Genomic DNA, 69781 nt, shown 5'->3' on the forward strand with positions numbered 1-69781 from the left:
ATTTAATTTGTTGGTTCTCGGATTCGCCTCTTCATTTTTTTCTGATTTGCAAAAAAAAAAAAAAAAATTACTGGTTCTGAATCATCTAAAAAATGCTCATATTTTGCTCCCAACAGTTGAGGAAAGTCCTTTTCTTCCTAGTTGTTACAGTTTTTCAATCGTTTAATGCAGTGGTTTGGTTAAAAGTTCAAAATTCATTGTTTAAATTTTATCCCAGCCTTTTGTGTTGACTTCATGGCTCCAATCAAAGCATTTGGGGCCATAATAGGATGCCTAGGCCTGTTTTTATTTTTATTTTTTCGCCCTGTCGCTTCATATTTTTTCTGAAAAAATCCGAGAACCAACAAATTAAATTGGTGTGGCCTTAAGTGTGGTAAAAATATGGTGTTATACAAGGTGACAAGTGCAGATTGTGTGACAAAAGGTTGGACCTGACGCATTATTCCAAGCGCGCGTTTTAGTTTAGACAGAACATGAATAACATGAAAACATGTTTGTAGGGGTAGGATAGTTTGTAGGGGTGGAAGGCAGTTCAGTACTAGTGTGGGGAGGGTACAGGCTAGTTGGTAGGGGTGGAGGGCTGTTATTGATGCTTACACATGCAGATTGTAGCAAATATGTGTTTCCACCTAAATATTGTACACAAAATGGTGAAATATCAGCCTTAACTATTGGGATAGAATTGCTTTCTTTGTGTAATACTTACTATAGTCTTATTTGACTAGTACATATTTTATCAAACTAATTCAAAGCACAATATAGGCCCATACAGGTTGACTATTAATTTGATTTGGTGTATTGAAATTGTAACACTACAATATTAATAATACACATGGGACAAAGGCAGCTATTGCTGGTGTTGTGTCCCACACATAGAAACAAATACAGGACAGACAATACTATTTTTCCCTTGAGTTAAGTGGCATAAAGGGCACAAGATCGGTGGCATATCAGGACTCAAACCCGGGACCTCTTGGTTCCGAGTCGAGCACCCTGCTGTTACACCATACGACCCCACTATTAAGTAGAATGTTATAAAAAGTTGCAATACCTGTTGCCACGGTCAGGTTTACCTCCGGTCCTTCGACGTACATGTTGATAGTTGCTGCTGATATTGTGTACTCTGTGGCTGGTATGAGGTTTTCAAAGGTCACCTCATTCTGGCTTAACTGGGGAATGTAGATGTGAATTATATCAGCAGACCCCGACTGCCTTATCCACACTTTGTACCCAGTAGCGATGGAACTAGTGCTGGGGACCCATGACACTTTGGCAGAGGTACCAGTGATGCTTGTCACTGCAAAATCCTCCGGAGCTGGTGTCACTGTTCAAACATAAAAGAAAAAGGTGTCATTGAAGATGAAAAGATGTTGGCTGGTAGGCAGACAACAGTGCTAAAAGCAAGAAAGCACTACAGAGTACTACAAAGTACTACAGAGCGGAAGGCTATTCAGTGCCAAGATTGGGAGGGTACAATTATAGTACATAGGGGTGAAAGGCTGTTCAGTACCAATATGGGGAGGGTACAGTATGTGACATATGGGTGGAAGGCACTTCAGTACCAAGGTGGGGAGGGTACAGTATACTACATAGGGGTGGATGCACTTCAGTACCAATGTGGGGAGGGTACAGTATAGTACATAGGGGTGGAGGGCTGTTCAGTACCAATGTGGGGATGGTACAGTATAGTACATAGGGGTGGAGGGCTGTTCAGTACCAATGTGGGGATGGTACAGTATACTACATAGGGGTGGAAGGCACTTCAGTACCAAGGTGGGGAGGGTACAGTATACTGCATAGGGGTGGAAGGCACTTCAGTACCAATATGGGGAGGGTACAGGATAGTACATAGGGGTGGAGGGCTGTTCAGTACCAATGTGGGGATGGTACAGTATACTACATAAGGGTGGAAGACTGTTCAGTACCAATGTGGAGAGGGTACAGTATACTACATAGGGGTGGAAGGCACTTCAGTACCAATGTGGGGAGGGTACAGTATACTACATAGGGGTGGAAGGCTGTTCACTACCAATATGGGGAGGGTACAGTATGTAGGGGTGGAAGGCTTTTCAGTATCAATGTGTGGATGGTACAGTATAGGACATAGGGTGTAAGGAAGGCTGTTCAGTACCAAGGTGGGGAGGGTACAGTATACTACATAGGGGTGGAAGGCTGTTCACTACCAATATGGGGAGGGTACAGTATGTAGGGGTGGAAGGCTTTTCAGTATCAATGTGTGGATGGTACAGTATAGGACATAGGGTGTAAGGAAGGCTGTTCAGTACCAAGGTGGGGAGGGTACAGTATACTACATAGGGGTGGAAGGCTGTTCAGTACCAATGTGGTAAGGGTTCAGGATAGTACATAGAGGTGGAAGGCTGTTCTGGGCTAGAATATTCTGTACAGGGTGTTCTGCAATGTAAATATTCCAGGAGCAGAACCATCTTGTAAAACAGTATTTATTGTTCAAAATGCAGCTTCTGTGTAACTCACTTGTTGCACAGGTGATGTCAACTGGCAAGCTATCCTTGTACAACCCAACTGCCACCAGCGTGGCACGATACTCCCGGTCAGTCAGGGCACCTTGGTGTACATGGGACTGGTTTCCAGATCCTAACTCTGTGGTGATCGTTGTAGGGTTATCCTGGTCAATGAGGGTGTAGGTTGCTCTGTATCCGACAAGTAGCGCTTGTGGGCTGATCCAGCTGATTTCAACTGAAGACAAAGTTGCATCCGCACAAGCCAGAAACACAGGAACGTCTGTCTCTGGAATATGAGACATGAGAATCAGTGGGTTTGTGAAGACTAGTCATCCAGGGATATATAAAAAAAGTTGTGATTCAAACTTTACAACTGGTTAAAATTGAGACAATTTATTGATAGTATAATATGATATATATTGATAAATTGTTTCAATTTTATTAAGTGGAAAAGTTTGAATCACAACTTTATAATGAGTGTCTGTGGTTACTTGTAATGCATGTCAACCTATGTCAACATGTCAACATATCCTTTGCTAAGAAATCTATTGTTTGTAAACATTCATGATCTGTGCAAAAACACAAGAAAAAGCAGTTTGGTTGAAAAGGAAGCATCAAGAAAAGAAAGTTGACAAGAAAACATAGAAGTGAGATCTCATACCAGTTATACACTGCACCATGACATCAAGACTCTGAGTTGTTCCCACCAGTGCACGAATTGAGACGCTGTACATAGAGCCGCTCTTTAAACCGGAAATGACGACGCTTGTAGCTTCTGGAGGTGGATTTGTCACCTCGGTCGGCTCTCTATATATGTCGTCTAGCACGTGTCGATACCAAACACGATATCCCGATAGTGGGGTGTAAGGATACAGCTCTGTGTACAGCCAATCCACTTCAATGGAGTTCGTAGTTGTTGAACTGCAAGTCAGGTTTTCTGGTGGGTTTACTGAAAGGAAAATAGTGAATGATGAAATGTTATGTCTAGCCACTTTACCAGTTTTGAAGGGTACATGTGCACTCTGTAGCAGTATCTGCTGTTTCTGTATAGCCAGTATAACCTTCCCTCCACGTAACACACCGACTTGTTGCACCTAACCTTTGAACATCTAACTCAGTCTATAAACATTGTTTAAAGCTACGTAGTGAGAAAACCCCTACTGTACTTGATGGAAGTGAGCTCCACTCTATCACAGTTTTAGGAAAAATGAGTTTTTGAACACCTCTATCCTTGATAAGTCTGCTACTTGAATGCATGTACATTTATTGCTCTTTATTAGGTACTTAGTACATAATACGTCAGTACATAATACATTAGTACATACACCAATTTATTAGTCACGATTAATGCTGACTGACGATTCAAGAACTAACCTCGCTCGCAGAAGAACTCATGGGTACGCGAACATTCAACATCTTCCCAAAGATCTCGCCGTGATTGAGTCCTCCATGAATAGTACAGAACGCAGTTTTCGTAGCTTTCGTCAGGAGCGGACGGAGTCCATCCCCTGAAGTCCTGCTGACTGAGAGGCGTCCCGTCTGCCCACGTCCACTCTGCCAGAGGATCGTCTGAAACAAATATTTTTTTTTTTTAAATTGAAACATACAGTGACAAGACGTGGTGGCGACACACTCAAGTTACACTAGTCTTGTATTCATGTCGCCACGAGACAATACGTAATACAAACAAGCAAAGCACGAAGTTTCTCATACAGAAGTTGAATACAACAATCAATCAATGAGCAAGTGAAACAAATACATAAACACCAACAGGATCGATCAAAACACTACAAAAAACGATTTGATTCCAACAAAAAAGTCTGCACATGCAGCAGTATTTGAGTATTGTACATTGTTGACAGAAGACGAGAAGAACCTCTTAAAAGTAGATGTAACAGAATATCATCTGAAAGATCATCCACGTCAGTAATCACCATACCTAAAACGATCGCTTGACCTTCGGGTGGAGGTAACAATGCCATATCAAACAGCAAATACCAACCTGGAACTGAAAAGACTTGGACCTCGCACAGTTGCAGGGTTCGGGAGGAGCCGGGAAGGCGAACGCCCACGTACCGTCCCCACATCCCCTGGCACGGGACGGAAATGGACGGCTGGTTCACGGCCATTTGATGATCACCGCCACACTTGAGGTTCGCGGCAACCTGGTCAGAATCCCCGATGTGGATGTTAAAGGGGTTGATTCTCTCCGAGCAACAGTCCAGACGGTTGAAGATGACTACTCTGTAGAGCAAAAAAACAACAAAACAAACAACAGCAATCATGATTTAGCCCTATACAATGTATATTAACTGTGCAAATCAAGTTCAGCTATCACATACACAAACATTTACTAAGCCAAAAGGCTTCTCTACAGAGTAACCAAGAGATAGTAATTTACCTGTCAATCCTGTACCATTGACCAAGATCCACCCACCAGCTAGGGTTGGAAATGTCCGGCAAGGAGTGGAAACACGGGGTAGAACCATGATGGTTTCCATCGGTGTTTCCGTCTACTGCATTGCCGGGACTCCTATGGGCCGAATCGGTGCTGGTTGCAGTCTTCTGCAGAGCGAGATTGAAACCTGCACAACAAGGCAGACCAGTGTCATCGGTTTGTGTGCTGATTCTCTACAGAAATATTTATTCTCAATTCAGCTAGTTTACCTGGTTTTAGTACAGCCCCAAAAAAGCCTCTCATTACACTTTCGTACACTTTATATGATGAATCTTTATTGCATGTTTTTGCCCAGATGGGCTAAATGCACAAGAGGATGTCCAGTATGTAAAACATGAGTATTTCATACTGGTACGTTATATTCTAATGCAAAAGTGCTAGGTATCTATACATTACAATAATACTATAAACCACCAATCATCTACTGTTAGTTGCCCTTTCTTCTCTCTTTTTGAAACATTTGGAAACATATAATACTTCTGCTACTTCAGTCCGTCAAATGGAATTGCGTTTTTGAGACGACATCAAACACTAAAAAAACTTATCATAAAAGTTCATCTGTGTTGGTAGTAATCATAGTAAAATGTTGAACTTTATTCCAACACACAACTATACAGTGATCGCTGAAAAGTCTGTATAGTTGTGTGTTGGAATAAAGTTCAACGTTTTACTATTAAAAAAAACTTCTTAACACGATTGATGAAACAAGTAATATACATGTTCTATTCAAGTTTGTATGTTTTATACAGGAATGTGTCACTCTTTACTGTGTAAGTTTTGAGAGGCTATATGATAATAGCGTTAATGGCCCGCCCTTGGTGAATAAGGTGGCTTTATTCGGTGCACGTGGTTATAGTAACTGACAAGGCTTTATCACACCATAGTCACCTCGGGATGAGTCATTAACCCCGTAAATAATTTCATCATGTTGGTAAACGAATGAATAGCAAAGTTCTTTGGTCACAACCATTTATTTTTCACGAGCCGACGTTTCGATGACCGTCTGTCATCTTCATCAGGGCAATTCTGACTGGTTTACTGTACACTGACCCTAGATATTACTTGGTGCATAGCGCACTAAAGGTGTTACATAGCTTAAGTGCATTGTGAACTATGTAACACCTTTAGTGTGCTATGCACCAAGTAATATCTAGGGTCAGTGCACAGTAAACCAGTCAGAACTGCCCAGATGAAGATGACAGATAATCATCGAAACGTCGGCTCGTGAAAAATAAATGGTTGTGACCAAAGAACTTTGCTATTCGTGGGTCATTAACCCTTAATTATAGATGAAAGGACTTAAAGAGCTACTCACAGCTAAGGCAGTCGTGTAGACCGATCCAGACGTGGATCTCTCGGTCTTCTATGCTCTTCAGCGCAACAAGAAACTTGTGTGTGTCTTCGTTCTTGACGCTGGCTAGCCGGCCTCCTTCTTGCCTGCACCTGGCATCAGCGGTCTCCCAAGTGACTGTCTCATGGAAAAGTCTGTAACAGACATATCCGGCCGGATGCCAACCATACGGGCACGTTCCTAGGAACAAATAAGACAATATATATTATTATTAATGTTATTATACCATTATCGTTATAGGTATCATCATTGTGTTGATATCGTTATTTTCGTTCTCCTTAGCAACCCTACCACATTCTTGAAAGTTTATCATTGTCAGTATTATCACCAGATTTCTGTAAGAATTATGACGACCAACTTCAACAATAACAAAACGATTATACAATGTCAAAATACGGAGTTGCACAAGTGTGTTGATCGTAAAATATTAATGCGTTTTGTCTAAATATCATTGGTCATCTTGGGTTGATCTCTATCAAACGTTAGCCACAAATCAGTAGGACGTACAAGTTTGCTGACTATTTCACCTTCACATTTCCTCCTTGCTACAGCAATTTCGTTTTCATCCAAGACGTAGTCGTAAAGCTGCAGGCAAGACATCCGTCCGGAGTAGCAACCATAGGTAGTCCACATCCGGGATCCCACCCTGATCTCGCGCTGGGTTAATAACTCTATAGAGCCGGCATTGACGCTTCCAACTTCGGCGCCGTCATGCCAAACTGCTGCCTTTCCTGTAACGTGGTCGTAAGTTGCACCGACGTAGTTCCAGCTATTCTTTGTGAGGACGGCCGCTACAGCGGTGGGACATTGCCAGCAAGCATTCCTGTTCGTAGGCCTGAAATAGAGACAATGCCGAAAATAGCTACATCAGGGTGGTGGCTCATAGGAATATAGGTTCCTTTATCACCACATAGAAAACAGTAAGCTGGCTGACGTTTCGGTAAGTCCAAAATCTACCATTTTTCGGGCCTGTTTTTTTCCAAACTTTAAAAAAAAATCCGCACGCTCGCATCAGTTGTTGGGTTCCCAGAAGACGTCATCCATATAATCAAATCAGCATTGCCTTACTAACCGATTTAATAGCTTCGGTGGCGCGTATGCTTGTTGCCAGAACATAACATCCCAGTGGGTTCGACCGTAATGAAACAGCGGTCCCCCGTCCCCTGTAGGATAGATGTGAGCCAGTATGGTGTAGGAATAACGGACGTGCAGAACGCCGTTGTTGGGAATCTCGACGTAGGACGTCGTGTTGCCGCCGAACAAGAACGCTTGGGATGTTGGCCCAGCCGGGCCTCCAACCAACTGAGTTGCACTTGCGTAGCCGTCATTTCCGTTTCCGGTGACATCTGTCGCGCCGAATGCTTCGTTCAGAGGCCACCAACCCACAGGCCCCACTGATGAACCTGTTGTTAGTTCATAAAACAAAGAAATATATCTAAGTTCTAGTCCATGTATTTTAATCTGTATTTTCACACCAAACTCATTTTTCTTGAATTACTCTTCATGCAATGTAACCATTTCAAAAATATAATCCATGGAATTTTGTAGACATGTATGGATTCCACAGTGCCTGTAAATACGTAAATTACTACATTATCAAAAAAATTGCAATGTTCAAAAGTTCGCCAAGCCATCGTAATACGATGCATATATTTCCACCCCTGAGGCATCGACAATAAACAGCAAGGCAAAATATTCTGCAATAGAGGTAAGTGTACTATAACAATTGTAATATTAATCGTTTAATGAGAAGACCTAGAACGATGGTGAGGTATACATACTCATGATGTAAAGGTGGGAGATCAGTATGCCCGTGATATCAACCTCATTCACTCCATCAATGGTAGTGCGATGTGCGTACTCTGTGTAGTACTGGCCGTCAACCTCGATCTGCAGCCGGTAGAATGGTAAAAACAAAAGAGCACGTGTGTCATGTGTTACCTACTGCTCGTCTTGTAACATACAAGTCTTATAAAGGCTGTATCACTCAAATAATCAATCATTTTATATTATTGCATCGCCATCCATCGTTCTGCCGGACACACACAAACTGATGTGATGTCATTGGTCATCGTCAAGAACGATGATGGACGAACAAGAACAAAAGGTACAACATAAAATGATGTTTTTAAAGAAATGATACCGTGATGGCGGACCTAAAGTCACGTCATGTGTACCTGTCACAGAGCAATTACGCTTTTAAGAATGATGAACTGGAGGCGATACAAAACTGAGCTTCAGTAACTGTTATGCCACTCGTGTTGTCACGCACATAACGTTATACACTTTCTATATTTCAATTGAGCAGAAAACATTAAATGTTTTCTGCTCAATTGAAATGTAGAAAAGGTATATGTGCGTGACAACACGAGAGGTTTTATAGAAATTGGCCATGTGACTGTTGAAGTGAAAACTATCGAAAACAGCATAGAAAGTTACAAGACTGGAAAATTTGCAAAATTAGGTGTGTCTCTAAGCCTTGGACGGTAAGGCCACACCAAGTAAATTTTACGGATGACGTCCGCGCGCGCATTGATTTTGGCCTGTTCCTAGAAAAAAGACAACAAGAAATTCCGCGTCCTGTAACTATGATCAAAGAGTCACGACAGTGCCGCAAATCGTCAGATTGATGTAAAACCCGTAACGCCAAAAGCCTGTGCCTGGTTAAAAAATGGAAAAAAAAATGAAAAATGAAAAAAAAATGGCACTGAAAAAAATCCTGTCAATAGCTCCAAAACAGTGCCGTTTTTGGAACTATTAACAGACAGGACGGTCCTGTCAGCAGTGCAATATTTCTAATCTAGGCATCTTGTTTTTTAGGGCCCTTCTTGTTTTTTTTCGTCCTCTCGCATTAGATTTAGGGTCTCCAAAGGACGTCATCCATAAAATTTACTTGGTGTGGCCTAATAGAAACCAAAACATCATGCAGGTAAAGATCACCGCGTTTCTGTTATGAAAATGGAGTTAAAAAGTATATACATGTAATCAGGAAAGAAAGGAAAGAAAATCACCCGCCGACTAAGTGACTAACCTGAGCCTATACAAGCGAAATAGAGCAGCGCCCCGTACCGTGAAAATCTCCGAAGTCACCCTGATGGTCATGGTAAAGTCGGTTTCCCGGGTGAATGGGATGTATCGCCGAATCTCAGAGCCCCAACCCCATAAGTCACTATTCATAACAACGATGTTGTAGTCGTCGAAACGCACATTAAAATGGAATGGAACTTGGTTGTTTCTTCTCAGGTTTATTGTGCCCCTGAGAAAAGAAGACAGGCCATTACTGCAGTAGAAATGATCGATGTGTGATATGACCTAGCCTGTAACAGTTACATGTATATAATGAATAATGTATGAGGCAAGGCTATTCAGTGATCCCTTACCTATCCTAACCCCCCGTTGTGTTGTGTTGGACTAGTTATCCTTGAATATGGGTCTGATGATCTTATGTTCTTACATGACTTGATATTTCACTACATGTATAGGAAAAAGCACACCCGGGGCGTTTTTAATGGGGAAGAACGGTTTTCCTAGTGTCACATCTACTACATAAACTTCAGCAAAGGTTGATACAATAACTAACAGGTGTAAATTTCCATATCTTCATAAGAAAAGAAACCAGCTATTTCCGATTCTAACAACCAAGTCTACACGGACCTTTACCAACAGGCGATGCAGATATATGTTGGATTTATTGAGACATAACTTACCATGTGACATTTTGGGGAAAGACGCCCTTGATTGTAATCACATCGCCAACCTCAAGACTCCTGGGGAGAGTAGCCGTGTAGCTGGTAGCCGTGAAGTTGATGACCTGAATGTACAACAAACACAACTCGCATTACTGAAACATATAACATAATTTGAGCTGACTTTGTGCACTTTAATTTTGACTCTTATGTACCGATTATGTTATGTACAACTTTGTATTAAGCTCTTTAACTTCATGTGATGTTTCCAGTCTGACCTTTTGATTCGGACTTGGATTTATGTTTATATGATTTCTGTACCTATCTTTATGTTCATGTTTATGTCTTGGTGCCTTATAAGCTCATATGGGCTGGACGACAAAAGTCGCAAGACACGTAAATACAAATTCATCCATTCTGTATCTCTTAATTATGTGTGAGTAGTTAAATTTCCAATGGCTATGGCCATGCTGCACCTGCATTCTTATGGAACAGTCTGTTATCTATACAAAATGTGACTATTTCCATATCAAGGTAGAAAAACGACGTTGCTGTGAATTTTGTACATAAAATTGCAAACGAAAAATGTTGATACCAGAAGAAAGATGTCACAAATGCAGAGTGATGGGGCCGTGCCAGTGAATTTCGACGATAAACCAAGAAAATTTACAGTTGCACCTCACATATTTCAAAACTCAGTGAATATCGGTGTTTTGGATGATTATACAATAGAAAAGTAACATAAAAATGAATACTTAAGAAATCTTACTAAATGCTTAATCGCCTTAAAATGTGTATAACTTCGAAATGCATCTACTAACCGGATTGGTGACGCTTAACAACATTTCTGAAAAAAATATCAATAACTGTTATATCCAATCTATAACTAATATAATAATCAAATTCGACCGAACATAAATTTCTCAGCACTTATCTACTATTAAAAACACATAAAAATATAAACTGAAGGCGAAATGCATACCACCAGCTTGAGTGGGATGTATCTGACCGGCCAGGACAGTCACCGTTACCAGGACTATCACCAACATGTTGGTAGATGTCCTAGGCAGCTGATATAGGTTAGGGAATATAAAAAGCTAGTACCACTGATAACGTTACCTACATATACAGAACATCAGCACTGGGACGGGCGAACGATCACCGAGATATTATCCCAATCTAAAACCAAGGCGACAGAGAGTTCACGTTAAACTCTGTACAGAAATGCTGCAAAGATGTTGAACCATGCATCAAATATTTGATCACCTCTAGTACACTTGACAATCTACGACAGGGCTTTTTTGGGAGGAGAGGGGGACTTCATAATACGGGCCGAAAAAGAATCCAGGTAAAAAGAGTAGTCAGATAACCCAGAAAGAAAGCGAAAATCACATAAGGCACACAAAAAGGCCAGCCATAGAGTCTGCTAAGGATGATGAATAGAAAGGGGCTGGCAGTCGGTCTCTCCGCGAGAACTAAAGAGACTCGGGAGCTTAAAGTTAAATACAAATGTAGGTCAGTTGGTCACCAGGCTATCGGGATCTTAGCAAACATTAGAGTTCCTCTTACATGTTTTAAGTGCTCCCATCTTTCAATCTGCGAAGGCAGTCAAAGACAGTACAAGGTAAAATCCCTACCGATATTCTCTCGTACCCAGAGATGGCAAGACGACCCAAAGATGGCAAGTCGGTTCCCTGTCTTGTTGTACTGATCAAGACGCTGTCTAGACACGATACAAAACTGACCTACTGTACGTTATGTCTCCAGGGGCCCTTATATTCACGCATCTATACGTTTTCTATACTTCAATTGAGCAGAAAACATTCAGACAGCGGCCGTGTGACGGTTGACATGAGAACTGTCGAAAACAGCATAGAAAGTTACAAGACTGGAAAATGTACGAATTGGGTGTGTCTACAGGCGTGTCCTACTGAAGTTCGACGCCCTGCTAGAGACAAAGAAAACATCATGAAATATTTAACGTTTGGATCGTCATTTTCATTACTCTGAGTGGTTCTCAGAAAAAAAGAGTTTTTCTGCCCATTTATCGAAATTGCCCTGCTCGCCTAACATTTGTTTGCGTATTGTAGATATTTTCCAGGTAAATACACCCTCAATGGACACCCAAAATGTTTTGGATAAGAAAAACAAATGTAAAATAAGAAATTATAAATCACTGCAACCTGAATGTTTCATTCCATAAGAATCGCGTGAGGGTCATCAAGCAACTTGGACACAAGATTCCTCAAAATAGGAATAAAATTGAATCATGGTAGGGCAATTTTAATACAGGAAAATGCCCCCCGCCTCCCTCAAAATCAAGAAGAAATAGTTAAAATGCCCACTCCAACTGTGGCATGGAGTGATATATAAGAAAGAAATGATGATATTTCTGCAACCCCCGATGCTGCATTGTTAATGTGATAACGCATATAGAACGCAGCTATGTGGGTCATCAGGCGGCAAAACCGCATCACCACGCACTGCTATGGACTAATTAAAACGGCTTTAATGACCTGACTTAAATACTTATGAACTAGACAAATTTACATACGTAACAGCCATCAATCAGTTTAAACAAAACATTATTGTGATATTTTGAAATATCATAAGCGCTATATCGTTATTTATTTGCGTTTACATGCCGTCAAGATCAACAGGTCACCGAAGAGGTCAGCTGCGGTGACATTTCCGGGTTGAAAACTTTTCCACGAAATGCGGGACAAACAGGATTTGACGTGTTGATTTTTACAGTGCCAGGATTCTTCATGTACCCCTAGGCTAGGATCTCACAGAATTGTGGAGAAGCGATCGAGGTAACGATATAATATTGTTCATCCTCATCTTGTAGGGGGAGGGGCAACGACCCGGGGTTCGAACGGTTTCTTGATCTTGAAAGTGAAACGTCGCCTGTACGTGATCGTTTACTACGTGGCAAGATGGACCTTTCATAAAATCTACATATATAAAAAAAGAGCACATTTTTTCTGGGACAATCACCAGGCACAACAATAACAGCCATATGATTTTACTATAACTTAACGTTACAGTGAATCCTAGCTATGATAAGTACTAGTAGAAATATATAACGTTATATTTAAGTATCTTTTGACCCTCCCAAATAAACCCTGTATACTAGTGTCACGGATATGGATGCTGGAAAAAGACATGAAAACACGCAGTGAAACTAATAAACAGTATGCTTGGGCAATTGGCCTTAATTGGAATGCAAATCTAAGATACCAACATGTATATTGGCAGTCAACATCACTGCTGGCTAATAGGAATTGGTAATTCAGTGAGTGGAAACAGTCTTTTAAGGGAGCTGATGATTTGAAGACAATTATAGTGGTCCATTGCATACATTCATAATTGACAAAATAGTGTTGATATTGTTAATATCCTTCTCTGTATGTTTTCTCTAAGCTACATGCTTGACTGCCATAAGCTGTGGAACCATGGGAATGTGTTTGAGTGGTGACAAGAGTTCGGAACCTCCACCCCCAGAGGAAGAAACAGGATTCAAAAGTAGCTATGTAAAAGGTCGGTGACAATATTTCATTATCACCAAGTCAACACAACGGTGGTGTTTGAAGGAGCCATACTGCAAGACTGATGTCAGTGATCACAATAGCTAATATTACATAATCATTATATATAATATTTGCTGATGCACAGTCAGTGATTGCTATATCTAATGTTAAATAATCATTATGAAATACATGTATTAGCAATTGTGATCAATAACTGTGCATCATTCTTACACAGTTACAGTATGACTTATTCAAACCAGTTACCAAAGACATGATTGAAAGACTTGGGTTAGAAATCCATCTCAGATCATTTTCAATGCATATGTCAATAATATACAACTTACAAGTTTATTAGTTCATAACAAGACAATTAAGTATGTACTTTGACTGAAAGGCAGAGCATATGAGTTGAATATTTATTCCACAACATTATTGTACATGAGTGTCAGAGTCTATAGATCGAAGACCCAAGCTCAGTGTTCTTTTATTATCTGTTTGCAGCACGGGTGAAAGAGCGATCAGAGGCCAGGGAAAGGGAGGCGTTACTTCGACAACAACAACAGCAAATGCAGGGTCAGACCACGTCCAGTAGTCAGGGGAGTTACCAAGCAGGTGGCAGCATCACCAGGCTACAGGCACAGACAAGTGGACTGGCTAGTGATATGGCACGAGCTCGGGAGGTAAACATGCAGTGGGAGAAGAATTTATTTAGACTGTTCACTTTTCCAAGTTAGCTGTGTGTGAAAGAGCTTGTAAGTACTGTATGTCACAAGTTGACAAGGAAATACATTTATTTCAAACTGTCCCTTCTACGACCACAAAAGAAGCCATCAAATTCCATGATTCCTGATTGCTTGTTCATCGTTTTCCTGTTATTTACAATTATTCTTTGGGTAATAATTTTCCATAAACTTATTATCATTTATTATGCTCACACACAACTTGTACAAAATGCTATTTTTGGCTATGCCTCAGGGGCAGAGAATCTATGCATATTACTAGTAACCATAATGTTTTGCATATCTGTGTTTTTTACAGGGTCTTGATGAGAGAGGGCAGAGGCTGAGGCAAGTTGAGGATGTTACCATCAGGATGGGAGCAGAGTCCAAGAACCTCGGAAAAACCACTAGCAAGCTCAAGTCCAAGTACAACTGATGATGACAGAGGAGACCATTTGTTTTTTACTAAAGTGCCTTGAAGAAATATAGTAGACATTGAAATGCCATTGCGAACACAGTAGACATTGAAATGCCATTGCGAACACAGTAGACATTGAAAAGCCATTGCGAACACATAGACACTGAAAAGCATTTCAAAAAAATTCCATGTCAATCTTAGATTCTCTTGCCCATGTTATGAGTTGTGCAATGTGTGTAAAAATGAAGGGAACAAGCTTTTGCTCATTGTCACATTTTCTCTTACAGTGCCATGTTTAACAGTGCCATATCATTGTGTTTCCTAGTATGACATTGAATACACATTTTACAAAGACATTTATTGATAAAAGCAGTACAGAGATCACTAGATTAAGACATATTGTAATCTGGAATCTTGGCATGTGTATGTACCATTACTTTTTAAAAATGTTTTTGTAAACATTGCTTTCTGTATTATTAAGCTATAACATTACTAACAGCCATGCCAAATTTTTTAGGTATTGTGGTTTTTTTTTTCATTTATCAATGCAAAAAACACAACCAGATAGGCTATATATAGCTACTTCTCATTTTATTTAACAGGGTGAGGAAGGTTACTTCATTAACACTAACTATTAATAAAATCTGAAACTTTCATGAATCATATTTCCCATTTTACTTAGTTTCTCTGTAAAAAGGTATGACACCAATTCTATGGAAGAGGGAGAGTGGAGAGGCTTTTGGCAAACTCCAAGTCATTGGTGGTCACTTTGTAAAGATTTAAGTTTTCCTTTTTTTTTGGTGTAGTGAGAGCTAACGTTACATGTATGAGCCAACCCTTATCATTTTATGGTTATGGTTAGTGATGATGATTTGCATGCTGCCTGTGTGTTTTTCTTGCTTATTTGTGCAATTGTTGCTTTTTTCTTGACTTCCACATAAAAATGTTTTCCTTCATTTATGTAATACAATTTAATGGCTGAGGTCTTAAATTTTATTCTCTTACACTAAACTCGTGCAGTAAATTGTCAGTTCCTGCTTTACACACAGCTGATCAGCTTGCACTGATGTAGTATTATCAGTGCCATCGAGAAAGAACGCTGAATATACAACTAGCGGGGCCGCTGGGGGCAAAGTCCCCTTCAAGGCGGATGTGACAAAAGGCTTCGCCCCAGAGGCGTCGCCAAGAAAAGCAAAGTTCAATCCAAGATGGCGGCACATACAAACTTTGTTGCGCTGTCCGTCGTCTTCTTCCTTACTTTTTCGCTGTGTCTGGTCGCCCAAGCTCGCAACAGGCACCGCCCGAGCTTGGACTTTCAGAAGAACCAAGAAGATGGACCGAACTACCTTGTAGGTGTGGGCAGGGCTGACGTAACGGGGCCGGCTGCTGAAGTCAACATGGTACGTAACGTCCAGATGGTGGCGTGCTTCTTTTCTCCGCTATATTTTTTCGTAAAAGAACTAGATAAACCATTAAGTTAACTATACTCAATACATGACATGAAACCATAGAAGAAATCTAAAAGCAAATTCTAATTTTTGCATAACAAAGATGGAAAATAGATAGCGTATTATAAAGCGGAACTTCTCTGAAAAATTATAGGGAAGAAGAAGAAAGTCCAAACGGGATCTAATGACGTCATCACCACATGACTTCTTCAAGCAGATGTAGGATGAGACTCAATCTAGTGGGTCGCTTTTTTTGGCGAAGCCTCAGGAGCGAGCCTCATAGTATGCCGTGTGCCACCACATGAATTTTAGGACTAAGATTTAAGTGAGCAGCACCCTACATCTGCTTAGAGTTCAGCATATAAAAGATGATATAACAGGTAGAGGGTGTGGTGAACACCTGTTAAACCTTCCTGTCTCTCACACAGTTTGCCTTCAAGAGATAAGTTAAAGAACAACACAGCTGGGTACTGTCACACCATTATTGATTTGATTGTAGTTGATATGTAACTAAAGAAACATTGGAACATTGCAAGGCAAAAAATCATTAGCATAATCAATTTAAATGCTGTAATAACATAGTGATAAGATACAATAAAAATGGAATTTTATACTTCCAGCATTCAACTAAGATGAAGATGAATAGCCATTGTACAAAAAATACTTTTAAGTTTTTGAGTGAGGTTAAACAGTTTTTTTTTGTATTTCTAAGTATATGTGGTGGTCTTTGTTGTTACCATGTTTTAATGTTATTGTGTGGCAGTTGCTATTTCATTTTGTTGTATTGTTCTAAGAATTATGTAATAGACCACTGGAAGAATAGCTGTGAAGCTAAATGTGGATCCAAATAAAGTCAAAGGTTGGGATACCTGAAAAATAGATCAATGGATCTGAGATATGCCAGGTAAAATAAATAAACTTGAAAACTTGAAACTGTGCCCAACCTCTGATATCTGCCAATCTCTCCATGTTAGATGGGATATGCCAACCCTGCTCAGCAGAGTTCAGGTATCCACTTCCGGCAGTTCAGTCGTGCGTTCATCGTGTCAGACCCACAGAACACCACTCGTACTGTCTTTGTCAGCGTGGACTGTGCCATGGTGTCACAGATCCTCAAGATAGAGGTGAGTTAAAGTAGTGTCAGGCCCCTCTTATTTTTGTTAAGTTGTGGCTGGTTTTTACAATTTTTTTTACATTTTACCGGACTCAAAATAGAGTGCCTTTGGTTGTTCCTGCACCTGAAATACATGTAATATTATCTGCACATGTAAAATAATTTAGATACAGCTGGTACCTGGTAATGCATCTATAAAGTTTGTTAATCTATTAGATAATGAGACCTAACATTATTCTGTTGATCTTGAGATCTCAGCAGTGTCACTGAAAAAACGTAGTGGGTGCTACCTAAAAGTAGCAAAACATCTTACCATTACCAAAACCATACCCATTTGCTTGATGTGTTTTTTTTTTTACCAAATGTTATTCTCACCTTATAGCAACATTTGATACTTAAACCCAGATACCATTCTTGTATTAGAGCAACACATGAATACCCTATATGTTTTAGACATTTTACAACTGACTAATGAAACTGTTCATACCTGCATATTATGCTCCATTCCTAGGTTGTTAAGAAGTTGAAGCCACTGTTTGGAAATGCGTACAATGAGAGCAACGTTTGCCTGAGTGCCATCCACACTCACTCTGGCCCGGCCGGCTTCCTGCAGTATGTGCTGTTTGATGTGACGTCCCTCGGGTTTGTCAGGGAGAGTTTTAATGCCCTGGTGGATGGAATAGTCGCTGTAAGTATTGGTACATTGTTACTTATGGTAATGGAGGTATTGTTTTGGTCATGTACTGTGTGTGTGTGTGTGTGTGTGTGTGTGTGTGTACTTCTATAATTATGGTACAGTTGAGTGACTGCACAAGTGTAGTGGGGATTCTCTTATAACAGACTGGAAAAGGTCAGACACTGGAAATTTGGTCCCAGAATTTCATCTGGCCAGCTGGAAGTTGGAGTCTCTTATGATGATTGATTTATTGACAATTTAAATTAAAATGGACCAGCTATTGAATTGAAATGGTATTATAATTATATAATAAGCCCATGGATTGCAGAGAAAGTTAAGGAAAGCACAGTAGGAGTGATTCAATGTCTGTCATTTATTGCATTGTATGAACAGCTTATAATTATGTCCACTCCATAACTTGAGTCCTGTGATTGCAGTAAACAACCTTTCATTCTTCCTTGCCATCTGTCTGAAAGATTTTCTGTTTTGCAGAGCATCCAAAGAGCACATAACAACGTTGTGCCGGGTGACCTCTATCTGAATCAAGGGGAACTGCAGGATGCCAACATCAACCGCAGCCCGACAGCCTACCTCAACAATCCTGAATCTGAGAGAGCAAAGTCAGAAAACAATGGATTTTATCATGCTTTTTCTCATTTTGCTAATTAGTGCTTATGTAACTGCTGTGTAAGAGGAAACTTTCAAGAGACTGGATTTTCTTTACTTCTGTCAAGCTGGTGTCTGATCTGAGGATGTCAATGAAGTTATCTCAGGTCTCCCTCAACTTCTTTGGCCTTTTGTGGACAAGCTTGGGTGCCATTATGTTAGGATGTCTCAAGCAGTGTGCAGCTAGTTTCATTCTGCATGTTTGATTTTCTCTATAACTAGCAGTAAATCCTGTTCATTCTTAATATAAAGAATGTAATTTTAGGTATGGGTAGGTTGTAGCCTTTTATACCGCAATTTTTAATTCAATTTTCTTATGTGTTTTTTGTTTTGCTGCTGTAGATATGATGCCAATACTGACAAAAACATGGTTGTGCTGAAGTTTGTAGACCAACATGGAACAGGCCTGGGTATGATCAGGTAGGACCTTGATTAACATATACATGTAAGTTGGACAATCATGTGTCATATTACACTAAACACTGCCATTGTTTAATGGCAATGTCATTAAAGATATTGGTCGTAAGTTCATTTTGTATGACATGTACTTTGTAAGTTAGTAAGTAAGATCATCACACAGGACATGGAAGGCCAAAACCCAACAGGTCGACCAAGAAAGAGATGGATTGACAATGTAAGGGAGGACTTCCACCACCTTAACTTACAGTTTGTACATAGCGTCAACCTACAGGATAGAGGCAAATGGTGTGAGTGAGTGAGTGAGTGAGTGAGTGAGTGAGTGAGTGACTGAGTGAGTGAGTGAGTGAGTGAGTGAGTGAGTGAGTGAGTGATTGAGTGAGTGAGTGAGTGAGTGAGTGAGTGAGTGAGTGAGTGAGTGAGTGAGAGTGACTGTATTAACAGTGATGTTTATCATGAAAGTTCATCTGTGTTGGTAGTAATCATAGTAAAACGTTAAACTTTATTCCAACACACAATTTACAGAGATCAAAACAGTGATGTTGTTGTGTCTTTGTAGTTGGTTTGCCGTCCACTGTACCAGTATGAACAACACCAATGGTTTGATCAGTGGAGACAACAAGGGCTATGCCTCGCAGCTGTTTGAAGCTGACATGAACCCAGGGTCCCTCGCTGGACAGGTGACAGTTGAATTTGTTTGTAATATGCCTTCTGTTTTACAGCCAGTTTGTAGATTTTGTACCTGTATCAAATTCTGGTTTAACTGCCCTTCAGTGTAAGTCACTGTCTTTGTTTGCTCTGCAACAACAGATGGTTATACATGTATTACCTGTCACACCTACCCTTTTTATATATATCGTTTTGGATGACAAATATTTTACAATGATATTATTGTTTTGTTTTTGCAGGGTTCCTTTGTAGCAGCCTTTGCTCAGAGTAATGAAGGAGATGTGTCCCCTAACACACGAGGTCCCCACTGTCAGGACACAGGGCTGGCCTGTGATCTGGAGACAAGCACTTGTAATGGGAAGGTATGTCGTTTGGGTAAACACTCATTCAGTCCCATAGCCAGTAGCCAGTAGCTGTAGGATATACCAGCCTATAGGATAACTAGGAAACCAGAAATGTAGATGAAATGGAGATGATGAAGACAGCTGCACTTTAATCATTGCTCAAGCATTTGTAGATCCTCTGACTGTTTGAATATCACATCCATTGTCTACCTAGTTTATTACAGCCCAAAAAAGATTATTGTTTTTCATTCAAATCCCCAATGGTCAGTTTTGTTGTGTCTCATTGTCCTGTGTGTTTCAGTCGGAGCTGTGCGTGTCACCAGGTCCAGGGGTGGACATGTTTGACAGCACACGTATCATTGGCCACAAGCAGTACAGCAAGGCAAAGGTAAATGTACTTTAAAGGCTCAGAGATACTGCAGTGCGTAATGTATAATTTAACATTAAATGTTGTTGACAAATTTTAAACACTGAATAGTAGATTACCTTACCCGCCAAATCCCAACCACAGATGACCTTGTTTACGATAATCATTGTAGCTCCCAACCATGGTCTGGAGAATGTCGGTAGGCCATGTGTAATAGGCCTTAAGGCACTATACCCTAATATCAGCGTGAGTCACCAGTCTAGTAGCATGGCTCTCATAAGTGTGTGGTTGTCCCTTGCAGGAGCTGTACAATGCAGACGCCCAGGAGAAGTTGTCAGGACCGGTACAGTTTGCCCTGCAGTTTGTGGACATGAGTGATGTCACAGTGCAGATCAACAGTTCCTACTCCGTAAGGATGTGCATGGGGTTTTCACAGACACAGACACTAAGAACAGACTCCAAATCCTACACTATACAATGTAGTTTCAAAACTGCTCAATATATGTACATGATGTGACTATGAATGGGTGTGAAATATAGGTCAAGGTATATTTTTAACCTTGTAGGGTTTCCTCTATATCCAGAGAACTCAAGATTTATTTTTAACTTTGTAGGGTTTCCTCTATATCCAGAGAACTCAAAACTCATATGTGTATGCTTGCTTTATGCCACATTGTACAAATGTACATGTTTGTATGGCAGCACAAACTATACACCCCTTTTAGTTTCCTTGGCACAAAACAGAATTGTGACAAAAAATTTACATTTTATACTTCTTACCATAAGTGCTAATCAAAATGGCCTAATTCCTCCAAATTTGTGTGACATGTTAACATCAGATTCTGACCATTGTTTTCTGTACATACATGTAGGCAAAGACTTGTAAACCAGCCATGGGGTACAGTTTTGCAGCGGGAACTACTGATGGACCTGGTGCTTTTGACTTCACTCAAGGTACATATCCCTAAAGAAAAAGAAGGCTTGTATACATGTATGTTATCTATATTTTGACTTCACTCAAGGTACAATGTACATATCCCTAACAAAAACAGACGGCTTGTAGATCTATACATGTATGTTATCTATATGGCCAATGTTTCCACTGAACCATTGAGACATGTCATCTGTATCTTTATCAGTATAGCTGGTGTAACCGCCCTTCAGTGTAACGCTCCCTCTGTTGTGTTACTAGGTGACACAGAAGGCAATCCATTTTGGAACTTTGTCAGGAACATCATCAAACAACCCTCAGCTGAAGAGGTGGCCTGTCAGGCACCCAAGCCTATTCTACTGCCCACGGGGGAGGTAGGTCTTACCAAATTAAAGAAAAGTAGAAGACCTGACTGTAATTAAAATGTAGAGTAGAGTTAGTTAGTTTAACTGTTGTACAGTAATATTATGGTTAATATATTGGTTAACATCTGATTCAGATACCTTTGACCCAATGTTGATGTCACACTTCAAAGAGGCCAAGTGACAAGCCTCACTGGGTCAGTCTGGTGAGGAAGACCAGAGTGACTGGTCGAAAGCTCTAGGTGAGAGAACTCTTTTGTGTTGGATCTAAAGTTTTAACTTTATACATGGTTGATGGTTATATGATGTTTGTCCCCAGATGACGTTCCCCTACGCCTGGCAGCCTGACATTGTTGATATCCAGCTGTTGAGGTGGGGTCAGCTGGTGGTGGCCGCTGTGCCTGGCGAGTTCAGGTTTGTCGTTTCTTAATTATCCTTAATGGTTCTTAAGATTTTAACCTGTGTTTCTGATGATGATGTAAGAAGAATACTGTTTTTTTTTGTAGAAATACTGAGAATAATCAGTATAATTATTATAAAATGCAGTGTATGGAATTAACTTATTAAGTAACCTTTATTTTTATTTTCTTTTTTACTTTCCTGCCACACAGTACCATGTCTGGGAGACGTCTAAGGGACTCCATTCAGAGGGTGGGTCATTCAAATTGTACTTAAAACCTACTCTCAGCCCTAATGCACCAAGGAGGACCTGGAAGTGGAAGGGCATGCGCGGAGTATTAGAGGGAAAGAATGTAGCAGTGAATGGTGACCCGAGAAGAAGAAGAGACCTAATGCAGTTCATAAAATGTAGCTCCTTGCAATGGTTACTAGATGGCAGCAGTACATACATGTACATGTATGCCATGTTACTGTTGAAGTACATGTATGAGTGTGCTATTTAAACATTGTTACCAAATCTAAACCCTGAAGTAGTATCTAAGCTACCAAATCTAAACCCTGTAATTTCCAAAACAATGGAAAATTTGTGCAAAGTCAACATTATTTACACATCTTTATCATGTCTAGAATTAACAAATATGTGTAGATAATTTTGACTTTGCACAACTTTATAAAATGAATGTAATGTAATCGCTTCCCAGGCTGTGGTGAGCAAGGGTTTACCAGAGGACACTGAGGTGGTGGTGGCAGGACTATCCAACACCTACTCGGACTACATCACCACCTATGAGGAGTACCAGGTACTGCAGCGTCCTGATCTCAAAACCCAAGTATCATTTTTTCTTGTAACTCTTATTCAGTCTTAATGATTTCTTAAAAGTAAGACTTGTGACACTTGAATCATATTTTTTTTGCTGCACTGTCACTTAAACATCTTCATTACATGTAGTTATATGCATTAGTTAAGCAGCATGTATGTTTTCATATCAAAAATTCAGTTTTTACTCTCTACATGCTTCTTTTAATGGACAGGACAAGTCTTTGCCAGGTGCAGTATGATAATTTTATAGCAAAAATTGATAACATCATAAAACATAGAATTATAAGTTTAAAGTTACATTGATCAACTTTGTGGCTTTTGCTGGTATATGGAAATCAGGTGATAGGTGTAATACCGACTTGTTATGTCCATGTTAGATTTATTTGAACTTATTGACTTCAATGTTTAAATGCCTTTTACATCAGTGTTTGTGTGTTGTGTTGTGTCTGTACAGGTGCAGAGATATGAGGGTGCCTCTACCATCTATGGTCCCCACACCCTGGCAGCATATCAACAGCTCTACTCACAGCTGGCTCAGGACATGGTTATGGTACTATAAGTTTTCAGACTTTATTATTGCCAACTGATGAACTCTTTCTGTAACAAGGCTGTGCCATAATGGTCAGTTAGTTTATAGAACCAAAATTGCAGCTATATTATTGTTGGTAAACATTGCATTTAGAATCACTAAGTCTTGCATAAATACGATTTTGTGACAAACTGACAAATCTGCAAAGTAACTATAATTGCAAAGGACATATCGTTATACATGTAATTATGGTCCTATTTACATTGATTTAGCTATTTCAAATATTTTCCTTAGATGGAAAAATACTTTGTATGCTGCTTCCAACAAACTTTTTGTTCGTTTCTGTTGCTACCTTACGTTTATGCTTGTAGGTTTTTCATAGAAGTGTGGGTCACATACATTTAATTCCAACAAATATGACTTTTGCCTTGACATAGCATGAACTACTGGTAAATACTTGCATTTTGTGGTTCTGGAACAGCCGTGTAAAGCCAAATGTTTAATCTGTTTCAGGGAGCGGATATTGACATTGGTCCTTCTCCTCCCAACCTGCTGTCCCGTCAGCTGTCCTTCCTCCCTCCGGTGGTGTTGGACACTACACCCCTCTTCACACACTTTGGAGAAGTGATTACTGATGCCGGTTCCGCCTACCACACTGTATGTTATTTACAACAATTATGATTGCTTATCTAGTACATATGATGTGTGCTATATGTAACAGTAGGCCTAGGGGTTATGCGCCTCTAGCTGGCCTGACTAACAGGTCTGGACCTTTTAGCCGAGCGGTTGGTGTGTTGGCTTCTCAAGCCCCATTGAAACAACTAGCTGTAGGGGCAAGTAAAACTTACAATTACATGTATATTAAAAAATTTATTACTCTGGAAGTTGACAAAAGCCAAAAGAGTCACACTGAAAAAGTCTGAAAAGTGGTATGACAATAAAAGTTTCAAAGTTTCAAAAACTCAAATATTTCACGGATGTAATTTTTTGTTCTCAATCTGTCATTCAATCTGTGTTAATTTCTGTGATGTTTACCTTTCAGAATGAGACTGTGTCTGTTCGATTCCACAGTGCCCACCCAAGAAACAACCTGCAGGTTGGTTACTTCTAATTTTTCACCCATTCAAATACACAAGCTATCATGCCTACATATAGACCTGTTTCTTTTTACTTCAATGATATCCTGAAAGGAATGCAATGACCAACAAATAAAATTGATGTGGTGTAACTACATCATGCACGTCAGAGTGTGTTTATGACTGATCGTTACAGTCATTCCTGGTTTTCCTCTGATGACCTGGTCTGGGCCTCTCGCAACCAGCATTGAATGGCATTCCTCAAAGAATGGAAAGCACAACATGCGTGTATAATCTAGGGGATACAGAGCCCTACATGTACCTCACACAGTTGAGTCTGTGTAACCAAGTTTCCATCCATGCATCCAGACCCAACCAGAGAACATGCAGAAGACTGTGAGGCGGCGGCGGGGAATTTTCCACTTTTTCTCCTGGGCCCACAAAAAGCTCCAGAAGTTTCTGTCAGGCCCAGATGAAGAGGCAGAGGTGACTTCTTGTACAGACTGTCACTACTAACATCACAACTTTCTCCTGACTAACTCTGACTAATTATTGCTGTTACCTAGCTGTCATCAAGCATGCTTATCAGCACCATTCTTTCACTTCATTTCCTAGCACGAAGGCACACCATTGATTCAGCCAAGGAGTTTTTTAACCTCCTTGATTCAGCTAATTTATAACACCAGTTCTGGGATGAGTGCAAGCATTATATAATCAGATGAATATTATAACAACCAGGAGAATTTAGGTGCAGCTCTCATATAGATGAATAGATATTTCAATCTGGCAGAATTTGCAGATTCTGTGGTAGAGATCCTAATCACAGTTTGTAAATTCAAAGATATTCCCATAACTGTAATTTGTTTTCTGTAACTGTAACTTTGATTTCTGTCACTTGAATTCATAGATTGACTCTTAGCCATTTTAACACTCTGACTTGGCAAGGGATGATCACTATTCTTCCAGATTGCAATCTCTATCTTGACGTATGAATTAGTCAATGGTTTTGCTATGAAAATAATGGTCTGACATTTACTAATTACCTGTAACTTTGATTACTGTAAAACAGAGGCTCTCACAGACTCTTTACTGCTGATGACAACTGATTCTTCAGTACTGGATGTTTATTTAAACTTCTTTTATACCAGTAATTTTTCCTTGAGTACATGTATTCAGTGCAGTAGAAGTAGCAGATGATCAACTTGATATTTTTTTTCCAATCTTCATCAGTTGGATGGATCCTTCTTGACTGTGGAGAGAAAGAAGGATGATGGGACATTTGAGGTGGTACACAATGATGCATCATGGGATACAATGTAAGAACTACTGTATTTTATAATCATAAATGTATAGAAAAAAATTATGTGATTTATGATATTTGCATCTAGTGAATAAATGTTGATTTTCCAAATTACTATGCAAATGGGTCATGGAATTCGAAACAAGCTAGACTTAAAGTCAGAGTTTAAAGGCGGTAACTTGCATTACACAGGCACTTTTGTGACATACTTGAATAGACTGCTCTGGTGTTCAACATTTGATGTAGGATCATGACAAGTATGGTACAAAAATTTTAAAGGGTCATGACAAGTATGTTACATGTACATGACAAGTATGTTACAAAAATTGTAAAGCTTTCTAAATTCAATTATTGATATATAGTACCATACAATAATATTGGAGATTTAAGGTTCCGAATAGGGCTGCGTACCTAAACGCAACATCAGGTACAGGTACAGGTACTGGTACAGAGGTTTAGGTACAGGTCCGGACCTGTACCTGTACCTGAACAATTTGACAAATTAACACGTGTTCTTCACTTTTTCAATCATGACACAGAAACAATAATAAAGTGTTGGAGGGAAGGGAAAATGACTGACCTTTGACCTGATTTGAGTTTGTTGACCAATCACAACCCTGGATCAGCCACACTCTCGCGATGTCTCGTGAGACTGAGGATCTCAAATCAATCGACGGTGTTTACGTCTTTTCCAGTGCTAATTTGTCGTCTTTGTGGTAGGATTTACCTATCTTTAGTCATATACATGGTGTAAACTAGCTATTTCGGTATATACTCGTTACTTCATGATCCGGTATTTTGGACCTGTACCGAAACGATTTTTACGGTATTGGACCGGTACAGTGTACCGGTCCGCAGCCCTAGTTCCGAACGTTTTGTGCTGAGTTATATTGTATCTATATGTCAGTACCCTGGATGCCAAACTAGTATCGGGCCGTGGCTGGCCAGCCAAACTCCCCCCGGGCTAGACTCCCCCGTAGCGGTAATTTACACCAGCGGGCGAAGGGCTTTTGCGGCCCGGACAGCGAGTTTGGATTCCAGGGTAATATGTCAGCTGTATCTACATGTATATATCAGTCTTTTCTATATATCAGTCACAGTTGTATAATTTTTATCTCCAACTTCAGGTACAAGTGGAAGCGCACCAACGTTCTGGTGGGGCATAGCGAGGCCACGATCACATGGACCATCTCCCCCGGCACCCCGCCCGGTACCTACCGCATCCGCCATTTTGGACATTCCAAGAACCTGGTGGGAGAGATCACCCCCTTTGTCGGGAGCTCCCGCCACTTTACTGTCAACCATTAGAACAAGTATTTGCCTCCTTTGCAGACGTTCTTGGCACACGATAAGTGTTTTTGGGGGGAGGGAGGGCAAGTTTTCTGATCGCATGTAGATTGCACACGCTTTAATGCATTGTTAAGACTTGGCCAGAACTCTGTCCACCCACCCTTATGTACTACCATTGGGTAAGAACATGCTGTCTGATTTTCTCTGCAATCACTATCTCTCTCCCTTTCTTTCTCCTCTCCTCTTTCTTGTTTGGGTGCATGGAAAACATTTTAAAAAAAATCAAATGTTGATGTTATTTGATAATGATTAATATCTTGCTTTATCTGTCTTTGCGAATTTCTTTGCTGATTTCGTGCATATTTCACTATCACATCCATCCTACAGCAAGACCATTTTGGCCTCCTTTCAAGCTCCTCAGTCTGCGGTTACACCATTCCCCCTCACTTCTGTATCTGTATCTGTATCTGTATAGCCGGTATAACCGCCTTTCGGCGTAACACACCAGCTTTTTAACTTCCAATGGCTATGCTCTATTCAAATAACTACTGACACACAAGCAAATAAACAAAGCAACATACCAAAAACAAAACTGTCATAAGCAGAAGTAATGATGACGGAAATTTGGGTATAATTTTACGTTATGCATCTCAAGCTTTCCTTAGTACATGTGTGCAAAGTGGCTATAATTATTGCCAAAGATATATCAGCCAGAATTTAAACAGGACATAATTGTTGCATTAAGAATATGAGGAATGTTATTTTGGAAAAATTAATGTAAACTAATATACACATTGTTATTAATAAGTGCCAAAGATATATTGGCTAGGATATTGGTGTTGCATAAGGAATATATGAAGAATCTTATTTTGAAAAATCATATCAAAGAACTCCATGGTTGATAACAACATTTTACTTTTTTATGATTCAATGTTATTCAGAAATTTGTTGCTAGCTTGAAATTCTTTGTTCTGCACAATTCAGAATAATACAGATGTTGCCAAAGATTACTGAAGAAGAAATGAGTTTTTGTTTTTTTCATTCAGGAAAAAATCTTTAAAAATTAATGGACAAAGTGGTCCTGGGCTTAAGTTGTAGGCAGCTTATACATGTATTATCGCCGCCACTTGTACAATTGTATTAAAAATTAAAATATTTGACAGGACATTTCAACTTATGAATAAGAAATAAACGGATACGTAACTTTGACTATACAAGAACATTAGTCCGAGATCCTTTCCAGAAAGAAAATTCACTCCTTGATAAAACTGAACCAAAATCGTCCCAATTGTCCCTATTTTCTGACTTAATGGACTCGTCCACTGGTGTGACGTAGTAAACCTGTTGACCAACCTCGGTGCATATATAAGAAGTGCCAGTCACCAACGATAACCACCTATCTGCCGAACGTGCAACATGAAGGCTCTCCTGTTCCTCGCTGTAACCGTGTGTGTGCTCGGGGCGGCTTCCTGCTGTTTCCCGTGGTTGACTGAACCGGCCCCAACCCAGGCACCGACACGTAAGCTCAACAACGCTACGTTAAGTTAACGATATAAGGGCTTTGTCTTGTCAATATTCTACTGTACGTAAACAACGTTTCGCGAGGCACCCGTTTTACATCTGTTGTTCGGTAGCAAACTTAGGATATTCTTGGGTTAGTCTCAGTTTTTGTCGTGGCAAATTTAGTTGTCTACTGTTACGAAGTGTTAAGAAACTTCTAGCGTTTCTGCCAGAGCTACATGTAAAATCTGTCAGTTAGCCATGCGCCCATGGCCCTCAACCACTTCCAACCTTCCCCAGACAAGAGTTGGGGGTCGCAGTCGTGAGCAAGTTCGTCTGTGGTGGGCAGTTGATGTGCGAGGTCGGTTACTAGTCGTCTGTACATGTGCCAGGCAAATGTTTCAGAAATATTTTAAGAAGTGGTCGTAGAAAGGTTTTGGTGGCCTGGAACATCAGATAGGTGTGGCCCAAACTGCATGGGTCAACTACTTTCAACCTTATGATCGCTGACCTAGTGGACAAGCCTCCTTTGTGTGACCAAGGACTAAAACCTCCTTGGTTCTGTGTGACAGGGCTTAACAATCCTACAACAAAGAAAGTGGCGCAAAGATTTTGACTGCGTCGTAAGTGTCAAGTTGCTGTATCACTGAGCTCTACCTAAGAGATACATGTAATTCCCCATACGAACATATTACTTCTGCTGGTCAGTACAATTGAAATTGCTTACATCGTATGATTTTGTGCTTCGAAAAGGGGTGCGCTGTTGCTTCTACGCCTTTTCCCATGGAAATTAATGTATCCATATTCACAATAAAGATTCAATATCCAATTATCTCAATGTTTGAACGTTTACAATGTTTCAATCTGAAATTAATCCGATCCTCTAAACCCTGGTTACAAATTGGACGGCAAAATATTTTTCTGCTCAAAAGGAAATTCAAGTCGGTAGGTATTTACGTGGTTTATTCTGTCTTTAGAGTTGAATAGCAACTTGGGTAGAGTTTTTGAGCTTTGAAAAGTGTGTGTACGCTGCTGTGACGTGTCTAGAAAAGTGTATGTATTATCTGATTTGCCTACAGTAATGTACACGTTTTTCTTCACAAAGGCCTTAGGCCCGAGTGCATAGTTTGCTACATGTAAGTACTTTGATGCCTACATGCATACGTGGTTAAACCTCCTTGGCAACACGTATGTCGTCTTCATAAATGCGTATTTTGGGAGAGAATGCTCTTTTGTTGTACTATATCTTCTAAAATTTTGTTCACCTGTCACATTTGTTATTCTTGATGTCTTGAAATTTAACCATTGTCATATATATGTTTTTCATTCAAGCTTGAAATGGAATGAAAAGTACGAGAAACCTATAATTATAGTAGTTCTGCAGTTTGTCCTTGGTTCTCTTGAGCGCTGATTTCGTGCCCAAACATTTCAGTTCAATGAACCCCGGTAAGCCTTTGTTGTAAGTCCTTGATCTCCCACTAAGTACCATTTGGCATGTACCAGGCAAGGCCTGGCCCGCCTTCAGGCTGCCTGTTACGTGCGTAAGAGCTCTTTGTTACCTGTGTGTGAGTCATCTTCTATAGTAATTATGACCAATTATCCGTAGCCCTTCTGCGTAACACACCGACATAACCTTGGTGTCTATAGCTATCGCCTATACATACTCTGAACCTTTGTAGAGGTATCCAGATTTTCGAGCTCCTGGCGACTTTCCTTAGTACTACAGCACAACTCGCCATGCTGTACAACTAAACCCACATTTAAACCAACAGTTTTGTCCAATTGCTGTGCCATCAAAACGTTTATTATTATCTTTATTTAATCAAGCTGCATGTGGCTATTGGACTTAGCGGGTGAGAATGAGTGAGTGAATGAGTGAGTGAATGAATGAGTGAGTGAGTGAGTGAGTGAATGAGTGAGTGAGTGAGTGAATGAGTGAGTGAGTGAGTGAGTGAATGAGTGAGTGAGTGAATACTCGTGAGTGACTGAGTACTGGTGAGTGAGTGAGTGAGTGAGTGAGTGAGTGAGTGAGTGAATGAATGAGTAAGTACTAGTGAGTGAGTGAGTGAATACTCGTGAGTTAGTGAAAGATTGAGTGAGTGGTTGAGTGAGTACTGGTGAGTGGGTGAGTGAGTGAATGAATGAATGAGTGAGTACTAGTGAGTGAGTGGTTGAGTGAGTACTCGTGAGTGACTAAGTGAGTACTAGTGAGTGAGTGGTTGAGTGAGTACTCGTGAGTGACTAAGTGAGTACTAGTGAGTGAGTGGTTGAGTGAGTACTCGTGAGTGACTAAGTGAGTACTAGTGAGTGAGTGGTTGAGTGAGTACTCGTGAGTGACTGAGTGAGTACTAGTGAGTGAGTGAGAGAGTGATAGTGATTACTGGTTGTCCTGATACGATGCAACACTTATTTTTACTGTACCAAACAGCCACCCCGTGTCCTCCCGGAGTGAACCAAGTGAACTGTTTGACAGACCCATGTGTGTTGGCCACGTGTCCGCCATACCCGAGCGCTACGTGCAAGGCTGACTACTGCGGAGGCTGCAACGCTTTCTTCTACGACAGCAATGACAATAAAGTAAACTGCGATGGTAGGAGCAAACATCACGACTTCGTTTTAATCAATCTGTAGCAAAATCAGAAGCGGCGTAATTATCTTTTTTTTAAATTCATCAAAACATAACAAGGACATTGAGGCGCTGCACTCAAGTTTATAGCTTATTTTAACAGCGCCACACAACAAAATACAATTAACATTAAAATACACAAAGTTGACACATCAGTGCGCCGTAGTCAAGATATTAATGATACTAATGCTAACACAGTTATTTAAAGAAAATCTTATATATATTGAGCTAGAGTGGCTTCAAAGGATCTTTGATCTTTAAGTTATCTTTGTTAGCTTACAATTACGAGTCGAGTTACCCTGTACAGTGTAACTTGGCTGCGTCGAATAATTATAATACAATCAAAAATAAAATCAAATGACAAAAATCAAACACAAATCATTCGCTATTAATCTCATAAACCTACAATCCCAAAATAATCATACTAATTAGGAACAGAAATATATCACTATAACGTTACATATATATACACTACTATATGTTTATTGCTCCCTATAGGTTGGACTACTACAATATATGTACAGTTTAACACCTTCTCGCCTCTTAAGGCAGTTGTAGATGTATAAACATATATGGAACTTATAATACACGGTCTACCTTGCCCATAATGAAAATGCCTCCATATCCAAATTTGTGCAGTATATGTTCAACTACATGCGTGCCAAATTTGGTGATTTTAGACAAAAGTGCACAATTCAGCTGATTTTGCAAGCTATGCCGCTGGACTATAGTATTTTTTCTGTCCTATCTAAATTTTGAAACAAAGAATAAGATAGGCAAAACTTTTTTTCCACCCCACAGACCCGTACTGTCCGAATGGAGGTCAATACCTGTCCATCAACTGTGGGCGGGGCGTAGGACGACGGGACTGCCCGTCTACTCACTCCTGCCAGGTTCACCCTGCGGACCGCTGGGCTGTGTGCTGTCCCAACACTGTTGGTAAGATCTGTAGAGTTGAGTTGGGTTACCATAGCCTCTATACATGTATAGGGGATCGGCTGGAAAGAATTTGCAGACATTTATTAAAACCAGGGGAGTTGGTTCGCTGGAGAGTACATTTTGCACAGGACCCCGGTAGAGGCTAGGGTTCTTCTTCGTTCTGTTGTGGCGACCACCTTCAGCTTGATTAAGATTATGTCACCATATACTAGTATTTGTAGGTTACTGTGCAGGGAGGTGGGGGTGAGGTGGTATAGGAAGTTATAACTGAGACTTGAAGCCCTCCAAGGTGGAGCAGAGGTTACTAAGCCTCCTTCGCAAATTTCTGAAGCGGCGGCGTTAATTTTTTTCGGGGAGCGCGCGATGCGCCGCGGAGGGATGACTTTGCCGGTTGGAGACAGTTCCACTCCCGGAGCCGGAGGTTACCAAGCGAACCATATTGTGCTGTAGATGTTCTATGTTGAGTAGCACACGTTCGATGATATGAAGTATTTAGACGTAGCTAATGAATGCTGCAACTGAAGATGGTTTATTGTTGTGATATCGTCCACAGCTGGTGAATGTCCGGACACCACCGGGATGTTTGGTATCTGCGTGGAGGCTTGCAGCAGTGACGCCGAATGTTCCGGGGGACAGAAGTGCTGTTCTAACGGCTGCGGACATGTCTGTATGGCCGTGACCAAGGGCTAGAGTCAGACCACAGCAGGCTTGACTGTGTCCCTAGGCCTGTCATTACCTTCGCCAAGAAGGTTATGTTTTCAGTAGCGTTTGTCTCTGTGTTTGTGTGTTTGTGTGTGTGTGTGTTTGTGTGTGTGTGGTTTAGCAAGATAACTCAAGAAGCAGTGGATGGATTGGAATGAAACTTGATAGATAGGTAGGTCTTCATGAAACCTAGAAATGATTAGATTTTGGGCCCCCTGGCGGCTTTCCTTGGTACTGCAGCAGAACTTCCGGTTTTGATATCTCGTGATCTGGACATGCTAGGGTCACGAATTCTGGATGGCAGATAGCTCTTGTTCTTAATGTCAGAAAACCCACAAATTACAGAAAAAGTGGGATCCTTTGTCTTCCTCTGTCTTCAAAAAAAGAAGTCAGACCCAGTAGTTTTAAAGAGTTAACAGTCTGTGTATGAATTACCTGTTCTTATACCAAATGTTTCTTTTGTACTTGAAATTAGCCCTCGGGCACGAATTTGCAATAAAACTTTCATTGTGAATGTTATATCAGGTCTGACGAGCATAACTGCTATAGCAGCTACATTGAACGTATTACAGGGTCTTCCTATTCGTACAGCAAGAATATGATACAGATACGGTAGCTACATGTATAATCATAAATTTATTCAGGTAACAGTAATCATAATGACGAATATAATAACAATTCTTGCAATGTAACCCGGCCAGTATACCAAAAGTTGAAAAGTTTTAAATAAACTCAAATTAATAGACACGTTGTTAATGTCCACAAGACGATTGGGGCACACAGCATGACACAATATCAGCTACAAACTGATATGAATTTTTTTCAAGTTAAATTTTATTCCAAGTATCATTCAATTAAAAGTTACATCTTCCATATGGTAGGTACGAGACATGTATAGACTTATATAGGCTTACTGAGGTACGATAATAAAAACTGCATGGATACGGGTACATTATTATTTACATACTAGTATGATGATCTCTGCAGGGAAAATCCTACCAATTTTAAAATGATGAGTAGTACGCCTCGGCTACTAAAGAAAGTAGCACGCTATGGCATGCTATGGAGGCTACCAGAAACTACAGTTAGAACTTAGAAATCGCAGTCACAATCGCAATTGCCACAGTCACAATCGCCACAGTCACAATCGCCACAGTCGCAATCCCCGCAGTGACATCCGGGACCACAGTAGCACCAGGCACACCAGTCACTTGTGCGGTCATGCCTGTGTCGTTTCCTTTTACCATCATGTGGAGGCGCGGCTGCAGTACCTACTACGGCTACAGGGGGCGCCGCACTCTCCTCTACGACGACACCTGGCGAAATATGCCATAATTACAAGATGGATTGACATTTTCTCTTTAATACACTGGGCGTTTTCTCACGATGTTATCACCGTGTGCGACGCCACGTTGGTGTCAATAATTGCATTTGCGGTTTATTAACGCTCAATCTACTTTGGATACCATCGTTTTGGATATACCGATATATTTAGCTACCGAATATCTACAGATGACGCAAGAAGAGAAAACCAGACGAAGTGACGGAAAAAAAAACTGATAGAAGGCTGTCTACACTTGAAGTAAGTAGGAACAAGGAGGTTATAGGAATTTATTAAGGAAAACCAAGGAGCTGTAGAATGCCTTGGGAAAACAAAGATATACCCAAGAAAACTAATACCGTAAGGAGTGACGACAGGTTGGGTGGTGACAGGAGGAGGATTGACAGGGTATGGAACCTGTCCAAAACCGACTCCATTTGGACTCGGGGGTTGCCCCTCGGAGTTGACAGCCTCGTGGTACGGTGGAGGCGGCTCGGGTACCATACTGCTGTGCATTTGCTGCTGGGAAAGAACATCCTTATTCCGGCCACATACATTGAAAAACTATGTAAATTTATTATGCATGTTTCAAAAAAGAGAGAAGAGACCTTGTAGATATTAAATGCAGTAATTCTTCTTGTTGTGGTCTATCATTATACCTTAGATATCTTACCTTGTTGATGTAGCCTATGTAGGGCGTGAATATGCAGTAAAGTTCATTATATTGTTCCTTGCACCTAAGTTATCGGATGTTTTTGCGTGACGATAATATCACCGTTCGTCATAGGTTTGAGAAGAAGGGGGCAACACTTTAAAAAAATTAAAACTAGAAAGGTAGCATTTGCAAAGCAAATACATAATGTCAACCTCAACACATGGCCTAGTCGAAGAAACTCATATTATATGGTGACCAGCCCCCCAACTCTGTTACGGCTTTACAGATCGCCCTTTATTTCGGCAAATTTCTACTATTTTTTCAGCGATACACGGTACCTGGTAGAGGCTAAAGTGTACTGTCATGTCACCCAGAAAGGAATTTCACACTGTACATACGCCGTATCAATGATAGAAAAACAGAAAGCCCGGTTAGTATACTTACCAACACGACACTCAGGTAGACTAACAAGAGACGTGTCGGTCAACAGGAACAGGAATTCCTTCGGCTCTTTGGCAACCTGTTAACTTTGTTTACACTTTCGTCGTGGGAGGGGGGTGACGTTATAGTTTACTCAAAAAGCCATGATTTGTCGTACGTCCGACGACTACTACCACGTCGCTGGTTTAAATAAAGTACTATTTCACTGAGTGCCAGCCTGAAGGAAATCCCAAACGAGTGTACAGAAGATCTTTAAAACGTAAGAAGCATTTTTCTGAACAGATACTGTAGACATACAGTGGGGCAGGTTGGCAAGGGAATGAGCCAGTTCCTGTGTTGAATGCTAAAGGTCACCATTAGGTCTTTACGAATGGCTAGCCATGGACAATAGAACGGAGCTGCAACAGTTGGCGCACCTTTTAAGGGCTTAAAACATTCATCCTACAATAGGCTTTCTTGTGTCAATTTTTTTAATGAATTCTCGGCATTTTTGGGGTGGAATTCTCGGCAGTTTTCGGGGTGGTGATTGTAGGAAAGACTTTATATTTTGAAATAGTTTTTTTCTTTAAAAATGACCTTTATCCAACTGAGCGAGTTTAATTTGCATCCCCTCTAGATAATGGAATGGTCCTCTGCTGACTATTTGACGCCAACAGGACTGATCCAAGTGTTCCGGTAGGGGGTGTTTGAAATATTTGGGGCATGAAGGTAGCTTTAATATATACACACACACACACACGCGCGCGCGCGCGCGCGCACACACACACACACACACACACACGCACACACCATGGAGTTTAACACACACACACACACACCGTGACGCACACATGCACACACACACACACATACTAAAGAATTCAAAGAAAAGAGACCAACTACTTGCAGTTTTAAACAAAGCTCGCAGGTTTAATCGATTCATCAAGCGTCTTTTTTTACATAACTTTGCTGTTACTATACGCTAGCTACCTTGAAAACCGTATGAATTAGATGCTAACATTTAGCAAAATTATTTTACTAGCAAATTAATACAGCCAGCTGTTTGCAAGCAAAGTGGTGGATATTCTTCTAACGGCTGACAGTTGTGATGGTCACCGTCAAGTTACTCTGACATGTATTAAAGTAGAAGACGAAGCCCACTTTTTTATTCATTGTAGTTTATATAGTAATGAAAGAAATGATCTATTTAGATATATTACAAGTACATTTCCATACTTCCAATACTTGCCTAGTATTGAAAAATTTATCTTTCTTATGCGCTTTGATCATCCTGTATTATACAAACCCATTTCAAATTATATTTTTAACATCACAAAGAAACGGGAAGAAGCCGAACATCTGTATTAGAGTAGCCTTAGAGCTGTCTGTACTACAAACATGTATATTTCCCATTTCATCTGTTCACCTGTACTTAGCCCGATAGGGCTTGAATGTACAATAAAGGTTATTATTATCATTATTAATCATGATGATAAGTAAAGTTTTAGTTGTTAGACAGTTGTCGTTGTGTTATTGTCATTTCAAGAACCAATCGGAATTAGAAAAATACACACATCGAATCCATCTTCAAAAGATACTGATGTCAAGTTCATTTAAATGGCACTAAGATTTTTTGTGAACACGCATCTGAATATTTTGGGTCTTCGGAATACATACAAATGGCAGCTGGTTCGGTATTTCTAAATCCAGAACCCCCTCATGTATCCACAATGTACACTCGATAGGATTAATGATAACTTACATCGGACAACAGACAACAGACAATGCATTATAGTTACCCCCTTTTTCACAAGTTCTCTCATGTGCTACCATATCCATACATAATCCTACAGACTGCAGCGTTAAGCCAACATCTAATGTGGCCTTAAGTCCGGTTCAACTGTTTTCTTTGTTTTATTTCACTGTCATACTAAACAGCACTCTGGAAAAAAGCCAATGAAGGTGGTTTGGTCATGTGAAAAGAATGGCAGCCACGAGGGGCGTGAAACGTATTCTGGAGTGGAAACCTCCTGGAATAAGACCCCTTGGTAGACCCAGGATGAGATGGACTGATGGTCTGAAGAATATCCTGGCCAAAAGAACAAACATTTCCTTTGAAGAAGCCGACAAGCTGTGCGGGGAGAAGTCTGATTGGGACTCTCAACTGACAGACCAGTATGATCTACAGGCAATGGGGTGAGAAGGTGAGTGAGACTAAACAGCACTAAGACTTTTACATGAGGTCGCAGTCACAGCCGTCGCAACAGTCACAGTCGCAGTCGCAGGTCGGAAAAGCGCACATCACACAGCAGCAGATGTAAGGGCTGGAGTCATTGGTCCGCTGCCTTGGGCCGTGCACGTGTCGAGCATTCTGATTGGCTGGATGCGCACCATGAACCATCACACCTGAGAAGAAAGATACTCAATTTCTTATACTTATAGAAACCAAAACATAGACCCTTTTCCCACTAGGGTAAAACTAGTACCATATATATTGAAGAATGTAGTATAATGTTAGACGTAGTCTCTCATACCATTGTATTTTCCTTTTTTTCATATTTGTTGTTTGTACCTGCAATTAGCCCTCCGGCATGTATTTGCAACAAACATTCTTTCATTGTCTGGATCTAGCCGAATAGATTGGTGATCGGCTTCAGAATGAGACCTAGGGCAATGTATATAGCCCGATTCAAGAGTCACCACGGCTAATTACAATGGCTGAGTTACAAACAGGTAACCAGGATGGCCATATCTATACCTGCATCCCACATTGTTGTTTTGTAATGACGTACTACAGGTAGATACGAGTATCTTTCCAACATACGCTCAGTAAAACAGACGAAATGGCTAAAGAAAACGCTCCTTAATTAAGAATCCAATGCCCTTGGAAGTAAAAAGTGAAACATAAGAAAAATAACAGCACAGAAAGAAAAATAAATAAAAAAACTCAATTTTCATTGCGAGAGTGAGTCTTTTAAACACTGCATTGTTAGGAAAAATACGATAAAAAGAAGTATAACGAAAAGAACGGTACAGAAATATGACGGAAATATGCAGAAAAGAACGACACCAAAATAAAGATGCTCAATTTTCTCTACCATCAAACCTCCTCCTGAGGTCACATACTTCTCGTGCTAAACAATGGTAAAAAGAATACAGAAGTACAGATCGATATTTTACAAAAGAATTATAAAAACCTTTGTTAGTAGGCACAGGCTGGTGAGAGATGGGAGGGTAGGCCGGTGCCAGGGGGTGAGCTTGTCCCGGGTGCCCTCCGTTCGACTGGACCCCCTTCATCGGTTGGTGGTAAGGCACATTTGCAGGGTAAACGTTTCCCCCGCAGTTACTACGGTTGGCAGCTTCAGCATTTGGCTGAGGCGGGAACGCAGTAGAGAAGTCACCTCCAGACTGTGGTTGGGAGTATCCACCATCTTGGGTTCTGGTCTCGCCATACGACATTTTGCTTCACGGCCTCTTCAAAAGTCACAGAAAATATAACTGCATTAGATACCAAATAAACACGACCGCTTAATACTAGAGTGATGGAATTCGCTACGTCATGGGCTAGGGACGTATGGTATAAACGAAACACGCCCTTTTGAATAATTGATGAGCAATTTTGCTATTATTGAATTATTGATCCTGCACGAACAAGTGCACAATGAGACTTGCCAGAGAATGTGTGTACGAAAACAAATAGTTATCAATCGTGATAGATTTTCTTGCTTCATTTTTGTATCTATCTGGGAATCAGGTTGTCTTTCTTATATTCCCCAAAACGCTGGGTGTTACTCTTGCAAAGGGCCACAAATACCATAGACACGTGTCATTCATTTTAAACAAAGGAAAGAAGGACTAATTTGAAGAAAACTCATTAGAATAATGGACGTGACTTCACAGATGATTCCACAGTGTTGTAACAATATAAGGCCATGCTGATTTGATTATATGGATTGCATTCTCTGGGAACCCCAAAACTGGCGCGAGCGTGCGAATACGTAAAGAAAAATTGTCAAAAAAGTTTCCTTCATTATGAAATCTACGTGGTCATAAATAACAAATGACTAAACACGCAGAGTAAGTTGTAACAAGACGAGATGATTGATGAAGATGATTCACGAACGTCAATCTTGGCTTTAAGGGGCCAGTGGGAAACTGACGGACACCGACTGTCCCCTTAAGTCCTTATTGAGCATTGGTGATGTCCAATGTTAAACATGTCGTGGCGTAACGGTAGGGCATAGGTGCCCTAGGGCCGGAGATGTAGCGGCAGGGCCGGAGGTGTAGCGGCAGGGCCGGAGGTGTAGCGGCAGGGCCGGAGATGTAGCGGCAGGGCCGGAGATGTAGCGGCAGGGCCGGAGATGTAGCGGCAGGGCCGGAGGTGTAGCGGCAGGGCCGGAGGTGTAGCGGCAGGGCCGGAGATGTAGCGGCAGGGCCGGAGATGTAGTTTAACGGGGGTGTACATGATTCACGTCAATTTACCGAGGAAAATTTACGGATGCCAACCGGGACTTTGGAGGCCAGTAGGCCGCCATGTTTTACCGACTGTTCCTCCTAAGTCCCGATCGGACACACGTAGTCTCATGTCACAGATCTAGATATGAAACGAGAAGAAACCGAATTTACCTAATTGTAGCTACTTAACGATGTATATAATGTTATCTGTATTCCATCCTTTTGTTGTGACCTGTACTTAACCCAGTGGGTATGTGTGTACAATAAAGGTCTTCTTCATTCATTCATTATATACTGCGCTTGTTAGGATAGAAAGCCAGATCGAGTTTGTATACTAAATGACTGCTTACTGTGTATTAACCTACGGTGATATATATTAGCAAGGTGATATATATATAGCACCTAAGTCTTGTACATGTACTTTGTAAACGTCCGCACAATTTGTATGCTGTACATTTTTCAGTCGCGTCTAGGAATGATAGCCTTTTCTGTCTTCATACAGCCGAACAAATAAAACAAATCAAACAAAATCATACCAAATTAAACCAAAATACAGTTGTACTGCTGTCACACTATACTTTATTTAGATAACTCTGTGTGTGGGCACTGATTCTTCTGAAAATTCCGCATGGTCTGTTTACTGTCACTTCATCCGTAAAAATATGCATCATCAAAGCCACGGCCGTCAAGGTGCGTTTACCTTTTCACTGCCAAATGCCGCACGGGTCGGAGGAGTTGGTTCAAAGTTCTTACACTGAGTCAGTCAGTATGAAGTGGACCAGTCAATGTCAACAACATGGGAACAAAAAAAAAACTTGTCACCCAGAAAAAACAAGCCGTGATTTACGAAATGGTGCCTTTAGGTTTGGCAGATGCACCCACGACAGCTAAGCTGGTGTTCTGAAGTCGTTACTGAGAGCTTAAAAGTCACATCTGTCGTTCTATCGTCGCACGGTTAACCTGAGCATTCGGGCATTCTTGGACCACTCATGCATGTGATGTTCAAATTTCTCTCTCTCTCTCCCTGTCTCTCTCTGTCTCTCTCTCTGTCTCTCTCTGTCTCTCTCTGTCTCTCTCTGTCTCTCCCTCTCTGTCTCTGTCTCTCTCTGTCTCTCCTCCCCCCCCTCTCTCTCTTTTACAGCAAAGGCTATTTTACATCTTTGTCGGTTGTTGGTTCCGTCACAGTCTGCTTGAAAATTTTACCGCTTCAAAAAAAAGCGGCTAACGAAAAATGTACTCTGGGAGCCAGACTATGTACAGGTATTAGGCCTCTTTCTCTGAAAGTAGTTGAGGCTAGTAGAACATTGGACATTAGGCTGGAAAGAGTAGAAATTACAGTTTGCGGCATTTTTCTACCGGACCAACTCCCCCGGCATGTTATATCTCTATTTGGCCAATTTCCAGCCGCCTCCCGAAGCCTGGTAGAGGCTACAATATCGATGTATTGGGCCTTAAGCCAGTTCCCTTGGGTGGCCTAAGCTTAGGACAATACACCGCCAATCTTAAGTCGCGCCGAGGGGGAGTTGTAGCCCGAGAAAGCTGGCTGGCCCTTTTTTTATAGTACAAACGTGACCGTTGTGAAAGGCAGTGACTAAAGAGGCCATTGCGTTTCGTGGAACTTCTAACTAGGACAGACGGATTTAGCTGGAAGGACAGGACATGACGCAAGTTGTCGACAGCTCCTGTTACGTCGACTTTGATTGGTTGATTTCAAATTAAGTCCACGAAGTAATTTGGTTAACACTGACTTTGTCGGAACGTTCAACTGGCACGGAAACTTCACAGAAACTCGAGTCTCTTCTTCAAAAATGTGTGTCATTCACTTAAACAAGGCCTTAGATTTCAAAGTTTAAATACAAGGTAACTCGATATTCGCAGTAAAGCTGTTCTCATGAACATAGTGTTGTCCGGTAGCTTTCTCAAGGTTTTCTCCAGAGTATATAGTCTTGGCCCTCTAATGGTCATTCCACAGTAAATAATGATAATAACGATGATAGTAATTATATAATAAAAGCAACATTCCCCAAACGCTTGTTCTGTCAAAACGTCCATGACTCCATGAATCCATGGGCAGGGGTCGGGCAATTTCAGAAATTGTTTTTCAGCATGTCTTAGCAAGCAATAGATATACAACTATTTTGAATAGTTTGTAATCGAACAAACAAACAAAGAAACAAGCAAGACAGATATCCGAAAGAGTTACACAGTCAGTCCCAGTTCACCACCCCCTCAAAAATTAGATTAAAAACAAAAACACACAGGAGCAAAAATCGCACCTATCTAACAGGTTAGTCTCTACAAGAAGTAAGACGAGAGTTTACCTTGAAAGTTTGTCGACGTGGCGTCGCCATGTGCTCGGGCGCCCTCGCGCCCCTCCCTGAAGCCATGTCACTCTTCGTACGGCAGGACTCCGTCACCTTGTAGACAGTGTTACCGATTTTGGCACATAACTATACATAACGTTATGGAAAACGTTGTCCCGTGTATCATATCGACTACGGTAAATTTAGAACGATCAGTCCCGATCATACTTGGTACCACGGAGCAAGGACGCTACACGGAGGTGACTGGGTAACTTTGTAACTAGTCATCGTATATCGACCGACAAGCCCTTTTATAGTGTCGTGGCGTCGTGAGCGTGTTCATCCACCGTCTCAAAACAATTCTCAAACGCTTCCTGTCTTACTCGGTAAAACGTCAGCAGAGCGTGACGCTACCTTAGCTGCAAAGTCAAGAACCCTAAGGGCACGCTAGCCTCGTTTACAGGCGTTTGGGGATCGTTTTGTCGAGCAATAAAGTTGATTCATATATTTGTTTTTTGGGGGGGGCAGATTTGATTTTTTTAGCAAACGTAGATCGTACGCATTAGAAACTCTGGCTGGCAACTCTAGTATATGTCACCCCCCCCCCACACACACACACACACAAACACACGACCGATCCCGGAACACCTGCAAAAGAGGCTAAGGGCACCCTAGTCTGGACATATGGGGGCGTTCCTTAACGTGAAATATTGCATCATGGGGCGGGGAGTTCCTGGAACTGTACTGACGGTGTTTGCTGCGGGAGATGACGTGTGTTGTTGACATTTGACCGCGGCTGATTGACAGGCAAATAGTGATGTGTTTTTCTGTGTGTACTTTTTCTTAAGGGTGGCAATTACCAGGGTGCAGCTAACGACAATCACTCAACTCTTTTTATTGCCTTCGCCGTGGTTTTGTTTTTGGTGCCGCGCGTCGCGGGTGCGTGCACGTTTGTGCGTGTGTGTATGTGGCTGTGTGTGTGAGCCTGTGCCTGTGTCTGTGTGTGTGTGTCTGTGTGTGTGTGCTTGCATGTGTGCGCGCGCTTGTGTGTGGAAAGAGTGTTGGGTTCTTTAAACGTGCTTGAGGCATGAGCGCCTCAATTTAACTTAGCTACATGTACATGTAGGTGCTAATTTTCCCCCACCTAAACACAGAATGTCTCTACATGTATTCTAGCTACGGTGCCACCCTATTATATATCACATGCACATTATGCTAACGCCGGCAAAATGAACTAAGAGTCAAGACCATACCACACGTTCCAAAATGTAAGGACACGTCGACAAAACGACACAACGACATACGTGATACGCATGTACGTATTTCGTCGGCGTTCGTTGTCGTTAACAAAAATAAACAAACTTGAGATTTATTATCTAGTTAATGTTCACACTTTTTCATTACATCAGCCCGCTCCCCGTCTTCAGGGACCATTGGGAGGTAGTAATGCAGGTAAATGAATGTTTTCTGGTGACTGGAAAGGTCAGTCTTGTATAGCGACATTATCTGTGACATGGAACATCAGTGGCTCGATGACAAGTTTTGGCAAGCCGCTTCCTTTCTAATTCATCTCCTGTCTTCTGCACGCTCTTGTCCGGTTTTCTCGGGGACCTTAACGCTTCGCCTAGTCTAAATATTCCAGTATGATTGTTTTTATGACATACAAGGAGATATAATAAAAAACAAGCTATTGTTGAATACCCAATTCATGTCATATATTGGCGAACGTACACATTTATTTTGTGTGTGAAAGGAAGAAGAAGAAGAAGAAAAGGAAGAAAGTAAAAGGACTATTGTATAACTTGGCAGAATTCCAATTTATCTTTCATCATCATTGATGCAAATGACTTCACCATTTACATGATGTACTGACATTCCGATGTGTACACAAAGTGTATAGTGCCTAGCTCACGTCGCAGCATATTGACAGACTTGTGTATATAGGTTTAACACACTGTAAATGACTCATTTCTTTGTTTTCGTCGGAATCCTCCAACTGTGTCGTGTTTCTACCATAGATCACCACCTGTTAAATCGTCCCTGAGTTCACAAACACTTGACGAGTAGCTGACGTTTCATCGACTGCAAAACTTCGCAGTATCTGTTGAAAATGGATCATAAACTGCAAAATACTCACAAATAGTTGACATTGTATAACATAATTTCAATTTCTTTGACTGATTTGTCTGTAAACGAGCGTTAAACTGAGCTACGTTTCGATTGCCTGTGTTAGGCAATCTCTCGCTGTCGTACTTACTGGGACCCACAGCACACAAGAGAGATTGTGGACATACAACTCTAACCCACCGAGAACAATTATGGAAACATCACTGCCTCCAACACTACTGTAACAGTCAGTTCTCATTTTGACAACAATTGGTCAATGTTAGTACATATATGCACCATTCGTAGGGACGTAGCAAGTGGAAGGGCTGTGAGAAACGTGAGGTAGTCAGGCTACTAGCCTACTACCTTATATATCTCGTCTTAACACACATTCTCTACATAGAGTTATCAGTAGTGTTATCAACATATCCTTAGGGAAGCCGGGAGCTTGGGATGACCTCCAGTCGGAGATACGCCGTGGTCTGGCCCAGGTAGTTGGCGGCCATGCAGGAGTATGTGCCCGTGTCGGCCGGGACGGTCTCCACGATCACGAGCGACCCATCGTCCAGAACTTCCAGGCCTAGAATTACATATAAAATCATACATTATGAAATAAAGACAATGAATTGGGAGTTCAAGTTAGTGATGGCGGCGACAAGTCACCAAATGACCCCAAATTAGTAAGGATTGTATGTTTCCGCGTAATGGATCGTATGTATTCCATAAAATTCGTATGTTTCTAGTAATGGATCGTATGTATTTCGTAAAATTCGTATGTTTCCTAGTAAGGGATCGTACGTATTCCGTAAAATTCGTATGTTTCTAGTAATGGATCGTATGTATGTATTTCGTAAAATTCGTATATTTCTAGTAATGGATCGTATGTATTTCGTAAAATTCGTATATTTCTAGTAATGGATCGTATGTATGTATTTCGTAAAATTCGTATATTTCTAGTAATGGATCGTATGTATTTCGTAAAATTCGCATGTTTCCTAGTAAGGATCGTATGTATTCCTTAAAATTCGTATGTTTCTAGTAATGGATCGTATGTATGTATTTCGTAAAATTCGTATATTTCTAGTAATGGATCGTATGTATGTCGTAAAATTCGTATGTTTCTATTAATGGATCGTATGTATTTCGTAAAATTCGTATGTTTCTAGTAATGGATCGTATGTATTCCGTAAAATTCGCATGTTTCTAGCAATGGATCGTATGTATTCCGTAAAATTCGTATGTTTCTAGTAATGGATCGTATGTATTCCGTAAAATTCTTATGTGTCTAGTAATGGATCGTATGTATTTCGTAAAATTCGTATGTTTCTAGTAATGGATCGTATGTATTCCGTAACATTCGTATGTTTGTATCAATGGATTGTATGTATTTCTTAAAATTCGTATGTTTCCTAGTAAGGATCGTATTGAATTCCATAAAATTCTAATGGATTCTTTGGCACCCCTGTACATATCATACAGTCCTTTGATACGCACCGGGATGTGGTGAGTTATTGGCGAGAGTTATCCCCCTGGGGGTGGACCACAGGATCACAGCCTCGGGACAGGCCGTGACGTTACACTTCAGAACAGCGCCCTGGCCGGATGTGGCGTTGGCGTCACTTCCGGTCGTGTCGATGCTTGGCGTGGAGAAGTGTGAACAGATACACTTGAACTGTTCCAGCGGTATCTGGGGAGTTGGAAAAACGAAATATATATGTTTAAACATTTTCTTTAAACCTTTATGTGTACAGAAATATTGTTTTGGATGGATTGTGGGTTGACAGCACTTGGGTGGGGAAGAATAACAGAGTCCCAGGTGCTTGAAAGGAGTTGGAAAAAAAAGACAAATGTTCAATGGCGTTTTCTTTAAATCTTTACGGGTACGGAAATATTGTTATATATGGGTGGGGTTGCGTGTATGTTTGTCCATACAGAGTGGGTTGACAGCACGTAGGTAGGGAAGAATGACAGGCAGAATGCCAGGAGGTGAAAAGAAAATTGGGTGAACTTGAAGTTTTACAGAATCTGGTAGGAATGGGGTTAATAAAAAGGAAATATGTGCAAATTGATCGATGGCATTTTCTTACAAAAACGTTTACGGGTACGAAAATGTGGTTTGCGTGTATGCTTGTGGGTTGGTAGCACGTTGGGTGGGGAAGATTGACAGGCAGAATCTCAGGTGATTGAAGGTTTCAGAATCAGGCTAGGAGCAGGTCAGCAGGAATTAGAGGTCGACGAATGGGGGAATTCAGGAAGCCTAGGATTGAATTGAGTGACCCTCCAACCCTGTCCCGCTTGAATTACGTCATACATATTCTTGGTTGTTCAAATAAATTAATTCACAACAACCTAAAGAAATACTTCTCAGAAGTCTAAATATCAATTTCTTGCATGTGTTTTTTGTTGTCATACCTCGCGCAGTGTCTTGTTCCGTAGCTCGGGTGGATCCTGACATGTCAGTGACGCGGCCACGATGCCCTGTGTGGAGTTCTGCCAGCGCGCGTACTCGTACATCTGACAGTCACACAGCCACGGGTTCGACTCCAGGTCTAGAGCCTCCTGTGGGTCACCTACGGGAGACAGGTCTCTCTGTTTCACATAACCGTTAAACCGCTTTGGGTGTAACCAAGGACGTCCTTGGTCCTGCAAGCCCTTTTTCGTAAGGCGTAATCAGGCCGTTTTAGACTTATTCTAGGTAATTCGTAGGCGGCCTCCACAAAAATCAACGTAATTCGTAATTGGACGTTAGCCGCAAATCGTAAAGTCGTAATCAGCTCTGAAACTTTAACGTAATTCGTAATAGGCGGCGAAAATTTTGCGTAATTCGTAATCACTACCCCCCCTTGCAGGCCCTCCTTGGTGTAACACCGGATTTTGTACTGTAAGTACAAGCTGTGATCTCCAAACAGATCATACGATGGCATGGCAGCATCCATTGGCCAGAGGCGTGTCTAATAGCCACTTATAGCTCAACTCCTGGCCAATGGATACTGCCTTGCCACCGTATGATCTTCTTAAGATGACAAGCTGCGTAACATTCACACAGGGAACGTCGATAAGTGTGGTGAGATCTTTAACGTACTCTGTATCTCTACATCTGTTTCAATAAATACAAAAATGAAGGAAAGTGTCTCACCGTAATACGTCAGTGGATTGAAGACGTTCCATGGCAGGTAGCGCATGTCGTTATTTTCAAAAAATAACGACTTCATCCCAGTTGAAGAATTAAAGATGTCCCCGTCGATCAGCCGTAGTTTTGTACCTTCCAGCTTAACTTCGTACATGCTCTGACTTTGCCATTTGAAGAGATCGGGGCCAAGGTAAACTATCGGGTTATGGGAAAGATCGAGAGAAAAGAGTCCTTTTAAAGGCTTGAGGGCGTCAGGCGATACGGAGGTTATGTTGTTTCCTTTCAAGATCAGAATGTAGAGATTGGACAGGTTAGTGAAGTCTCCGGGATGTAGGGAAGTGATCTGGTTGTCGGAGAGGTCCAGTGTTTCTGACATCTGTGGGAAGTGTTGTAACGCCGAGGACGGTACCTGAGTCAGGTTGTTGGAAGCTAGTTTCAGTGTGGTAAGCTGACTTAAACCTTGTAAGATCCCAGCGTCGATAGTACCCTTCTGTCTGAAGTATCTGATATTGGAAAGGCACAAGGTCGTAAGGCTGCCTAACTTTGCAAACTGTTTGTCTGCCATGAATTCGATAGGGTTGGAGGAAATATCCAAATATGTCAGACTCGTAGGAAGGTTTGGAAATGAAGTGAGCAGGTTATTTTGAAGCTCCAGTGTAGTCAGAGTGTTCGGAAGCACAACGTCAAAACTTGCGAGCTTGTTGCTCTGAAGACCCAGCACTGTGAGAGTGGAGAGACTCGCGAACGTTTTGCCGAAGATCACTTCAATTTCATTGAAAGCCAAATTCAGCGTGGACATTTCTGTTATTCCGGAGAAAGCAGCGTCTGACAAGGATTGTAATTTGTTATAACTCAGATCGAGACCCCCCACTGCTTTTAAACCACTAAAAGCGCCCTCTACCGATTTCAAGCTGTTGTTCGCCAAGCCTAGACCGCCAAGATTTCCGAAGACTGCAAATGCCCCTTCATCAATGTGGGATATGGCATTTCTTGCCAGCCCCACGTTTGCCATTTTCGCCTGTGGCCCAAGAAACGCCCCCTTGCGAATTTCAGTGATACTGTTGTCTTCAAGGCTGATCACAGTCAGCTTGCTCGTATTTGAAAACGCCCCCACCTCAATACTCTCAAGCCCGTTCCCCTCCAAGTAGACAACCTGTAACAGAGGAAGATCCTTAATACAACCTTTTGGAATCGATTTTATCCTGTTCCATCGCATATCGAGACTGGTCAGTTTCTTCAGACGACCAAAAACACCTGCCGGTAAAGCAGATATTTCGTTCTGCACCATTTCGATATAAGTCAGACTGGGAACGAATGCATCAACTTCAACGGTAAAAATTTGGTTGTTGTCGAAATAGATCGTGTTCAGGTTGGGCAGTCCTGCTAAGTCTCCGTTTCTAAGGGCAGAGACTTTAGTTCCCCTGATGACAAAGCCGGTGCAGTTCCTGGGAACTCCGCTAGGGACGCTCGTGAGGTTTGGACTGTTACATGTGACGGTGAAATAGGGGGGAGAGGAGACACAAGAGCAACTCTGGGGGCAGTCGGCACAGAGGAAACATTCTAACAGACAGGTCATCACGATGACAAGAAATAGCTGTTTTGTGATGAGGGACGCCATCTTGAATTGTGTCGTTACCACTTTTCCTGTGCAAAAGGCAATAAATACACGTATTTATTATATAGCTTGAAACGATCGTAATGGTTGCGTATATATAATACTAGATATCAGAAGCTATTGTAGGTATCAATGTCGATCAATAAGCTCTAAATACAGTATGCCATCTTCATGTGAGTTTTATCAGACAATCCCAGCTATTTCGATCTCTTGAAACATGACATTGAGGTTGTTATAAAATGTTATAATTTACACAGTGCCACTTACCAATACACGCGTGTGGCATAGTTTAATGGCTTACTTAGTAATCTTTTAGTGCCATTGTGCAGGGACTTAACTGTAAAAACACTGTAACTTATTCAAAGCGCGTTGTAATTATATGGCAGCCGCTGAATTTTGACCGTACTTACAAACGTTACGCTAGCAAGAGGCACAGCTGTAAGTGCTGTAAGTGCATCCTCCGTATAGGTAGAAAAGTTACGGCAGTAAAGTTTTATAGAATACAACTTCAATCTCTATGGTATACCATACAATGAGGTCTGGAACATTCATAGATTTTTTTACATGGGCACAAGGACTAGAAATGGGCCGTAAACAAGTTTTCAGAGCGAAGCTTTCAGGACAGAACAGACCTGCTACTTATCTAGGATTAAGTTGGCATGTAATGGTACATGCAGCTGCTTCCATTGATCCGAGGTCTGCTAAATCTACTGTCTGTATTGATGGGCTCTAATTAGCACATACATGTGCGTGCTGAAGAATAAAAAACGCAGTTTTTACTCACCGTTTGAAACACCAGAAATGTGGTGCGCAATTCAGTCTCTGTAGTCTGGACTTTGAAATATTTGTCAACGAAAGGTCAACAAGTGACCTGACAGATCACGTGGTGTTGATGTCCTTGTGTTTGTGCTAACTACACACATGTATATATCACATAATACATGCCTACCTTCCCCAGGACAATAAGAACGTTGGAAAATAATATTTTTAGTGTGAAGCATATGCATGGACCCTAAGTACCGATAGTTTGCCTATTACGACCTCCGTTTAATTGTTTACGTTCCGTGCCAGGCACTATATGAATATATTATTATCATTAAATTGGTTTATTTCGATTGAACAACTGGCAGCCCACAGGGCTGAATTATAAACATATTTCTTGTTTGCTTTACAAGCACATATGAGAAAGACTGTGGGAAGGTCAAACACACAGCACTACCAACTGACTAGCCCCCTGCTGTAGTGCATTGCACAATTGTGTGTCGCCCAAGGGCCACGAAATGGAGATGGGCACCACCCTACGCTCGGGCAAGAGCAAGGGAGACCTTCTTCTTCTTCTTCTTTACAAAACTTGTGTGTTGCGTCCATAGGACAGTTTATATGTAGACGTAGAGCGTAGTCGACGCACCCCCATGAGATTAGTTTGAGGCGGCCAGTAATCAGGAATGGATAGACCTTTTGTATACGAGTATAAAGGTCCAGTTAAACCAGCTTATCATGCATGCGCCCTGTCGCTATGACATACAAACCCCCAGGTCACAAAATTTTCCGTGACGTACAGTACAGATTAGTAAAAGACCGCTCCTAGGTTTTACACCTCGTGCACACCTGGTAACTGCTGCTACACGAAGAACACAGAGACACTGTTCCGTCAAAATCAGGTATGAGTGAACTTCATACATCGTCAGTTTAGCTGCAGGACGTCTAGGTTTAAGAATAGTGTTTTACCTTTTATTGTCGAATTGTTGAACCTTACATGCTAATTTTGTACAGATTAATAAAAGACCGCTCCACCTCGTGCACACTGGTAACTGCTGCTAACTTTACCTTTTATTGTCGAATTGTTGAACCTTACATGCTAAATTTGAATGTGTATCATACCCCAATTCAGCCATGTAAGGCTGCAATGGTACATGTACGTGTGTTGCAAATATACCAGTTCATCATCAACATTTCCATCGTGTTGCCACTCATGATTATAACTGTTGTTTTAACCGGAAGATCGAACGGATACCACAAATTCATGATTTTCACCGTATCGCGAAGGCACCAGGTTATGAGAACGTGAAAAAAAGTTACAACAACAGGTACATGTAGAATGTTTGTGGTAACGACACGATGGATATCATTTATTATTAATCGTTGTGACCTTCTCCATCAATAGAACGCGATATCTTCAGTCCTTGCCTCTACGTATGGTTACGCACGGTTTCACCCCGTTCTATGGGTATGTAAACAGCTGTATATAGTGCAGTAAAATACGCATGTAATGTTTTAAAAAATACGTTTTCATATCTACAGAGTTTTTCCAGTGCAACAATGTAGATATTTTATGCATCTCATATTTGGGGCCGTCATCATTGATAGTTGATATGATATATTTTTTCTTTGACTTATATTTTTTCTTTGACTCTTTTGTGGTCCTTTTCTTTGTAGCGTGCAAGAATGGCAGACTGGGGATCAAAGCTAGACAAAAGCAACGACAAAAGAAAAGCCGCGGTCGGACGGCCTGACATCACCCTGCCGGAGGTGATCCAGGCTTATGATACCTGGGCGGAGGACTATGACAAGGCTTGTGTTTTCTCTTCATAATTACTCTCCAAGCAAAGGTTGATGGTGGAAGATCGTTTGCTTTTTATATATGGCCCCTCTTTTTGTCGCTACCACCACCAACTTGGGTGGGGAAATGGTTACAGACTGGCCAATTTGATACTGTCTTACCCCCACCAAAAGATCTGCTTGGAGATTATTCATAAAGGCGGTTCGGCTATATCCGCATTAGTTTTTTGTCTGTGCGATTAAGAGGAAATTTGTATCTCTTTGAAAACGAGATACACATTGACATACATGCATATCAGACACATAAACTAGAAAGGCATATAGGGTTTAAAGGTTTGCTAGCCAGCAAATACAGCATTTTTCAGTCCATCTCCCTCCTCATTCCAAAATGTGAAAGAGAATTTGTATCTCTTGGAAAAAGAGTAAACCGGTATACATGCATACATGTATCTTAATATTCAACACAATAGATACATTAACTAGAAAGGCAGATAGGTTTCGAGGTTCACTAGGGAGCAAACAAATACAGCATTTTTCAGCCCATCTTCCTCCTCATTCAAGAGGTTGAATCAATTTGACCAAATGACAGGAGGAGGAGGAGAAGAAGGGGGGAAACACAAGGAAAAGCAATATATTTCATCCACACAATATAGTATGGACTGAAACATAATTAGTATACATTGTTTTTTTTCTATTAATGCCCACGATCATTATAAATGATAATTCTGGCATACTCAGTGACACCTGATCGAGGTAAAAAAAGTGTTAAGACCTTTCCCAACGGCACAAGGTTGGTGACATGGCAGGATTCGAACCTGGGACCTCTTGTTTCTGAGCCGAATGCTCTATCGTTACGCCACACAACCCCACTAATGTTCACTGTTGCTTTAGGACCATGTAGGGGTTTTTGGCGGCCCTTTCCTGTCCTCAGCGGCCCTGGCGAAGGTGCTGGGCGACAACAGAGACGCTCTGATTCTTGATCTGGGGGCGGGGACGGGGCTGTGTGCTGAAGAGGTAGGATGGCGAAATTTCATTTGTTTAAACGTAAAGTCAGAGGAAATAATCAAGATTTAAGTTTTATCATAAATCATAATATTCAACTTAGCCTTATCGAGTAATTGACGTTAACAGTGGGGTCTTGAAAAGGAATTCAAATTAAGGGTTTGTCAATATTATGTACAAATAATGCAGGTATGTGATAATGTATATAGTTTTTAGAATGTATCTCAGTTTTGCTAATCCACGTATTGTAAAGAAGCAGATGATTTGTTGCATGTCGAAATCTTTTCATATTTGTATATGTACTCTTTATTAACACGTGAATGATAAAACCAATACAAAGTAAGGTACACAAGGAGAGTAGCTAATAAAATACCGAGGTAAATTTTGCTTCGCACCGCATCCTGCAGCTGTCTAAGTTATCCTTCAAAAACGTCGACGCCATCGATGCCAGCCAGAAGATGTTGGACATCGCTGCCCAGAAGGGCTTATACCGGAAGTACATCTGTGCCATCGTCACGAATGAGCGGCTGGATATTGAAGACGGTACTCTCGAATGCCATGACTTCTTTTATTATGTTTACCGAAGGAAAACATATTGTTTTTGCTCTGTTTCTTCCTCTTCTTCTTCTCCAAACAGTGACCTCTGACCTGACCAATGACATGATTTGTTGACCACTGTCACCATGGTGACTGGTGTTGGGTTACATAATGTTGCAATTTCATGGTCTGCTCTGCTCCTGTCACCACATACTAGTAAAATTACATGTATGTAAATGTGTTTGAGTAAGGACGTTCTATGGTTTGAGTAAGAATTAACGGAGCAGACCATGTCTGAAGGTAAACATTATGCATTTGCTTTGCAAATATTACTTCTCTAGTTTCAGAATCTGTATTTCAGAATCTATAGTTCAGTCTACGGTCTAATTACTGAAAAAGAAGTGCATTTATAAACATTTAATCAAGGAACCGTTGCTCACGAAAAGTCGCTGAAAAGACGAAATGTCACTGATGAAAAGTAGTACTAGTGAATGCTCGATACGTCTGTCAGTTTTAAAATCATCCAGTTGCTTGAGCATCAATTCTTTGTGTATCTTGTGACATGGATGTCTATCCTTCATCGAAAAATATTTCAATCTTTATGTTTTATAAAGGAGGTTAAAAAAATTATTAACCTCCTTGGTTTTATAATGTCTACACTTATAAGTTTGAAAGATTTACGATATGTTACGATAAATACAAAAATGTCAATTTTCACAGATACGTACGATGGAATCGTATCATCAGGGGCTTTTAACTGGGGTCACCTGAAGGTCAACTGTTTACCGGAACTGATTCGTATTGTCAAACCAGGTATGAAATAGATTCTTGTTCAAAGTTAAAACTTCTGTTCCAACATGAACACAAGGATTGTTCTGACCTAGAGCTTTCGACCATGTCACTCTGGTCTTCCTCAGTAGACGGACCCAGTGAGACTTGTCACGTGGTTTCTCTGAAGTGTGACGTTAACAGAGTTTACTGAGGAAGACCAGAGTGACTGGTCAAAAGCTCTAGGTGAGAACCATTCTTTGTGTTGAAACATAAGTTTTAACTTTAAACATGTGACTACCAACACAGATGAACTTGCACGATAGTATGAAATATATTCTCTAACTTTAGTGTTACAGCGATTAAAAAAGCTAACAGTGTACGTGTAATTTCATTGGAGATGTGTGGATTTACATATAAGTTTTGATATTTCACTACTTGTATATTTTTAAAGGTGGCTACATCAGCTTCATCATGCGAGAAGAGTGCCTGTGGAAGGTACCTGAGTACAAGGACAGGTTGGAACCCGCCATGTTGGAACTGCAGAACACAGGAGCCTGGGAACGAGTGTCACGTGACATCGTTCTCAACTACCTCGGTGAAATAAACGGTATTGTGTACACGTACAGGGTTACTGCCCAGGGAATGCCTGAAGAAAGATTGCGATCTTTCTAAGTATCAAATCACTACGAAAGAAATAGGAGTTCCAGTCTGACTAACATCAGGCTCGTTAGACTCTATTTACATCGGTAACAAGACAAATAGCAGACTGCTTATTTCTGGTTTTATTTCTGATTTCTTGGTGGACATATTTCCGAAGTGGACATTTTCCCACTACGATATATAGCAGTGCAAAAAGTAGCATGTCGTGTCAACTCCTGACAAGTGTTTACAAAGCTTAATAAGTAGGAATGCAGTTAGGTACAACGTCGCTAGAAGTTTATTATACATAAAATGTTACACACATAATCAGCTTCAACTAATGACAAATAATGTAAATGGTATGATGTTTCTAGCATCTGAGCCAACTTTGATAAATGGTTACAACATCGCCACAGTTGAATATGTCACTTATTTGACTTTATTTAGACACTGAAGTATTCTTCCTGTGGTCATAAAATCAATACAAGAAACGAGATGACCGCAAAATAACAAGAATACAGAAATAAGAGGAATCCAAAGCAATACGATAATTGACTTGTGTAGTTTATTCCATTGAAAAGACACGTGATACACAAATAGTTCTTATGCAGCAAGATTAAACTGTAATTTCCAACACAAGAAATTGGACTCACCCAAATTTTCGACAACTACAGTTTTGTCAAGGAATGAATTTTGGGTGAGTCCAATTTCTTGTGTTGAAAATTACAGTTTAATCTTGCTGCATAATGACTTCTACCAACACAGATGAACTTTGAAGATAACAAATAGTTCTTGCCAGCATTCCTTTTTGGTCTGCAGACTCTTTACAGTTTACTCCAGATAGAGTATGATCACCCTGGCACGATACACATAAAGTTAGTCTGTAACGGTACAGTTACAACAAAATACTTCTGCACTTTTTATGCAACGCCAACATTGAGTGATATCCAAGAGGTCTTTTTAAATCACAAAGATTTACATCTTACTACAAATGATGTTTTAGGCGTCTGATTTAAACGTAGTCCATATGAAGCTTTCAGTTTATTTCTTTAAAGACAATATCCTTGTCTCATCCATCAATATTTAATATACAGAAGTAACGTACATAGGAAACCAGATAGAAAAACCATATATGATTGGTGTAGTCTAATGTTATACAACACGGAAAATAATCCAACAAATTGACAGATTAGAACATACATGGATACACTCAACGTCTGGATAAATATTACTGGATAAATTACATCATCAAGGCACCTTTACAAACAAAATGGACATTAAATAGTAAACCTACATACATTAAAACTAAAATCGCGGTACAAAATTATAACCTGAAAAACCATTAAACCATTAATAAACACACAACACCTTGCCCACTTGCCTGTTCACACATAACTAGTTACTGTGTAGATATGTAATAGATGGCACACTCATCGAATTCACTTAAGTGTCAGATATTGTATGTTGAATTACGTTGCAATTTCTATCGGGAATATATCCATTTTTCTTTCACCCTTCTTTCTGTTTTTTAAAATCATTGATATCTTAGAAAAATATTCTCATAAATGGACAATTTATCATGCTTCCCGATTTTAAGTACGCGTATTCTGACAGATATTTTCCTATCTGAAACCAATACCAACACGTTCGGTTTGGACCTACACGTACTGCAGTCGCTGCAGTTTGCGATGTTCTCGCAAGGGGGCTTGTCGCAGCTGCATGGGTTGCGGCGGCGGCGCAGGTGCTGCTGCAGGCGCCTGCCGCTTGGCCCCGCCGCACACGCACCACGCGTACATGGCCAGGCACCCCTCCCTCCGCAGCTGCGGCCGGAAGTAGCCGTACACGACAGGATTCACACAACTGTTGGAGAACGCCAGCAGGTGGGCGATCGGGTTCACGTACGACATCATGATCACCTTCTGATCAAAAGACAGCGGCCCGAAATCCTCCAGAATCCAGCACGCGTACAGAGGCAGCCACGACAGGGCGAACATGGCCACGATGGTGATCAGCATCTTGATAACCTGAAAGAAGAAAATAAAGAAGAAAATGGATTTCTCTTTATTCCTCGTTTTCTGTAAGATGGTACTCGCGACCTTTATGACATTTTTAATTGTCCTGTAACAATAGATGCTGTCATGTAGTAGGTCAACCAAGGTCAGAACGAACTATGTAACAGGTCAAGGCGATCTGAACGCCATGTAACTGACCTGAGGGCACTATGCACGTTAATATATATAAGTGAGAACTTCATTAGCCTCTGTACACTTGAAGAAGCCACACAGGCGAAACCGGTCGTGTGACAGACTGAATAAAAGTTCTAAACGGGAACTATGCGGCTCCAAGTGTCTTAATGAGGGACGACTGCGTGTGCGAGTTGTCGTTAAGCTTGAGGAATGAAACCCCTCTACTATATACAGCATCTTCATAACCTGTTTCATCTTCAGCGTCTTCTGCCTGGCCGCCTCGTCTTCTCCCGCAGGTTTCTTGTACCACAGGTGGATGCAGATGGTGATGTACAGACCGCCCGTGACCAGCAGAGGGATCAGGTAGCAGATGACGAACAGCAGGAGGGTGTAGAGCTTGCTCAGAGGCCAGTCCTCCACGCACAGGCTGATGCTGCGCCCGAGCGGGATGGGGTAGGCCGTCTCGTGCCGGTACAGCGCCTGGGGAAGCATGGTGGCGGCGGCTGCGACCCAGATGGTCCCCACCGTCACGGCGATCTGCCGGCCCGTGAAGTGGCTCCCCGGGGGGTTAAACAGCATCCGGATTCTGCAATACAAAGAAAACGCATAAACAAGAATTCAGAGACCTTATAACTGTTTTTGGAAAAAGTCAAGAGACCAAAAACAATACCTCCATTTTTTATAGAGCTAAAAAAAAGAACACATCACTAAACAGGAGATAGGGAGAGGTCTGGGAAGTATGGACTGGCCCCCCAAAAAATGTGTTCACTTTATTTCTTTGAATGCCGGATTCTACAATACAAAGAAAGAAAGAATTCAGAGACATCATACCTAGATTAAATATGTCGAGTTTTTGTAGTCAAGACCACATCATATTCAGGACAAAAGATACAAAAAAACGGAAGGTAATTTCTGCTGCAGTACCTTGGTCTTCCTACGACCTACCAACATACCAAATATCATTACAATCCACTTTTGACAGTGGCTTATCAATCCACTGTCAAAATCGCCTCCCCCACACCAGGCAACTGAAGTTACTAGTATTATGACAAGAAGAGACACAGTCTGATCCACAACCATGCCATCAAAAAATACACTTACAGTACCGTCACATATAGATACCTATATGTATCATAATATTCTACCGAAGGTCTGGAGGTCAGACATGTAAATTACAGCACAGAGGCTGGTTTCTTCCTGTGAGGATCCTGCGCCAGTTTTATGTGTCAATAGATCTCTTATTTCATGTTGGCCGCGCTGCCCAGAGACCCGTCAAAGAGATTTCATTTTTAGATATTCCTGCAGTGTGAAACTTTACTAGCTTTAGTCTAGTCCTGCAGTGTATAAACTTTACTAGCTTTATTCTAAGTGACTTTTAGAATAAATTCCCCATTCACACATTCGTTCCACATTTGTCTCCATGGCAATTTTCGCACATATTTTCTAATTCCGCATGATAATCTAAGATGAATTTAAAGTTATATTCCAAATTGGTTATTTTTTATTTCAAGGTTTTATATTCATTCTTATTTTAATTGCGTACTATCATGTTTCTTATTTACATATTACTTTCGCAATTGATATTATTTCTGAAAGTAATGTTTTGTGTGACTATTCAAGTCTCGCATTCTTCATTACCTAGATGGACGTTTTTATATGTGTACAGGAATGTTCAGGCAGTACATTATTCCCAGCACGCGAACAAACTCAATGGTGTTTCAAGACGAAGTAAGCTGCTTTCTTCATGAATGATGGCAGCAAGAAGTTAACGTCTGTCGATTATTCATGTGACTAAGTTGCTTGCTTGGCAGTCCTGCATGGGGAAAATGGTTTATGCTCTAATCTTGAGGATTCTGGCGGGGATCCATTGGGTTAAACATTCATCACGTCAGTGAATTTAAATCTTTCCGAGGGCTTCTCTTAAGAGTACATGTATTACAGCACGTTGCGTTAAGAAAGCAAAAACACTATTAAGGTGGTATTAAGTATGGATTAATTGTTTTGCACAGCTTTTTAGCTTCCTTAAACAGTGTAACGATTCCAAATATTAAGATTGGCGAATGAATAAACATGATATGTGCATCACTGAAGTTTGTGGCTTTTGGTTAAGCGCCAAAGCCCTGCTTGTAAATCTTTATTTTCAAATTCAGCAGGTTTTAGATAAAGATCTGACTTTTTGACCTTGCCAACTGTGCCAAGGTGACTGAGAACATGCCGTATATTCGTAACTTGCACCAATCTATTATAACGTCAGGCTGTAGTCACCTTAAATACCCTTCTAGCATCCTATTTTGCTTCCAGAAAGATATCAGCATTTTCTATGAACTAATTGCCATTCGAGTCTCGCATACTGATGTCTGCAGTTGTGCAAATGGCTTTTCGGAATATTCTTGAAAATCTGCCAAGTGAAATATTTGCCGAAGGCAGAGTATTGTCATAATCCTGCAGTGGATGAAGGCATCATAAAAGGTCTACTCGCTCCTTAGTAATTTGTCTTCTAGATCTACAGCTGTTAGCGCCTAGGAGACTGGAACGACCTTCATTTCCACCCTGTTAAGTGGATTATCCTTTTAAAAAAGAGATTGGGGATTTGTCAAAACCTCTCTTTCTCGTTCTTTACTGTGTTTTGGTATCACGTGTACATGTGGAATTGAAAAAGGGCAGCTACGATGTGATTTATCAAAGTGACAAAGTGGCAATTTTGATTTAAAATAATATTGTGACAACTGAATCGAATCGTAGAGAATATAGGATGGGTGTGTACGATGGGTGCGACCAACAATACAATAACAGCAACTGTATGACTGTATCATCTGTATATTTTTTTCATTGGGCCTTTCCTCCTACAGGTTTCGAATATTTATGTTGTTTTGATATTCTACTTTAAATCTAATATTTTCAACCGGATAAAACTGTTAATCTTGGTGCAAATTATGCATACCGAAGCAGAAACAATTGAAAGGGACCTTCGAGCAGTCAACATGAGGTACATAAAGAAAATGACTAAATATTAGGCTTAACAGGAGGCCCTTCTCTTTTTTGTTCTGTATAGTGCTGATTTCAAATCAGTTTGTATGTAATGTACTGTTACTTTGACAAATAAAGATAAAAAACTAGAAATGCAACATTTGCAAAGCAAATTCATAATATTTACCTTTGCATATGGTCTGCTCTGTTAATTCTTACTCAAACACATTCATATATATGGTGACAGGAGTCTAAATCCCTCCTGCTATAATATTGCAACATGATGTAACCTAGCACTTGTTACCATGGTGACAGACGTCTGGTTCAGGTCATTGACCTTATTTGTTTGGAGAGGAAGAAGAGGAAGACAACAGAGCGAGCAAAAACAATATGTTTTCATTCTACAAAGGTAAACATAAAAAAGAAAATGGCTGCTGATTGAGCTCGATGGGACAATCAAACTGCCTCGTGTGTCCTTCGGCTTGAATTAAAAAAAAAACACTGACAGCTGTGACTGATTACCATTTCGAAACGACGTCTTATGACGTCAATCGTCTTTCAAGATTTGTTAGATGCCTTAATGGCGGTATTGTTGCCCCGGGCACCCATGAAATGACATCCGGCTTGCAACAATCAATCATCTATTCCTACAATTTTACACGGGTAGGTACAAGGATTGGTTTTGTAAATTAGCCCATTGTCGTATTAAACCTTGAATTTGTACTTTGGAAAGCAAACAAAAAATAATGCATTTGTAAAAAAAATCCATAGGTGGCCACCCCTTATTTTCAGACATAGCATCAACCCAAACGTTACAACAGGTTGAACATGGCATCAGTCACCCAAAACAACAGTTTCGTGCACAGAAGCTCAAAACATTTAGCTACAATTGAACATAGCGTTAACAAAAACAGCGAGACAAGGTTAGGCCTAGGAAAAAATATTGTGTTTCCTGCTTCCTGATTGACCCTAGAAAAAAACTGCCAATCCTAGACTTCTTTTGTGGATCCCTGCAAGGGACATACATAATTCGAGCTGATCGACCTTTTCTAGCTCCATCTCACACTTGAGTAATGAGGTGTTGCACAATCAATTTTCTAACATTGACATTGAAAATGTAAGTGTCCTCATCGTGCATGTTTTACTTTGTTAAAGTGTATTGTACCATAAGTTGGATCACTAGAGATCACCAGTCTAAAACAAAAAGAAAAAAAAAAGAAAAGAAAAAGAAAAGAAAAAGAAAGAATCGAAAATCCCTACCTACCGACCCTAATTTTTCAGGACTGAAACAGGAAACATTTTTTTCTAGGCCTTAGATAAATCATCATGCAATTTTCTAAGTCACTGGCCGTGCACACATGCTGACCTCTCAGAAGTTCCTGTGAATGAGGAGTTAGTCTGTCAGACTCGAGGATCAAACAGCTTTGCCTAAAAGGTCTATTAGCCACTCATTCCGCAGCCATGTAGCCATGTGCTGCATGTAAATGAAAATGCATGCTGTCAACTCCACGTTCTGTTCACGTCTCTATCTTGCCGAGACTCTTTCGTAGAGCTTGTTTGAAAATGGAGGTTTGTATGAAATTCAATAGTGAAAGTGACCGACAATCAGATGGAGTTCATAAAGAACAGCAGCGAAGCTTTGACATCGTCTCCTTTTGTGTAAGATTTTTCAGCATGATTCTTTTATACTCAGAGATCAATAACGTTCTTCTCTTCCGGAGTTGGCTGAAAGTGAGGATCAGAGAGTGACATGTTTTGTGTAGTACAAAAGAATGATGTATCAGCAGCTGGTCATGACAACTACAGATACCAAAGACTTATCAAGGACATGCTCGATACCTGATAAGACCGTCTACTCGGTTGTCATTTGTTTGAGAGTCAAATCAATACGGTAATCACAATTAAGTATAATGTTCATATCCTTTGTCTGAGAGAAAGCGTTTGGTCCGAAATAACCTGTTTTCAAAGACAGATACATATCTATATTCATTTAAAGAAAGAACCCTATGCCCAACATTACATTATAATTAACGAGAAGGAATTTGACTGACTTATTTTCGATAATTGATTTTTGGAATGAGCTGACAACGTGATTATATTGTAAACTGTTGATTTGGGTAATTAAATTTCGTAACCAAACTTCGTGACAGCGCTCGGCATTCACATTTTTCATGATTTCTTTAATGTATTGTATGGTATAGATAATGGGCTGCCAGAGATAGCAATTAATGCGTGTCGAACGTTACTGCATCATCAGTCTCCAATTAAGAAAGCCCCACGGGTAGTCACATTGTCGCCTCACAGACATGCTGACATCTGAAAGGCAGTGATAGATTCCGGACTAACGACCGACTGCCCCTGATCGTCATTAAGGTCCAACATGCGGCTTTGTTGCAGCACGTTGACAGCTCAGTAGTGATTATTATTTACAGCTACAGACAGCCCGACTCCTCTATGTCATTAATATTCTTGTAATTTCGCCCCGGGAAGGATTTCGTATCGCCATGACGTCAAAGCGTCATTCTTCACTCCATGAGTGGGTATAAGGCTCCACTGAATACTTTACCTGTCTACTGCCACGGCTGCCAACGTGAAGACGGAAGAACCGACGGCTGTTCCCTGGATGAATGGAGTCATCTTGCACATCACATCGCCCAGCTGATTTTCTACAAAAGACGAAGAGCACGCACATGTAAAAACCCTGTGAGTGAATCCACAAACGAGAATGATGGAAGGCCCGCCTTGACCTCAACATGATGTTATCTGGTGCTCCGAAGTGAACTTTGTCGGCGAAGTTTGAATAAAGTCAAACTTATATCGTTAGAACAGAAATATGTACAAAAAGGAGAACTGTTCAAGCATATTACATCATCTAGGAACTATGATATAATTGTAAACTATGTAAATTTGTCCACGCATGTTTTAAAAAGAGAGAAGAGACCCTGTAGATATAGACTTTAGTGATGTAGAACTTTTTGCCCTTACCATATATGTCTCAGTTATCTAACCGAGTGCACCTGGCCCATGCTCTAGTTCTAGTTCTAGCTACTACTCTGCAAATTCCCTACATACAGGGACATCGCGCAGAGGGGAGATATACACATGATTACGGAAGTGACGATAAACGATTCTTAAAAGTTTGTAATGATGGACTCTCAGCTACGTCGGCAGAAAGGTTATTCCACTCAGGAATTGTCCTAGCATAGAATGAGTATTTTGCAATGTCACAGTGTGGTCTCAGAGTCTTGTACTTGTGGGCGTGGTTGGCACGGGTACGAGCAACTGCCGGGATAAGCCGACTGGATGGGATAGCCACGAGACCATTGGTTATCTTATACATCATTACTAGTCGTGCTTGCTGTCGTCGAGACTGAAGTGACGGCCATCTCAGGTCATGCAGGAGGGCTGTGACGCTGACATCCTGACGACGGTGGTTACTGGTCACAAAGCGAGCAGCACGTCGGTTGACCATTTCAAGTGTGTCAATATCCTTTCTCATATAAGGATCCCAGATAACTGCACCATACTCTATAGTAGAGCGAACGAGACTGAAATATGCGGTCTCACGGACTTGGCGGGGGCAGTAGCGAAGGTTACGGCTGAGAAAATGAAGTGTGTGGTTGGCACGTGTTACAGCAGTGCTGATATGTGTTGACCATTTCAGGTCGTTGCTGATAGTGATGCCAAGATACTTGGCCTGCTCTGTTTGGTGGATAAACTCGCCACACATCTCGTACATCCAGGTGAAGGGGTTCTTGTTCCGTGTGATGGACATGGTGTTGCATTTCTTGGGGTTGAATTTCATGCCCCAGGTTGCTGCCCAATCTTGCAGTGCGATTAAGTCCTTCTGTAAGATGACTTGGTCGCCTTGACCGCGAATCTCCCTGTAGATAAGGCAATCATCGGCGAAAAGCCTAGCCGTGGTCCCGGGTGATAGACGGGACGGCAAGTCATTGATGTAAATAAGGAACAGGAGTGGTCCGAGGACTGTTCCCTGGGGAACTCCGGAGAGGACACATGTTGATGGCGAGCACTCACCGTCCGCAACGACCCACATAGACCTGTTCTGAAGAAGGATCTTATCCAGTCCAGGATGGGACCTCTGATGCCGTAATGTGCAAGTTTACTGACTAATCGTTCGTGCGGCACCGTGTCAAAAGCACGGCTGAAATCGAGGATACCCATGTCTACTTGCAACTTGTTGTCGTGTGCTGACACAAGGTCGTCAACGGTGAGAAGCAGTTGGGTTTCACAAGAATGAGCTTTGCGAAATCCATGCTGAAACGTTGTGAGAAGATTGTATCTTTCAAGATGGTTCAGAATGTGTCTGCACAGGACATGTTCCATGAGTTTAGAAATTACACAAGTCAAAGATACTGGCCTGTAGTTGCCTGGATCGTGTACTCCACCCTTCTTGAAGACAGGTGTTACCATGGCCTTGGTCCAGTCTTCGGGTACACATCCATGTTGCAGCGACTGGTTGAAGAGTGCTGCGAGTACAGGAGACAACTCGCCAGCCAGCTCCTTGAGGACGCGATTTGGGATCTTGTCCGGGCCGGATGCCTTGTGTGGCTTGATAGCATTCAGAAGTTTGCGTACACCGGCCGGATGCACTGTAAGATCCGAGATTAGTGGGTGTGAAGGGCCCAACCAAGGGACACAGCTCAAGTCCTCTAATACGAACACAGACTTGAACTCTTGAAGCAAGATGTAGGCTTTGTCTTTGGCATTTGAAAACAAGTTTCCATTATGCTTAAGGGGTGGAACACCAATAAAGTCTTGACGTTGGGCTTTGATGAACTTCCAGAAGGGTTTCTGGCTCCCTTCTTCTAGTCCCTCTTTGATAGAACTGTGGATGTACTTGCCCCTGGCGCGCTTGAGGTCACGTACTGTCTCTTTTTTAATATGGCGAAATTGTTCCTGATGTACTGGATTCTTGGATTTCTTCGCCTTCTTATAAAGACGGTGCTTTCGCCTTCTAATTGAAGGAACTAATAGTTATATGGGTGATCAGTCACAGTTAGCAGTTGCACGTAAATGTGCAGTAAAGTTCATTGTCATTGTTTACGGTAAAGACAATCGTGCTGTACTGTACAATAAATGAGTAAGGGTTGACGGCGAGTAAGTTGAATAAACGGGTAATGGAGAGGGTAAAACATGTTCAAACGTAAAGAAACGTTGAGAATCTGGGTATATGTAATCTCGTAGCAGATCCAAGGGTGGCAAATTGGCCAGACAGTAGCAATATTGCCCATGGAGGGTCCAATACGCTACTCAAGGGAAGCTAGAATCTGCTTGGGGATTAGGGTACATACGTATACACATTCTTCTCACGGCTTGGTTGTTTTGCGGAACTACTTGGCGTGTCATTCTTCATGGACTGTACCGGAGTTCGGGGAATCGGCACTGCCATTAGCCCAGTACTGCAACCCGGGCTCACTAACGGTAATTCAGCCCCATGTCGGAATATCAAGTCTAATCGTTATTCCTTACAACAAGGCACGAAATGTCCTCCTGGAACCTGCAATTTGCAGAAAATAGTTCCACTTTGCAGGCATAAATGCAAACTTAGACTAGGCAAATTCAGACTCAGATAGTATGGGCAATAATTTAGCAATACGTAAGTCTAGCTAGATCTCTAGTAGCTATTACAAAGCTGAGAGGGTAATAGTAATAAAGGCTTCATTAGTGGGAGAGGACTGTGTCAGGGATAATGACTAGAGAATTTGCATTTTCTGCGGGTAGAATTTCTGACAACATGTTATGGTTCAGGTACAGGAAAAAAGTTTTTTGACCGCTAATACGGGGATAACCAGTTGTGTTCTTAGCTTGTTAGGTATCATCATCATCAAAATGCATGGGTGCCAAAAGTGAAATGTTACAATGTAGAAATGAGAAGAAATTGTCTAATTGATGATATTGGGGGTAATTTTGGATTCCATATACCGCAATATCTGCTATTATTTTAAGCAAGCAAAAATGCTTTTGAGGGACACTATTTAAAGCAACTCTGCACTACTGCATTATCTTAACAATGATAATTGGACTCCATTAGCAGGAACGTTGCACTTAGAGCTGCTAGCACGGGAGTATGGCGTGAGGGCGGCACTGTTGAGTGCCTGAATGGAGAAGAGTTGCCCTTGAACTGATGCGTTGTGAATGCATGAAAAGGGGTTTTAACGATGTGCCTTTCCTTATACATCATGCCACTGGCCTATATAAGACTATTGGCCGTGCGTAAAAGGCATCCAGTACAGCTTTTAGGTCTTGAAAACCAGATTTTTCAAAGTCAATATTCTAGTCACTTATCTACACACTAAGCTGAAACAACACTGTCACAATCTATATCGACATTCACGCAGCAAAAACGTCTGACGAAAAACGGTTACTAGAAGGACCTAGATTGGTTTTTAGGGTACCGCCAGGAAAATAAAGGACTAATCTTGAGGCTTGTTTCTGCAGTTTTACATACATGTGAAGTACGAAATACTGATCCAAATGTGCTGATGTGCCAATATCATACAGATTGCCTTAAAAAATACATCCACACCTGCCGAGTCGGCAATACTATAGCTGACATGTTTTCGTGGCTAATACGACACTTACAACTATTGCAAAAACAACCATAAACCTACAACTATTGCAGTTTTAGTGTTTGAAAAAGAAAACTATGCAACGAGAAAAATAAGATTCTTAATTGACTCAACAAAAAGTACAGGGATTTTCAACAACAATCAAAGATCTAACAAAGCTAAATACGTGTATGATATATACATACCTGTGAAGATATGGTTGATCAGGGTAAACGGGATACAGAAGATGCCGACAAGAAGATCGCTGATGGCCAAGTTCAAGATGAAGTAGTCTGTTGACTTATGGGCCTCTGGTGTTTTGAAGATGATGAGCCAACAGAGAAGGCCGTTGAATAAGATGCACATCAAGCTGATGACGACGTAGCACAGGCCACAGAACACGATCATGGGGACTCCGATTTTGTACTTCAGGGATAGGAGTTCGTCATAGTCGGAGATGGTAGAGTTGTCGGTGGTGTTTTCTGGATAGGTGTTGACCCAGGATGGTAGACTCGCCATCTTCGCAACTGCGGGAAAACATACGAACAACGTTAGAGAGGAGATTACACGCATCTCTAGCCTATCTAGACTTTGATGAAGAACATCTGAAACAATGCCTGCAGCATAGCTAGGCCTTAGCATTTACCATTTGTTCAATCGTATACGTTCTTTCCTACCAGAAATTAACAACGTTACAGTTGCAAAGAAATTTTGCACTAATCTCTAGCCTATCTAGACTTTGATGAAGAACATCTGAAGCAATGCCTGCAGCATAGCAAGGCCTTAGCATTTACCATTTGTTCAATCGTATACGTTTCTATCAGGAACGAACAAAATTACAGAAGAGATTTTGCACTGATCTGTAGTCTGATTAATAAGTGTGTAGACTTTGATGAGAAACATCTGAAGTAATGCCTGCAGCAAGGCAGTTTTTCAATCCAATGCGTCCTTTTGTACCAGAGAGTCACTAGCATCTACATGATAACCACGCACAAAATAGGTGTAGAGTATCTCATGACTGCTAGAAAAGCTGACAGCAGTAAATAAAGCTTTTGACGTTTCTGATGTATCCAGCTTAAGGTTGCCCAGACCGAATAACTGAAAACTGTCCTCATACCATGGTGAGCGAAACAAATTTTGACCAACCTGGGTAAGTATGGACCCCAACTATTCCTTCTAACACAAAACAGTCTCCACGCTGCACCAACATTTTCAAGGAAAAGAAGGATTTTCAAGAATGTTATGCAGGCAATACACTGACGTCACTGACATTCCTGCCATTATTTTCGAGTCAAAGGAAAATGCATCCATTGATAATTTTATCCAGTTGGTATACCAGTGCATACTTTGGTCTCTTTTCTTTTGTCATCCGCAACTTAAGTGAGGCATGATGCTTTTCAGGTAGCTACAAGTGTAGTGCGTTATTGCTTACGGGGTTTTATTTGGGTTCATTAGGGTTCATAAATCCTCGTGTACGGTTGATGAAAGGTTACTGAAACGTCGCTGGATAACATCTTAGGCTGTGTAGATAAGAACCAACTTATTTTGTTTATTTTTGTTTGTTTATTGTCAGTTTGCACATAAAAAAGTAACAGTATAAAATGAAATTATATACAAGCAAATATATGCTGGAGAGCCCAAGAAACCTGAAGGTTTGTCTAGTGGACTCTCCCAAATCCTATTAATTTTACGATCTCTTATTTACATACATTTATTACATTTACATTTAACTTGCAATGTATTAAGGGACAAGCAAACAAATTAACTCAAAATAGGTACAAGATAATATAAAGTTAACACGGCGAATTAAATATCCAAACAATAAAGTAAGACAATCAAGAACAAATCATATTGAACAAAAAAAATAAATTTCCATTAGTCAAATCATAAGTTGTTATGAGTAAGAACAACATAAGAAACCAATATTAACACAAAGAAAATATCATAGCATAAGAAAACAAGGAAAACCTAGTACAAAGTAATCATACACTTCTTACAAAATCCACCCGAGGGTTGGCGGAAAGCCTTTTTACAGATTCGGATCCTCTAACATGACTGCTGACAGCGCGTCCATTTGTATAGTAGCTTGTTGACACAGCCAGTGATCAAGTGTCCAATGTTGCTACGCCGTACGTACGCATACATTTTGTACATTTGTCAATTAAAATTCATAGAGGGGATGGTACTAGTATTGGTAACTGTGTCTTGAGCTGCCTTTATGGTTGAAAAGTATCACTGAAAATTATATGAATTGATTGCCATAAAATTTGACCTATAGAAAGAAGATTGTTGTCCCCAGTTGGTCCTTCCTAGTAGCACAACATCCTTTTTCTGTTTGCTGTCCGCTTTTTGCATTTCGTTTTCTTTTTGCAGAGATTGATTTCCGTCCGACGCCTTTGATTAAGATGATACTTTGTGACCTAAACACTCCTAACATTTGCATTAAAAACAACAGGATTTGATCAAAACTATCTCTACTAACCAAGATTTCTACAATCATTTTTCCTGCATATTATTTTACCACAATCCATTTCTGTCTTTCCTACTCAACTAGTCTACTGCTTCCTTGGAACAAAATTAAATAAAAAATGTCATATGTCAAGCAATCGCAAAGCTATAGATTAGATTTACCAAATTGAGTTTCGAAGCAATGAGATTTCTAGAATTATGTAATAACAGAAGACTAATTATACCAGAGAGCCATCAAATGCTCATCCACACTGCCGCGATGTCGTTACGCACTCGCGTGAATTTACCCAAATTGAAGTCGACCGAATAGCAATTGTCCAATATTTCAGCTTGAGTAGCTTCAAGTAAAGCTTCGAAATGGTAGTTCAAGTAATTAGTCATTTTCAGGTTATGTAATATATAAAACCCCCGCATACACCTTACCTTGGTTAACTGTGACATAAGAAGGCTACAAAAATATAAAATCGTTTTACGATGATGTAAACTTCATATCACTGAATGCAAATGCTTCAACAACGATATAGTAAAATCGTTCTGCCACTGTACATACTCAGGAAATATACAAGCATTATGAAACACAGTCACCAGTCTCTCCTCTACAGCATATGCACGTCTATCCCTCCAGACAAAACAATATCCCTACAAATTTCATACACGTACGCGCTTCTACATTCTCTGTCTCTGTACTAGAAATGCGATCATCAGTAATTACGATGCTACGACAGACACAAAAGCAACCTTTCAATCGCTTCTAAAGACCCAACATACAACAAGAACTTGCTATTCACAATGAAGCCGACGCTGATAATTTCGATGCTACGACAGACGCAAAACCAACCTTTAAAATTGCTTCTAAATACGCAACATAGAACAAGACCTTGCTACCCACAGTAACGCCGTATAGAACAGATAGACAACGCCTTTTTTACCTTAGGCAGGAATTGAGTTGTTCAAACCACAGTCAGCTCGGCGCTCAGACCGCCTGGAAGTGCCGAAACCTTGGAGACACCGGATGTCCACGTGGGGTCTATCAAGCAGAACGTTTTGCGCCTGCGCGGAACACGGATTCTTCACGGTGTTCGTTGGATCAAGGTCGTTTTATCAACCTCCCTGGTTGGATGATTATCTGTCTGTCAACGTTGAGTCAAGATTTTTCCCGCTGCAGAGGGATTTTTTTAGACAGGTCATTTGAAAACTAAAGACGGGATGTCACGCTTAAAAGCTTGAGTACGACCTTGGAGCGAGACGTTCTGC

The 69781-nt window shown here is 40.9% G+C and overlaps 8 protein-coding genes and 1 long non-coding RNA gene across 12 annotated transcripts in view; 4 read left to right on the forward strand and 5 right to left on the reverse strand.

Annotated features, from left to right (window-relative positions):
- Positions 1-7109, reverse strand: part of LOC109466591 — a 14671-nt gene extending 7562 nt beyond the window's left edge. The window contains exons 1-8 of the mRNA XM_019764322.1: positions 6817-7109; positions 6254-6469; positions 4882-5065; positions 4483-4724; positions 3855-4049; positions 3142-3429; positions 2494-2766; positions 1052-1324 (exon numbers count right to left, since the gene is read on the reverse strand). Coding sequence (XP_019619881.1) covers positions 1052-1324; positions 2494-2766; positions 3142-3429; positions 3855-4049; positions 4483-4724; positions 4882-5065; positions 6254-6469; positions 6817-6922 — 1777 coding nt within the window. The 5' untranslated portion in view covers positions 6923-7109. The remainder of the gene's footprint in view (positions 1-1051; positions 1325-2493; positions 2767-3141; positions 3430-3854; positions 4050-4482; positions 4725-4881; positions 5066-6253; positions 6470-6816) is intronic.
- A 5515-nt stretch (positions 7110-12624) lies between these two features.
- LOC109466813 (syntaxin-binding protein 5-like) lies at positions 12625-14701 on the forward strand. The gene is made up of 4 exons (XM_019764655.1): positions 12625-12791; positions 13402-13518; positions 14010-14188; positions 14547-14701. Exons 2-4 carry the CDS (start codon positions 13434-13436, stop codon positions 14661-14663), a joined length of 381 nt encoding a protein of 126 aa, XP_019620214.1. The 5' UTR covers positions 12625-12791; positions 13402-13433; the 3' UTR covers positions 14664-14701.
- A 962-nt stretch (positions 14702-15663) lies between these two features.
- On the forward strand, positions 15664-27283 carry LOC109466812 (neutral ceramidase-like). Of its 2 annotated transcripts, XM_019764653.1 has the most exons (20): positions 15664-16045; positions 17068-17217; positions 17719-17895; positions 18376-18503; positions 18892-18969; positions 19526-19646; positions 19875-19997; positions 20281-20367; positions 20648-20755; positions 21219-21300; positions 21539-21651; positions 21959-22053; positions 22251-22290; positions 22740-22838; positions 23313-23408; positions 23901-24044; positions 24430-24483; positions 24833-24949; positions 25694-25779; positions 26891-27283. In XM_019764653.1, the coding sequence occupies exons 1-20, from the start codon at positions 15854-15856 to the stop codon at positions 27069-27071; spliced, it is 2271 nt and encodes a 756-aa protein (XP_019620212.1). In that variant the 5' UTR covers positions 15664-15853; the 3' UTR covers positions 27072-27283. The 2 variants fall into 2 exon arrangements, with proteins under 2 accessions (XP_019620212.1, XP_019620213.1); XM_019764654.1 differs by lacking the exon at positions 24833-24949 and having other exon boundaries at positions 15667-16045.
- A 1131-nt stretch (positions 27284-28414) lies between these two features.
- On the forward strand, positions 28415-32929 carry LOC109466648 (WAP four-disulfide core domain protein 3-like). Its single transcript, XM_019764379.1, has 4 exons — positions 28415-28572; positions 30982-31143; positions 31981-32118; positions 32672-32929. The coding sequence occupies exons 1-4, from the start codon at positions 28470-28472 to the stop codon at positions 32806-32808; spliced, it is 540 nt and encodes a 179-aa protein (XP_019619938.1). The 5' UTR covers positions 28415-28469; the 3' UTR covers positions 32809-32929.
- Positions 32930-33152: 223 nt separating this feature from the next.
- Positions 33153-35617, reverse strand: LOC109466645. Of its 2 annotated transcripts, none has more exons than XR_002140028.1 (3): positions 35241-35617; positions 34501-34660; positions 33153-34136 (listed from the first exon to the last, which is right to left on the reverse strand). It is a non-coding gene; the product is annotated as an uncharacterized LOC109466645 (long non-coding RNA). The 2 variants fall into 2 exon arrangements; XR_002140029.1 differs by having other exon boundaries at positions 34501-34663.
- A 1247-nt stretch (positions 35618-36864) lies between these two features.
- Positions 36865-42414, reverse strand: LOC109466860. 2 transcript variants are annotated; one of them, XM_019764721.1, is made up of 3 exons: positions 41993-42414; positions 38414-38588; positions 36865-37622 (listed from the first exon to the last, which is right to left on the reverse strand). In XM_019764721.1, the coding sequence occupies exons 1-3, from the start codon at positions 42056-42058 to the stop codon at positions 37450-37452; spliced, it is 414 nt and encodes a 137-aa protein (XP_019620280.1). In that variant the 5' UTR covers positions 42059-42414; the 3' UTR covers positions 36865-37449. The 2 variants fall into 2 exon arrangements, with proteins under 2 accessions (XP_019620280.1, XP_019620279.1); XM_019764720.1 differs by lacking the exon at positions 41993-42414 and having other exon boundaries at positions 38414-39142.
- Positions 42415-43699: 1285 nt separating this feature from the next.
- Positions 43700-49672, reverse strand: LOC109466592 (leucine-rich repeat-containing protein 15-like). The gene is made up of 5 exons (XM_019764324.1): positions 49610-49672; positions 47194-48854; positions 46493-46669; positions 45575-45767; positions 43700-44660 (listed from the first exon to the last, which is right to left on the reverse strand). Exons 2-5 carry the CDS (start codon positions 48826-48828, stop codon positions 44512-44514), a joined length of 2154 nt encoding a protein of 717 aa, XP_019619883.1. The 5' UTR covers positions 48829-48854; positions 49610-49672; the 3' UTR covers positions 43700-44511.
- Positions 49673-50439: 767 nt separating this feature from the next.
- LOC109466593 (Williams-Beuren syndrome chromosomal region 27 protein-like) lies at positions 50440-54366 on the forward strand. The gene is made up of 6 exons (XM_019764325.1): positions 50440-50486; positions 51262-51396; positions 52276-52398; positions 52794-52929; positions 53644-53736; positions 54146-54366. The coding sequence occupies exons 2-6, from the start codon at positions 51271-51273 to the stop codon at positions 54364-54366; spliced, it is 699 nt and encodes a 232-aa protein (XP_019619884.1). The 5' UTR covers positions 50440-50486; positions 51262-51270.
- A 1625-nt stretch (positions 54367-55991) lies between these two features.
- LOC109466594 (neuropeptide FF receptor 2-like) lies at positions 55992-66577 on the reverse strand. The gene is made up of 4 exons (XM_019764326.1): positions 66265-66577; positions 62053-62152; positions 56766-57105; positions 55992-56357 (listed from the first exon to the last, which is right to left on the reverse strand). The coding sequence occupies exons 1-4, from the start codon at positions 66575-66577 to the stop codon at positions 55992-55994; spliced, it is 1119 nt and encodes a 372-aa protein (XP_019619885.1).
- Between the last annotated feature and the right edge of the window lie 3204 nt (positions 66578-69781).

The sequence above is a fragment of the Branchiostoma belcheri genome, unplaced genomic scaffold, assembly GCF_001625305.1.
Source record: "Branchiostoma belcheri isolate BF01 breed outbred unplaced genomic scaffold, Haploidv18h27 scaffold17, whole genome shotgun sequence".
Taxonomy (NCBI): domain Eukaryota; kingdom Metazoa; phylum Chordata; class Leptocardii; order Amphioxiformes; family Branchiostomatidae; genus Branchiostoma; species Branchiostoma belcheri.

Coding starts and splice junctions, on each gene's coding strand:
- LOC109466813 (XM_019764655.1), top strand. CDS start 13,434: ATGGGAATGTGTTTGAGTGGTGACAAGAGTTCGGAACCTCCACCCCCA. Junction 13,519..14,009: donor CAAAAGTAGCTATGTAAAAG/GTCGGTGACAAT, acceptor ATCTGTTTGCAG/CACGGGTGAAAGAGCGATCA. Junction 14,189..14,546: donor ATATGGCACGAGCTCGGGAG/GTAAACATGCAG, acceptor TGTTTTTTACAG/GGTCTTGATGAGAGAGGGCA.
- LOC109466812 (XM_019764653.1), top strand. CDS start 15,854: ATGGCGGCACATACAAACTTTGTTGCGCTGTCCGTCGTCTTCTTCCTT. Junction 16,046..17,067: donor CGGCTGCTGAAGTCAACATG/GTACGTAACGTC, acceptor TCTCCATGTTAG/ATGGGATATGCCAACCCTGC. Junction 25,780..26,890: donor GATGCATCATGGGATACAAT/GTAAGAACTACT, acceptor CTCCAACTTCAG/GTACAAGTGGAAGCGCACCA.
- LOC109466648 (XM_019764379.1), top strand. CDS start 28,470: ATGAAGGCTCTCCTGTTCCTCGCTGTAACCGTGTGTGTGCTCGGGGCG. Junction 31,144..31,980: donor CAATAAAGTAAACTGCGATG/GTAGGAGCAAAC, acceptor TCCACCCCACAG/ACCCGTACTGTCCGAATGGA. Junction 32,119..32,671: donor GTGCTGTCCCAACACTGTTG/GTAAGATCTGTA, acceptor TATCGTCCACAG/CTGGTGAATGTCCGGACACC.
- LOC109466860 (XM_019764720.1), bottom strand. CDS start 38,675: ATGTCGTATGGCGAGACCAGAACCCAAGATGGTGGATACTCCCAACCA. Junction 37,623..38,413: donor GCCTGTGCCTACTAACAAAG/GTTTTTATAATT, acceptor CTTTCTTCTCAG/GTGTGATGGTTCATGGTGCG.
- LOC109466592 (XM_019764324.1), bottom strand. CDS start 48,828: ATGGCGTCCCTCATCACAAAACAGCTATTTCTTGTCATCGTGATGACC. Junction 46,670..47,193: donor AGACACTTTCCTTCATTTTT/GTATTTATTGAA, acceptor TATGTGAAACAG/AGAGACCTGTCTCCCGTAGG. Junction 44,661..45,574: donor CAATAACTCACCACATCCCG/GTGCGTATCAAA, acceptor ATGTAATTCTAG/GCCTGGAAGTTCTGGACGAT.
- LOC109466593 (XM_019764325.1), top strand. CDS start 51,271: ATGGCAGACTGGGGATCAAAGCTAGACAAAAGCAACGACAAAAGAAAA. Junction 52,399..52,793: donor CGGGGCTGTGTGCTGAAGAG/GTAGGATGGCGA, acceptor CGCATCCTGCAG/CTGTCTAAGTTATCCTTCAA. Junction 52,930..53,643: donor GCGGCTGGATATTGAAGACG/GTACTCTCGAAT, acceptor CAATTTTCACAG/ATACGTACGATGGAATCGTA.
- LOC109466594 (XM_019764326.1), bottom strand. CDS start 66,577: ATGGCGAGTCTACCATCCTGGGTCAACACCTATCCAGAAAACACCACC. Junction 62,153..66,264: donor GATCAACCATATCTTCACAG/GTATGTATATAT, acceptor CGTCTTTTGTAG/AAAATCAGCTGGGCGATGTG. Junction 56,358..56,765: donor AGACGCTGAAGATGAAACAG/GTTATGAAGATG, acceptor TTCTTCTTTCAG/GTTATCAAGATGCTGATCAC.